Genomic DNA, 63133 nt, shown 5'->3' on the forward strand with positions numbered 1-63133 from the left:
CTATGTTCTAACCAATGATCCATGGATTCATTCCCTTCCCTAGCCAGGTCGTCATTTCCCCTCATGGACTTGGAAGGAGTCCCTTACTGTTTCCCAGTGGGACCCATAGGCAGCTTGTAATCTGGACATCATCGGGGAGGGAATGATAAAGGGAGCAAGTTTGTTGCAACCAGTGGAGGAACATGACAGGTTTCTTTATGGGATTGGGGGCCACGCTGATCATATCCCTGGTCTCAGCAGGTGTGCAGGGTTTCAAAATGGGGGTATTTCCCACCATTACACAGGGCATTTGGACGGTGGAATCTGGCTTGGGGCAGACTCAAAATATGAGAGTGAGGGTCAGGTTTTCGCCTTTTTCTCAACGGAAGAGGCAGCTACCTCCTCTTGTTTTACTTTAGATTTTTGACACCTCGCAGACACCTTGAAACAATTTCTGGTACTTTGGATCCCAAGTGGGGTCCCAGGCTCCTCCTTCCATATCATCCTCAGCATTACTAATCAATTGAAGGTCAAAGGTTCTCCCATACGACCACACTTATACCACCAATACAGGTCATCGCTGAATGGGATTACATAGTCCCCACTCCGTTTCTCTCATTACTATGTCCGCTGGTGAGCCTGAAGGCTGCAGCGGATCTCCTACCAAGTGCTGTCGTTTAATCAGCTGGTGGGCTCTTTTCTTGGTGGATCGGCTTAACGTCACAGACAATTTTCATTCCTTTTTGCCGGGCGCAGATTTCTTCACTCGACTAGAATCGGCTAGTTTACCGTTCCTGTTCCCCATGTTTCTCAGTGGGTCTAACCTGGAAAGGAAGATGTTACAAGAAAAAACACACAGACACACCACAAACACACTTACTCTAGATCTCTATATAAAAGAGTGCACACCAGTCCTCCTTCGATCTGCATTCTCACTCCCTGGGCCGTACTCTTATTTTTCTCTTAATTTTTCCCCGTTCTTCCCAATTTAGATCACTCTCCTTCTAAGTGAGCCTGCTTCACCCCTTTCAGCTGGGATCTTGGCTAGGGTTGTCACCTGCTCACCTCCGCAGGACTCCTTCCCTGAGTTCCCGGGTTCGTGGATCCCGTTAAAAAAGGGTCCTGCTCGCAGCACCAGATTCTGTTGCGGAGAAAAGTGTTTTATAACAAAATAACTCGGCCGAGGCACTAGGGAGTTGCTTCAGAAGGAGTTTTTATTTACAAGATATATTGGAGGACAGTCCCACCAAAATACTGGGGCTGCTCTACCTGAGACACATGACACACTGAAGCTCTGAGAGCATCCACCATATAAGGGAGAAAGCAATTGTCATTGGTTGATTCAAAAAGAAACAATTCAAAGTCTGTGGCGGAATGCAGAGGGTCTAATGTCTTATTCAGCAGCATACAGCTTAACGTACTGAGGGTCCTAGTAATGATTAATAGACTTAAAAGTGGCAGCATACAGCTTACTTTTAACTCTTTCTCACCCACTAAAACTTTCTTTACCAATTTTTTCTTCCACACTGACCACGCCTACACATGCATCCTGGCGGAGTTCCCTACAATCATGGCACCACAATTCTCCTCTGCTGAACCAAAGTCAGGGCTAAGGCACCACATCCTCACTGAGGGCCCATGCTCCATGCCAGGGTGCAAAGCCTCCCCCTGAAAATCTTGTCCTCACCATTTTTAAGAAGATGGGGATAGTGCGACATTTTGACAGCCCCTGGGCCTCCCCCCGCACATGGTCCTGAAGGCAGCAAGAAGGTGGAGGCTGTGTAGTGATTACCAATGCCTCAAGGAGGCCACCACACCGGACGAATACCCGGTAGCCCATAACCAGGACTTTACCACCAACTTACAAGTGGTAAAGGTGTCAAAGGTCAATTTAATCAGGGGTATTATCAGATCCCAGTGCACACTAAATCACCATAATCACCCCCTTCAGCCTATCCAAATTCATGAGGAAGTCCTTCAGAATTAAGATTGCTGCTCAGAATTTTCAGCGACTGATGGACGCAGTGGGCCGGGACCTCCCATTCACGTTCATCATCCTTATTGCCAGCCACAACCATTTGGAGCACATGACCCACTTCAGACAACTATTCACCCACCTGAGGGGTTCGGGCTGGCCATCAACCCCACTGTATCATTTCGGGTGAGACACAATCGACTTCCTGGGGTATCTGATCAACAGGGACAGGATGAGACCACTGGCCGAGAAGGTGATGACCACGAAACCTCATATCGTGAAGTGGCTGAAGGATATCTCCGGTATGATCAACTTCTACCATCGATTCATACTGGCAGCACTCGGATCATGGTGGGGAAAAATAAAAACAGTTACTGGGACGGGGAGGCCTCGCAAGCGTTCCAGAAGGCGAAGGATGTTCTGACCAACGCCAGCCTTCTGAGTGAGATGCTTGCATTTGCCAAGAGACACAGGCCCTGCCTGATCTTCGAGCAGAGGCGGAGGTGCTGGCTGCCTTTTTGGTGGACGCCTCCAGCACAGAGGTCGGAGGGACCCTCGATCAGCGAATTGATGGGCAATGGCAGCCCCTGCCTCTTATAGCAGGCACCTCCGGCCACCTGAATTTAAGTGCAGTGCCTTCGACCAGAAGCTGTTGACACTGTACCTGGCAATCAGGCACTTCTGATACTTTCTGGAAGGTGGACAATTCAAGGTCCATAAACCACTGACTTTCTCCTTCCAGAAAGTGTCTGACCCGTGGTCAGCCAGGCAGCAGAGGCACCTTTCCTATGTGTCCGAATTCACCATGGACACCAATATCAACATGGTGGCTGATGCACTCTCCTGTCATGCCATCAAATCCATCCATGACCTTTCCCAGGGCATAGACTATTCGGCCCTAAACATGGCACAACACGATAACCCTGAGGGACGAAGCCTTCTGGGCTGCGGCTGGAGGATGTCATCATCACCCCTGGCAACCAGATGTTCCTCTGTGACATCTCCATTGGCAACCCCCGCCCCATCAAGGAGATGGCAGATTTTCAACGTGGTGCACAACCTGGTGCATCCGACCATCAGAACTATGATAAAGATGGTGGCCAGTAGGTTTGTCTGGCTCAGGCTCCGGAAGCAGGTCAGTCAGTGGGCCAAGACTTGGAAACTCTGCCAGGTGTCCAAGGTGCAAACCCACACTAAAGTACCTCCCCAGAATTTTGAGCTAGTGCGACGTAGGTGAAGCCACATCCATGTCAACATTATGGGGCCACAACCGATTTCCTGTGGGGTTAGTTACCTCATAACTATGGTCGATTGGTCCACAAGGTGGCCAAAGGCAGTTCTGATGGCTGACACCACAGAAACCTGCACCAGGGCACCAATCAACACCTGGGTGTCCAGGTTCAGAATCCTGGAACATCTCACCTTCAATAGGGGAGCATTATTTACCTCAGGGCTCTGGGCAGTATTTGCCAAACTGTTGGGAACCAAACTCCACCATACCATGACATATCACCTGCAGGCCAATGGGTTGGTACAGCAGTTCCACTTAAAAGCAGCCCTGATGGCCTAGCTCAAAGGCCCAACTGGGCAGATGAAATGCCTTGGGTCCTTCTGGGCATATGCACTGCACCAAAAGAGGAGTTTTATGCCTCCACAGCACAAATGGTGTACGGCACACTCTCGGGGGAATTCTTGGCCATTGCTATGGTTCAGAAACCCCCACAGTGGCACTGAAACAGGTGAGGGAAAGACTAGGTTCCCTAGCCCCTCCACAGCCCCCGCTGCATAGCCAGCCCAAATCTTTCATCCCCAAAGACGCACACCTGCACCCCTTCAACATATGAGGGGCCATACAGAGTTGTCAGCCATAATGGGTTGATGTGTGCATCGGACACTTCCAGCAAATAAAAATCATTCACCTTTGACCACCTGAAACCGGCCCATGTATACATTAACCAGCCAGTTGAAACTCAGCCCCTGCATTGCAGAGATAGGCTGCCAAAAGTGGCAACGGACACAATCATCAGTTCTTTGGGAGGTGGGGGGGTTGACGTAGTGACCCGTGAACCTGCTCATAAAATGGCTGGTGAACGCTGTGATCGCAAGGGTCCAACAGGTACCAATGGCCAACATCTCGCATGACCTCCTGCACAGCAGGCAATGGCGGGAATGCCATCCAGTCAGAAGCTGATGCTGCGATTATGTCACTCCTGTTGTCAGAGATGGCAGAGCAATAAATCGACGTCGACTCAACAGTGTCGTTCTTACTCCACACTTCATGAAGAGCTCGTGCTACAAGATAATTTAGATAAATTTAATTATATTCCTCTATGAGAAAAGATTTAAAATAAGATGTACAGAGATGGAAAAATCCACCAATTATTTTGATAGGAAGAGTAAATTGTATAAAAATGAAGGTTATGCCAAGACTACTTTCAATCGTTGCCTATTGCACAGAATAAAACCTTTTTCAAATTATTACATAATTGTGTGAGACAAATCCTATGGAATAACAAAGTACCAAGAATTGCATTGTAAAAGTTAACATGGGATTATAAATTGGGAGGACTTAGACTCCTGGATTTTAAGAAGTATTATTTATGAGCACAAGCAAGTTTTTTTAATCGTTTTTCTTTGAAGAAAACAGTCCTCTTTCCATAGATCCGAATGGGACTGAATTCAATAAAAGAGGAGACAATTAAGGACTTTATATATAAATGGAATTTAAAGAACTGTTGATACCATTGTTCATGAATGTGGTGGAACAGGCAGCAGAGACCCATATTCTTCCAGAAACTTTTTCAATTATAATAATTATGGTAATTCCTAAAAAGGATAGGGACCCAGTAAAGCCATCCTCTTATAAGCCAACCTCACTTCAAAATATGGATTATAAAATAAAAGCAAAGCTCTGGCAAACAGATTAGCTCGGTATCTGGCAAAGCAAATAAATCCAGATCAGGTGGGTTTGTGTAGGAAAAGCAATCGGAAGACAATATAAGTAGGTTACTTAGTGTAATATATCTGGCAGAGTCAAGGGTGGATCCAAGTATAGCCGTGGCAGTGGATGCAGAAAAAGTCTGTGATAGACTAGAGTGGGACTTCTTGATTAAAGTGTTGGAACAATTTGGGTTTGGACAATCATTCATAGATTGGGTCAAAGCCCTAACCCATAAACCCAAGTCCAAGGTTGTTACCAATAGACAAATATCTTCAGCTTTCCCACTGACTAGGTCTAGCAGGCAGAGCTCCCCACTGTCCCCAGCTCTATTCATATGAGCCATTGAACTGTTAGCAGAAGCCATTCACTGGGATCCCGGCATTAAGGGATTTAGAGTGGGCCAGGAAGAATCAACTTATTTGCAGATATGTGTTAATATAGTTGACAGAGTCAGTAGGGACATTGGCTAGGATATAGACCATACTGGAGGATTATATGGTAAAATCTCGAGATACAAAATGAATGCCACTAACAAAAGGGGATTAGGAGGAATACCAATGAAGGAGTCAGTTCAAGAGGCCACACAAGGAGATTAAGTATTTGGGGATAAGGGCAGACAAAAATCTACCAAATTTATATCAACTGAATTACCTCCCCCACTTAGGACGATTGAAGAGGACCTACACAGATGGACAAACCTGCCCATAATGTTGGTGCGCAGGGTTAATTGCATTAAAATGAATGTGATGCCAAGGCTCCAATACCTTTTTCAATCTTTCCCTATGCCATTGCCCCAGAGTTTCTTTAAGACACTTAATGGATGTGCCAAACAGTTTCTTTGGAGGAATAAGGTAGCCAGAGTCTCCATGGAGAAATTGACTTGGGATTACAGATTGGAGAGAATGAGGCTCCCAGACTTCAAAAAATACTATTGGGCGACCCAGTCAAGGTTTATCATATCATCCTTTGAGGAAGACAGTATATTCTCCTGGGCACAAAATGCCTGACATACGGTAGGGGAGAAGATAGCAGGAGAAATCATATATAAATGGGATACTAATTTAATAACCCAGAAAAATGACAGCTCTATGTTAAAGCAAATTGATTCAAATGTGGCAAAATATAAACCAGATAATCAGGTTAAATGTAGGGCTATCCTCAAAACGCCACTAACCCAAAATAAATTAATTCCTATGATCATGGGTAATAAGATCCTGGACACCTGGTGCCAGAAAGGGACCAGGTGTATTGAGGACTGTTATGAGAAGGGGAAGCTCATGACATTCACCAAATTAAAAAAAAATAAGTTTGAACTATCAAATAAGACCTTCTTCTGCTATCTTCAGTTAAGATCTTTTCTGAGGGACAAGTTAGGCCCAATGATGGTCCTGCCATTGTGTAGTGACAAGGAGGTTCTATTTTGAAAGGGATAAATTCATCTCAGTTATGTATCTCCTGTTCAATAGGAAGAGCGCAAAACTGGGTCTCCATAAATTGAGGCAAAGGTGTGAGTCCGAATTCCAGAACGATGCTGGTCCGACTTCTGTTGGGACATCACAATGGCAGCTATTAACATCAGATATAGGCTGGTTTAATACAATTACTTGCACCAAGTATGCCTTATGCCTCAAAAACTGCATGAGGTTAAACCAGAAGTCTCAGATCAGGTGATGGAGGCATATACCCTCCCGGAATCTTTCTCAACAGTGATCATTACAGTAAAACCAAATAAAAACAGGGGTCCCCTGAAATCTGCATCATATAGGCCTATCTCATTATTGAATGCAGATTACACAATTATTGCAAAAGCACTGGCAAACAGGCTGGCAAAACACCTGCTGAAGTGAACAAACCCAAAGCAGGTGGATTTTATAGAAGAGGCAATTGGCAAATAACATAGCTGGACTGCTAAGTGTTGTAGATCTAGCACAGTCAAGGGCAGACCTGGGAATGGCTAGTTTGGATGCAGAGGAGGCCTTCAAAAGATTGGAGTGGAATTTTCTGTTCAAGGTGGTGGAGAAATTCAGACTGGAACAAACAAAGTCAAGGCACTTTGAGCAAAAATGTTTACACACAGGCAGATATCTCAGGTGTTTTTCTTGATCAGGTCAAGTAGACAGGGTTGTTCTTTATCCCCGGTGTTATTCATTATAGCTATGGAGCTATTGACGGAAGCCAGTTGGCAGGATCCAGACATAAGGGGGTTCAAGCTGGGCCAGGTGGAACATAAAATCAACCTTTGTGCTGATGATATGTTAGTATATTTGATGAATCCTGGGGGGTCGTTGGCCGGGCTGAGGATCACACTGGAGGATTATGGAAAGGTTTCAGGGTAGAGAGTAAATTTGGATAAGAGCGAGGTTATGCCTCTGACAAATGGGGATTACGATCAGTATCAACAAAACAGTAAGTTCGAGTGGATGAGGTAAGGCATAAAGTACTTGGGGGTCAAAGTAGTTAAGGACTTGCGCAATTTGTATAAGCTTAATTATATCCCTTTGGTCAGGAAGATTGAGGAGGACTTGGCCAGATGGAGGACTCTGCCCATTACATTGATGGACAGAGTCAATTGTGTCAAAATTAAGGTAAAGCCAGAGCTCCAATACCTTTTCCAGTCATGACCCATTGCATTGCCTCAGGGTTTTTTTTAAAGGTGCTTAACGAGTGCATCAGGAAGTTTCTGTGGATTGGGAAAGTAGAATCTCCATGGAAAAGTTAACATGCGATTATAAATTGGGGGGGGTTTAAAATTACCTGACATTAAAAAGTACTATTGGCCATCCCAAGCGAGATATATCACCTCGCTATTCAAGGGAGAGGGTGTCCCAGCATGGATGCAGATTGGGCTACATTCATTAGGTGAAAAGTGAGCCAAAGAATTTATTAATAAATGGGATGTAAAACTACTCTTAAAGAAAATGGATAAACTCAACAAAAAATGTACTTCAGACATGGAAAAGGATAAAACAAGATATTGGATGGAAGGTGGGGCAGTCCCCCCCAATACCGCTTACTTGGAATAATTTAATACCCTTGACTTTGGGTAATAAGATCCTGAACATCTAATACCAGAATGGGATCAGGTGTATCGAGGATTGTTACAAAAGTGGGGGGGGGGGGGGGCTGCTTATGTCATTTTTCCAACAGCACACTCTTCTACTATCTGCAAATAAGATATTTTTTGTGGGAACAATTGAGACCAGCAATGACCCTGCCTGAATGTAGTGACATGGAGATTCTAATTTGAAAGGGGAATGTGTGTAAATTTATTTCTAAGAATGTATTACATATTCCAAAGTGAGGGTCAGACTTGGGTATAGCAATCAATGAAGAGTGGACAGTGTGACAGGGCTTGTTAACACAGATACAGGTTGGTGCAGAAACTACACATTTCGGAAATGTGTTTTAGATGTGGTGTGGAGGTGTGAACAGGCAGGCGGAGGCCCCGGTCCGGGCAGGGAGTGGGAGGCGGCGGCCCCAGTCCAGGCACAGGGAGAGCAGCAGCGGCCCCGGCCCCGGTCCGGGCGAAGGGTAGACGGCGGCGGCCCCGATACGGGCAGGAGCAAGGGGGAGACGGCGGCCCCGGCCTCGGTCAAGTGAGGCAGGCGGAGGCCCCGGTCCGGGCAGGGAGTGGGAGGCAGCGGCCCCAGTCCAGGCACAGGGAGAGCAGTAGCGGCCCCGGCCCCGGTCCGGGCGAAGGGTAGACGGCGGCGGCCCCGATACGGGCAGGAGCAAGGGGGAGAAGGCGGCCCCGGCCTCGGTCGAGTGAGGCAGGCGGAGGCCCCGGTCCGGGCAGGGAGTGGGAGGCGGCGGCCCCAGTCCAGGCACAGGGAGAGCAGCAGCGGCCCCGGCCCCGGTCCGGGCAAAGGGTAGACGGCAGCGGCCCCGATACGGGCAGGAGCAAGGGGGAGACGGGGGCCCCGGCCTCGGTCGAGTGAGGCAGGCGGAGGCCCCGGTCCGGGCATGGAGTGGGAGACGGCGGCCCCAGTCCAGGCACAGGGAGAGCAGCAGCGGCCCCGGCCCCGGTCCGGGCGAAGGGTAGACGGCGGCGGCCCCGATACGGGCAGGAGCAAGGGGGAAACGGCGGCCCTGGCCTCGGTCGAGTGAGGCAGGCGGAGGCCCCGGTCCGGGCAGGGAGTGGGAGGCGGTGGCCCCAGTCCAGGCACAGGGAGAGCAGCAGCGGCACCGGCCCCGGTCCGGGCGAAGGGTAGACGGTGGCGGCCCCGATACGGGCAGGAGCAAGGGGGAGACGGCGGCCCCGGCCTCGGTCGAGTGGGGCAGGCGAAGGCCCCGATCCGGGCAGAGAGTGGGAGGCGGCGGCCCCAATCCAGGCACAGGGTGAACTGCGGCGGCCTCGGCCCCGGTCCGGGCAGTATGGACCGACCTAGGAGGGGAGGCAGGCCCCTCCAGCCCGGGTAAGAAACCTGCATAGGAGAAGGCCACTCCGATATAAAACCTACGACCCAAGGACCTCGCTGCCACGTCCCAGCTTGCTCGGCCACGGCACACGAACCATGGGTGTAAAGGGTGGGGCCAGTACTGCGCGCACTGCACTCCACCTAAAAGCTCCTTTGCGCAGGCCCGAGGACAGGTCCACGTCCTCCCCCTCCACGTCCTCCCCCTCCACGTCCTCCCCCTCAAAAGATGCTCACAAACTCAAGCTAGCATGCTGGAACATCAGAACCATGCTAGACAAGGCTGACAGCCACCGACCTGAACGTCGGTCTGCCCTCATTGCACATGAACTCCTCAGACTTGACATCGACATAGCCGCTCTCAGTGAAGTCCGCCTGGCAGATGTAGGCAGCCTCCAAGAACGCGGCGCGGGCTACACACTCTACTGGTCTGGCAAGCCTTCGGATGAACGACGCCTATCTGGTGTAGGCTTCATGGTCAAGAGCTTCATTGCCTCCAAACTCGAAAACCTTCCGACAGGCCTCTCGGACCGAATCATGTCCATGCGACTCCCACTTCAAAACAAGCGTCACATCACCCTCATCAGTGTCTATGCTCCAACCCTCCAGGCGGAAACAGCAGAAAAGAACAAGTTCTACACCGACCTGCGCAACCTCATCCAACGTACCCCTACAGCCGACAAGGTTGTCATCCTGGGCGACTTCAACGCTCGTGTCGGCAAAGACTCAGAAACCTGGCCAGGAATCCTGGGCAAGCATGGCGTCGGCAAGTGCAACGACAATGGGTGCCTCCTGTTGGAGCTCTGCGCAGAACAGCGACTTGTCATTACAAACACCCTTTTTCAGCAGAGGGACAGCCTTAAGACCACCTGGATGCATCCCCGATCCAAACACTGGCACCTCCTGGACTACATCCTGGTGCGAGAAAGTGACAAACAAGATGTGCTCCACACCAGGGTCATGCCTAGCGCGGAATGCCACACTGACCACCGGCTGGTTCGCTGCAAGCTCAACCTTCACTTCAAGCCAAAGCCCAGGAACAATAAAGCCCCCAGAAAGAGGTTCAATGTTGTAAACCTGCAGTCAGACGAAGCGAGAGGAAACTTCCAGGCAAACCTCAAAGCAAAGCTCGACGTTGCAACCCGCCTCACGGACCCGTCCCCTGAAACCCTCTGGGATCAGTTGAAGACTACCATACTGCAATCCACTGAAGAGGTACTGGGCTTCTCCTCCAGGCAAAACAAGGACTGGTTTGACGAAAACAGCCAGGAAATCCAAGAGCTGCTGGCAAAGAAGCGAGCTGCTCACCAGGCTCACCTTACAAAGCCGTCCTGTCCAGAGAAGAAACAAGCCTTCCGTCGCACATGCAGCCATCTTCAGCGCAAACTCCGGGAGATCCAAAATGAGTGGTGGACTCGCCTCGCCAAACGAACACAGCTCAGCGCGGACATTGGCGACTTCAGGGGTTTCTATGAGGCTCTAAAGGCTGTGTACAGCCCCTCACCCCAAGTCCAAAGCCCGCTGCGCAGCTCAGACGGCAAAGTCCTCCTCAGCGACAAGATCTCCATCCTCAACCGATGTTCAGAACACTTCCAATCTCTTTTCAGTGCCAACCGCTCAGTCCAAGATTCCGCCCTGCTCCAGCTCCCTCAACAGCCCCTAAGGCAAGAGCTGGATGAGGTTCCCACCCTGGATGAGACATATAAGGCAATCGAACAACTGAAAAGTGGCAAAGCAGCAGGTATGGATGGAATCCCCCCAGAAGTCTGGAAGGCTGGCGGCAAAACTCTGCATGCCAAACTGCATGAGTTTTTCAAGCTTTGTTGGGACCAAGGTAAACTGCCTCAGGATCTTCGTGATGCCACCATCATCACCCTGTACAAAAACAAAGGCGAGAAATCAGACTGCTCAAACTACAGGGGAATCACGTTGCTCTCCATTGCAGGCAAAATCTTCGCTAGGATTCTACTAAATAGAATAATACCTAGTGTCGCCGAGAATATTCTCCCAGAATCACAGTGCGGCTTTCGCGCAAACAGAGGAACCACTGACATGGTCTTTGCCCTCAGACAGCTCCAAGAAAAGTGCAGAGAACAAAACAAAGGACTCTACATCACCTTTGTTGACCTCACCAAAGCCTTCGACACTGTGAGCAGGAAATGGCTTTGGCAAATACTAGAGCGCATCGGATGTCCCCCAAAGTTCCTCAACATGATTATCCAACTGCACGAAAACCAACAAGGTCGGGTCAGATACAGCAATGAGCTCTCTGAACCCTTCTCCATTAACAATGGCGTGAAGCAAGGCTGTGTTCTCGCACCAACCCTCTTTTCAATCTTCTTCAGCATGATGCTGAACCAAGCCATGAAAGACCCCAACAATGAAGACGCTGTTTACATCCGGTACCGCACGGATGGCAGTCTCTTCAATCTGAGGCGCCTGCAAGCACACACCAAGACACAAGAGAAACTTGTCCGTGAACTACTCTTTGCAGATGATGCCGCTTTAGTTGCCCATTCAGAGCCAGCTCTTCAGCGCTTGACGTCCTGCTTTGCGGAAACTGCCAAAATGTTTGGCCTGGAAGTCAGCCTGAAGAAAACTGAGGTCCTCCATCAGCCAGCTCCCCACCATGACTACCAGCCCCCCCACATCTCCATCGGGCACACAAAACTCAAAACGGTCAACCAGTTTACCTATCTCGGCTGCACCATTTCATCAGATGCAAGGATCGTCAATGAGATAGACAACAGACTCGCCAAGGCAAATAGCGCCTTTGGAAGACTACACAAAAGAGTCTGGAAAAACAACCAACTGAAAAACCTCACAAAGATAAGCGTATACAGAGCCGTTGTCATACCCACACTCCTGTTCGGCTCCGAATCATGGGTCCTCTACCGGCACCACCTACGGCTCCTAGAACGCTTCCACCAGCGTTGTCTCCGCTCCATCCTCAACATCCATTGGAGCGCTTACACCCCTAACGTCGAAGTACTCGAGATGGCAGAGGTCGACAGCATCGAGTCCACGCTGCTGAAGATCCAGCTGCGCTGGATGGGTCACGTCTCCAGAATGGAGAACCATCGCCTTCCCAAGATCGTATTATATGGCGAGCTCTCCACTGGCCACCGTGACAGAGGTGCACCAAAGAAAAGGTACAAGGACTGCCTAAAGAAATCTCTTGGTGCCTGCCACATTGACCACCGCCAGTGGGCTGATAACGCCTCAAACCGTGCATCTTGGCGCCTCACAGTTTGGCGGGCAGCAACCTCCTTTGAAGAAGACCGCAGAGCCCACCTCACTGACAAAAGGCAAAGGAAGAAAAACCCAACACCCAACCCCAACCAACCAATTTTCCCTTGCAACCGCTGCAATCGTGTCTGCCTGTCCCGCATCGGACTTGTCAGCCACAAACGAGCCTGCAGCTGACGTGGACTTTTTACCCCCTCCATAAATCTTCGTCCGCGAAGCCAAGCCAAAGAAAGGAGGTGGGAACTTACGTCCACTCTATTTGGCTGAGCTCAAAGGTGAGACCTTTTTGGGAAGACCTAGGGAATAGTCTAAAAAAATTACAAGAGTGGATTTTCCACAGGACCTGGAGCAGTTCCTCTTGGGGGGATATTGGAGAAGTGTCATTTAGTCTGACTAAATTTCACATTTTGTTCATGAAGGTCACCTTGTCAGAAGCCATGAAGTGTATAGCAGTTTCATGGAAGTCCGACCCAGCTAAATACGACACAATGGAACGTGGAATGCAAAGTTGCATTTCCCTGGAGAAAATCACACTATAACCTATGGAGGAAAGATAACATATTTGTTGGAGTATGGCAACCTTACTTGAAGTATATTGGTTCTCAGATAGATTGAACCCCACCCATTTTTAAATAGGGCTAATGTTAAATTATCCCAGTACGGCCAGAGGTGTTATTACTGAAATGGGACTTGGCGCAGATGATGCACCTGCCATTTTCTTTTCAGGTCCTTAGTTTTATTTTGAGTTCCTTTCTTTTTAGTGTTTTTCTTTGAATGGCATTGCCATTGTGATTTCTTTTCATTACAGGTTTTGATAGGGGTTGTGTTCCCCATGATGATTGGGATCAAGATATTTTTGGAATGTATTCGCTGAGATGGGGGGGTGGGGGTGGGTGGTTGCAACAAGTTAGGACTTTAGTTATGCATATCTATATGGATGGCTTGGTTTATTGGATTTTGTAATTCTGTTAGAACTACTATGAGCTCCCATTATAGTAAAATGGTATTATCACTGTTAGGGATAGTATAGACAGGAGGCACTGAATGGTCACAGTTAACATTTAACACAAGCACCATCACAACACAACTGACAGTCCAGTGACAATTCAATACATTAGAACTTGGGGAAGGCTGTTCCAGATTCAATATGTTTGCAAAGACACTGTGATTTTACAAGGGAGAGCCATGCTTACAGCTTTTTGAAGCAGCTTATGTGGCCAGCTATTCTGTGAAATTCTGAGCAAAGCATGCTCTTTGAATGACTGGGCCTCTTCGGTGTATTGACCTGTGTCAGGAGTGTCTTTAGGAAGCAAAGTGCTTCATGTTGTGACTAATAGAGGGGGGGGGGGGGGCGTGGCAAGATGGCGTAAGGAACAGATGTGCCTTCCAGTCCTCTCCTGACTCTGAGTTATTGTTTTGTTTATAAGTGCCCGTTAAAATTCTTTAAAAAATTTATAAATAGTAAGAGGTGCTGAATTAATATCTAATGGTACATTTGCTAAAAATAAGTAAAAGAAAACGGCAACAGATTGTTAAAAAATTACATTTCCCGAAATTATCTGAGCCTACCTATTTACAAGAAGCCAGGACTCAGCGTGGAATGGATCCAGGAGAAGAAGTGCAGGATTCGGCATTGGAACTTCGTTCTGTACCGGTAGGGCTCTTTAAAGATGATGCCCAGCAGCCTTTGGAACAAAGGGCTGGCCAGGCGCGTGTATTTCAAACAACACCCACTGTGAGCGCTGTTGCTGAGAGTTTGACAGCTGAATCAGCTGGGACGCCACCAGCTGGAGAGTTAAAGAGCCGACCTCCGATTGATATAGCAGTGGCGCTGCGAAATGCACCACCAGTTATGACGGTTTCCCCAGGTTTGGATATAATGAAGGCTTTTGATGAGATATGGCTTAAAGATAACCCTGATTATCAGCCTCCTGATATTGCTGAGGGGGCTGTGGCAGGGGTTTCTACACGGAGCCATACTGCAAGAAAGGCTGCTAAATCAAAGGAAGGGACAGAAGATCCTTTGGTCTCTCAGAAACAGCAGGATCCTACTATGTCTGAATCTACCTTTGCTGATATGCTTATCAAGACTCTTGAATTTAAGTTATATTCTTCAATGAAACAGCTAGGTAATTCTATGACCCAGGTCTATTCCAAGCTTAATACATTGGTGGATATTAACACTCAACAGATGGCTGGCTATGGAGCTTTTAAACTTGAAACTAATGAAAGACTTGATATGTGTGATCAAGGTTTAGTTGACGTACAAGATCAATTGCAAGATATAAACAAAACAATTGAAGTATTGCAGATTCAGAATAAAAATTTAGCAAAAAAGGTTGATTATTTGGAGAATCAATCTAGACGGAACAACGTAAAAATTGTTGGTTTGCCAGAAGACATAGAAGGGCCAGATCCAAGAAAATTTTTTACTGAATGGATTCCACGAGTGTTAGGACAAGTTCCCCGAAGGTTTAATATTGAAACGTGCTCATAGAGCTTTGAGAAGGAAACCTTTTTTCAGGACAGAATCCAAGACCTGTTCTGGTCCGTTGCTTAAACTACTGTGATAGAGAGACAATTTTACGTGTGGCTATTAGAAATGCACGGCAAAATAGATCTCCTTTGATGGTTCAGAACAACCGTGTCTTTTTTTATCCAGATCTGAGTCAAGAAATTATGTTTCAACGACGTGAATTTAATTCTGTGAAAGAGCTGTTGTGGAAAAAAGGATATAAGGCAACATTTAGCTACCCTGCGGTATTGAAGATTTTTCAGGATGGATATCAGCCAAAGTTTTTTGATAAACCTAAAGAAGCTATGGAATTTGCTCAATCTTTACCGATTACGCAATTTCAGGAACGGCGTAGTCCTCCACGGTCTCCAAAGAGAGTGGAGATACAAGATGGGAATCAGATTTCAAGAAATGGAAGCAATGGTGGTCGAAGTGGCAAAGTTGATTAAAAAAAACAAATCTTTTACTTTTTTTTGAGAAGATTTCAGATAATGATGATCGTTTAATATGAAATGGGAGTTGGGAGAGGGAACTGGGTGGGCATTATTTTCCAGAAGTCATTATCTCACACCCAGTATTTTGTGGGAGTTTAAACAGGAGGAGGTAGTTGACCTCTTGCCTGTTTTTTTTTTCTTAATTTTTGGGTTAAGGAGTGAAGTTGTTTTTATTACTTTTTTAAAAATAAATATATTTTTTTCTCTTTCCTTTTTTTCGTTTTTGATTGTAGTTTTAAGGGGGAATAAGGGGAGGGGTTTTTCCTTTTTTTCTCTTTCTTTTTGGGGGGTTTCTTTTTTTCTCCTTCCCTTTTTCTTTTTTTTCTTTCTTTTTTTTTGGTTGTTGAGTTGTTGTAAGGAATGTCTAAATTGAAGTTTGCTTCTTTTAATGTCCAGGGTTTAAATAATCCTATTAAGTGTAAGAAAGTACTTGCTTACTTAAAAAAATTAAAAGTTGATATGGCTTTTTTGCAGGAAACTCATTTAACAGATAAGGAACATTTGAAACTCAAACGTGAATGGGTTGGACAAGTTTTTTATTCTTCATTTAATTCAAAGGCAAAAGGAGTGGCAATTTTGGTGCACAAGAATTTATCATTTCAGTTACAGAATGAAGAGAAAAATGGTGGAAGATTATTAAAATTGAACTGTACAATTTTTAATGAAGCTTGGACTTTGCTTGATGTTTATGCTCCGAATGTTGAGGATACAGCTTTGTTGTGGATATATCTTTATTACTTGGACAATCAAATTCTAATGTGATGATTGGGGGAGATTTAAACGTGGTATTGGAGCCTTCACTGGACAAGTATCCAAGAGTAATTAAGAAATCTAAGATGGCAGTTCAAGTAACTAATATGATGTCAGATTTGAATTTAGTTGATATTTGGCGAAGATTTAATCCTACAGAGAAAGATTTTTCTTTTTATTCTTCGCGCCATAATTCTTTTTCTAGAATTGATTATTTTTTAATTTCAACACATTTGCAGGATAGGATTGTATTGGTGGATTATAAAGCAAGATTGGTTTCGGACCATTCTTTATTATTATTAGAATATCAGAGTTCACAAGATGTTCAGAGAGCTCCAAGATGGAGATTTAATACTATGTTATTACAAAAACCAGAATTTATTAGTTATTTAAAACAACAAGTTGAAGTTTTTATTAGTAATAATACTAATTCTGTTTCTAGTCATTTTGTTTTATGGGATGCAATGAAAGCTTTTTTACAAGGTCAAATTATCAGTTATGCTTCTAAAGTAAAGAGAGAGAGACTTAAAGAGATTGAAGATTTAGAGAAAAAGATAACTGCTACTGAAAACAAAATTCAAAAAAAGTGCTACTGAAATGCAAAAGAATCGGTTACCTAATTTAAAATTTAAATATAATGAATTACAAACTTATCGGTTTGAATGTTTAATGAACCGAACTAAACATAAGTTTTATGAATGGGGTAAGAAAGCTCATAAAGTTTTGTCATGGCAGTTAAAAAAGGAACAATTATCTAGGAATCCAGCAATTAGAAAGAAATCGGGTATTACTTTTAGCCAAAAGGAAATTAATGAGGAAATTTTTAATTTCTATAAAAGATTATATACTTCGGAATGTAAAGATGTAACTGAAAATGTTATAGATTCTTTTTTGAAAAATATTAAATTGCCACAATTGAATCAAGAAGACAGACAAGAGTTAGATAAATCCTTTACAGAAAATGAAATAGAAATGGCGATAAGAGATATGCCAAATGGAAAGGCACCTGGTGAAGATGGGTTTTCTATAGAGTTTTAGAAAATTTTTTATGCTGATATATCTCCTATTTATAAGGATGTATTACAACAAATTTATAATACTTTTCAATTACCTGAGTCTTGCTCTAATGCAATAATTACAGTTTACCAAAAAAAGATAAAGATCCTTTACAGGTTTCTTCTTATAGATCAATATCGCTGTTAAATGTAGATTATAAAATTGTAGCTAAAGTTATGGCTAATCAATTAGCTCAATATTTGCCTAAAATAATACATAGTGACCAAACGGGATTTATAAAAAAATAGATATGCGTCAGGTAACATTTTGCGTTTAATAACTTAGATAAACAAATCTAAATCTCAGATAAATTATCCAATAGTGGTTCCACTGGATGCAGAGAAGGCTTTTGATAGAGTTGAATGGAAGTTTTTGTTTAAAGTACTTGAGAAATTTGGTTTTGGTTCTTTATTTATTGGATTGATAAAGGCTTTATATAATAGTCCGAAGGCTAGAATTGCTGTCAATGGGCGGATTTCAGAATCTTTTAATTTAACAAGGTCTATTAGACAAGGATGCCCATTGTTGCCTGCTTTATTTGCTATAGTTATTGAACCTTTGGCACAATTAATACGCCAAAATGAAAATGTTAAAGGTATGAGAGTTTTGAATGAGGAATATAAGATTAGTTTATTTGCTGATGATGTTTTATTATATTTGGTGGATCCAGGTATTTCTTTACCAGCAATTCAAAAATGTTTAGAAAACTATGGTCAATTATCTGGTTATAAAGTAAATTGGGCTAAAAGTGAAATTCTATCAATTTGTAAAGATGATTATTCAATATATGAAAGTATTACCAATTTGAAGTGGACTACACAAATTAAATATTTATGAATTAATGTTAATACGGAGTTTCAAGACATATTCAATTAATTATCTTCCTTTAATAAAAAGGATTAAATTAGATTTGATTAGGTGGAAGGATTTACCTTTGGGTTTATTAGGGAGGATTAATACTATAAAAATGAATATCTTTCCTCGAATACAATATTTGTTTCAATCAATTCCTTATTTTTTTAAACAGAAGTTTTTTTAAGGATTTATATAAAGCAATTAGAGACTTCTTATGGAAGGGAAAATTTCCGAGGGTGGCGATGAGAAAGTTGATGTGGGATTTCCAATTTGGAGGTTTAAGATTACCGAATTTTCAGCATTATTATGAAGCAGCTCAATTTAAATTTCTTAGTGCATTAATGAATATGGATGATCTGCCCAGTTGGGCAAAGGTAGAAATGGTGGTTATTTTAGAAAAATCTCCTCATGAGTTTTTGTTTCGATGGAATAAAAATTTATTACGAACTTATGATGTACCAATATTGAAGCATTTATTGAATTTATGGACAAGTAAACTTAACAAATTGGGGCTCAAAAATAAATGGTCTGGACGATTGCCATTATATAATAATCAACTTGTTCCTTTTACAGTCTCCAATATCACCTTGAAACAAGGGGAAAGGAAGGGAATTAAAAACTTATCTGATTGTTTATCTGAGGGATGTTTTTGTTCCTTTGATGAATTACAAAGAAAATTTGGTATTAGTGGAAATTCTGTATTTGTGTATTATCAATTAAGATCTTTTGTAAAACAGATATGTGGTCATCATATGATCTTACTGCCTGATTCTAATTTTGATGAATATGTACTTTCAATACCAAAAAAGGGATATATATCTGATTTGTATTGTATTTTACAAGAAACCGAAAGTAAAAAAATTGGGATAAAGATAAATTGAAATGGGAAAAAGATTTAGGTTTTACAATAGCTGAAGAAGCCTGGATGGAAATTTGTCAGAATAGTATTCGGAAATTAATTAATGCTAGATTAGCGATGATTAATTATAATTTTATATATCAGTTATACTTAACACCGGAGAAACTAAAAAAGTTTGGCCTTAGTAAGTCGGATTGCTGTTTTCGTTGTGACCAGACGGCTAATAGTTTTTTGCATACTGTCTGGCTTTGTGATCGATTGCAACAGTTTTGGAAAGGTATTCAATCTATACTTAATAGTTTATATATTTGTCTTGTATTAGATCCTAATATATTTTTATTAGAGAATATGCAATCACTAATTGATTTAGGTTTAAAGGATTATCAGATTTCCTTTATCTATTTAGCTTTAGCTGTGGCCAAGAAATGTATAGCACTTACTTGGAAAGATAGAAATATATTAACTTTAGATAGGTGGCATTTGGAGATGAAATCCTGTTTGACCATGGAAAGGATATCTTTTTCAATTCAGGATAGGATGTCTTTTTATAGGTCAAAGTGAACTCCATTTGTTAAATATATGCATTTAAGTTTGCTTTAAATATGTTTTTAAGTGTGATATTTTAGTATTGATAACTTTTTTTGTTAGTATCTTTACTTGTTATGTTTTATCTTTTTTTTGTAAGTGGCCTTTTTTTCTTATATATAATATTGTTCATTTTATTAACTCTTCACTCTTTATTTTTGAGGGGGGGGTTAGACTAATTTTAAGTTAGATTATTAATGTTGTGTAATAATCATTGCGGGGCGGGGGTTTAGTTTATTTAGTTTACCAATGTGGTACTGTAATTTTATTATCTTATTTTTATTTTTTTTTAAATGTAATCTTCTATTTTATTCATGTTATAAAATCTTAAATAAAGTTTAAAAAAAAATGTTGTGACTAATAGTGAAGGTCACTTGGAGAGACTATTCCAGGGTCTTGGAAGCTTTGTGGAGGCCCCCCAAAAGGACCAGCAGTGTTATGACCACAGCTTGTCTGGATGGACATTTCTTCAAGGAGAATTTTTGAGTCTGTAGCAGTTACAACTCCAGTCTCCCCATCAGTTCAACATTAATTCTAGGCATCAAATTTCAAAGGCCTTCACTTCAACCCTAAATTTGAAAGACTGAACTTGACTTAACTTTGTAGATTTTGGACTGGACTGTGATGGTTTGGGTATATCACACACACATTGTACACATTGTTGGGGATAGATTTAGTATTAAGTTTAGGTTAAGAGTTAAGACTATAGTTTAAGAGTAAGAAATAAAATTAGTGTTTTAAAAATAAACGGCCCAGTTCATTGCCTATTGCTGCTCATTACACCCGGTTGTGACAAAATTGGGGGCTCATCCAGGATTTTACCACATTTAGATCTAATTGAAGCTTAACCAAATTGGGAAGCTTATATTATATATGCTACAGAAGGCAGCACAGAATTTGGAGCTTTGTAATCAATAAAATTTCAATTGGGTGGTTAAATTCCTTTTAGCAAGCTAATTCAGAGTCGTGGGTATGCATAAAAGCAGCGATGGATATTGAACAATTTTTTGAGTCACCATGTTCTGCAGAGCTGCAGAAGGCAAAAAAGGATGATTCGGTGAATATTGCTCAACTGTTTGAACTTCCTGAGGAAAATTATCCCTGAGAAAGGTGGAGATAAAGGAAATTATAGTAAGGAAATATGTAGAAGAGGGAAAGTTTGAAGAGGTGCAGTTAGAGAAATTTCCTGAGAGTAAATCCATTAAGCAGCAGCTGGTGTTGGAAAGGACTGAGTTTTTAAAAATGGAGGCAGAGGAAAGAAGAATGCAAATGGAGTTAGAGGAACAAGAGGCAAGGGAGGTTCAAGGCAGAGCAGAGTTCTACAATCTAGTCTGAGGTTTATAGCCAGTAGAGAAGTGCGGTTAGTTCCTCCATTTGATGAATGTGAAATTGATAAATATTTTCAGCACTTTGAAAAGGTAGCTGAAAGATTAAAATAGTTCTTCATGTTACAAAGTGTAATTAAAGGGAAAGCTCAGCAGGTTTACCCACCCCTTACTGCAGAACAAGCTGGTCATTATGAGATAGTAAAGAAAGCCATGCTTCAAGCTTATGAATTGGTTCCTGAAACTGACAGACAAAAATTCAGGACTTTGAGATTTTACCTATGAAAAAGCTGTGTGTTTTGACTGATGGTGCACATCAAAAGAAATAAAAAAAATATTATAACAGATTAAGAGAACCGATGTTAGTTGAAGAAATCAAAAGATGTGTTCCAAGAGTTATAAAATCATAATTAGATGAAAGAGAAGTAGGAACTTGGCAAGTTAGTTGATGAGTAGATTCTGACTCACAAGGTTAAGTTTATACCCAAGAAAACCTTTCAAAAGATTAATATAGTTCATCCCAGTAAATTTGAGAATTAATCAGGAAATAATGTGAGAATTAAAGATGAAGAGAAGCAGGAAAGGGAAAAACCTTCAGTTCCCCTTTGTCATTATTGTAGAAAACCTGGTCATGTGACAGCAAATTGTTACAAGCTGAATAAACAGAAAAAGGCAGCACCAGACGCCTGGAGCCAAAAAGCTGAGAGACCTGGAAACAGATAAGATTTCAGATCTGATGACATTAGGGATGAATTTAAATATATTGTGTCAAAGGGTTTGGTTTCAGTAAAGGAAGGGAAGTGCCGGTGAATATACTTCAAAATATTGGGGCAGCCCAGCCACTTGTGTTGGCTAGTGTTTTGGCGTTTGGTTATGAGATGTCCATGGGTGAAATAAATTTAATCCAAGGTTTGGGAGGTGAAACGGAGCTGGTGTCTTTGCATAGGATATTGTTGAAGTTAAAAAATAATTAATGAGATAGTTACTATCGGGATTCGAGAGAGTTTACCAATAGAGTTTCATTGATTTTGGGGAATGACTTGAAGAAGGTCAAGTGGGTCCTGTGATGAAATTGACGGAGAAGCCAGTTATTGATGAGGTAAAGACAGATTTTGAAATCTATCCACCCTGTGCAGTGATGTGGGAAATGGCAAAGAAACTTGATAAAGAAGATGAAATTATTGATAAGGCAGAACAGTATTTAGATTGTGTGCTTTTTCGGAAACTTTTCTTGATGTTGAACATGAAAGTAAGGATTTTTCTTTATCATGAAAAGTGATAGGAAAACAGATATTGATCTTGCTGAGGTGAGAAATAAGGTTTTATCTGAGGAGGAAATTTGAAAAAGTGCCAGTTGGATATTATCTTAAAGGTGTTGTGCTTATGAGAAAGTGATATACCTGCTAATGAGGAATGGGCAGTTATTCATCAGGTTATAGTTCCTAAAGCATATAGGATTTAAATTTTAAACTTGGCTTATAGCACACCATTGGGTAGTCATTTTGGGTAGACCGTAGATAAAATAGCAAAACACTTTTATTGGTCTAGTTTAAGGAGGAACATTGTGACTTTGTGCAGGATATATCACATTTGTCAGGTTGTGGGTCAACCTAATCAGGAGCTGCCAAAGGCACCATAACAACCTACACCTATTTGTGGAGAACCTTTTTCTAGAGTTATTGTGGATTGTGTTGGTCCATTGCCCAAGATTAAAGTTGGAAATCAATACTTGTGAACAGTTATGTGTGCAGCATCCAGGAACATAAAAGCTAAATCCATAACCAAAGCTTTGGTTAAATTCTTTACATTAGTGGGATTGCCTATGGAAATTCAATAGGATCAACTGAGTCATTTTTTTTTTTAAATCAGGACTTTTCCAACAAATTATTTATAAATTGGGAGTTAAACAAATTACATCATCTGCATATCATCCTGAAAATCAAGGAGCCTTGAAGAGATTTCATTCAACACTCAAGACCATGATGAGGACCTATTGCTGTGATAATGAGAAAGATTGGGATGAGGGAGCCCATTTGCTTCTGTTTGCAGTAAGAGAGTCTGTATAGGAATCATTAGGTTTCAGTCCTTTTAAGCTTGTGCTTGGACATCGAGTTAGAGGACCCTTAATGTGGTTGAAAGAACAATAGGTTAATGAGGACGTGCAGTTAAATTTATTGGATTTGGTTTGTAAATTCAAAGACCGGTTGCAGAAAGTCTGGGAATTGGCTCAAGGAAACATGAAAATCTGGTTATGATAGGAAGAGTGAGGAATTTTAAGAAGGGAGATAGTGTTAATTCTTTTCCCAACAAATTCTAATCCACTTAGGGCTAGATTTTCAGGTCTGTATGAAATAGAATCAAAGATTAATGAAGTCGATTATGTGGTTAAAACACCTGATCGGAGATGTAAAATGCAAAATTGTCACATAAACATGTTGAAGCCATATTTTGAGGATTCAGGTGTTAGTACAGAACAACCTTCCCCAGAGGTATTGGTTGCTGACAAGATTAAGGAATCTATGGATCATGAGACAGTACTGTACAAGCTGACTTATGTGAAGGTCACTTTAAACCTTTAAAAGGTTTCAGTTCAGCTGTCTAATTCAACCATTTTGCAGAATCTGGATGATAAGTTAGATCATCTCCAGCCCCAGGAAATCGAGCAATTGAAACAACTACAATTAAAAATTTGTTTCCAGATGTGCCTCGAAGAAAATCAATTTATCATGATGTGGATGTGGGAGAAGCAAGTCCCATAAAAGAACACCCCTATCGAATAAACATTCAAAAGATTAATTGATCAGGAGGTGAAATATATGTTAGAAAATGATATTATTAGATCTTTGAGCTGAAATTGGGGTCCTCCTTATGTTTTGGGACTGGTTTAGGTTAGATTCTGTACTGATTACAGAAAGGTTAATTCAGTAACTAAAACAGATGCTTAACTCATTCCCAGAATTGATTATTGTATTGATAAAATTGGGAACGCTAAATGTCTTACTAAGGTGGATCTGCAGAATTACTGGTACATGCCACTAACTGAAAGAGGAAGGGATATTTCCACACTTGCGACACCATCAGGCTTATCCAAATATAATGTGCTACCATTTGGCATGAAAAATGCCCCTGCGACATTCCAAAGGATGATAAATACTGCAATGTTTACATTTGCACAGCTCAGGGATCAATTAATGTGTATACTAATCATCATCCCTTGGTGAAGAAAAAAATCAAAGATTATTAAATTGAAGTTTAATTCTGCAAGAATATAATTTAATGATAACTTACATTAAAGGCAAAGATAATGTAATTTATGATTGCCTTTCCAGATATTAACTTTGTAATATTTTGCAACAAAATGAAATTTCTTAGTTATATATGCTTCTAAAAGAATGTTATTTGTCTGCATTATATTATATAACAATAATTAAGCTATTATTTAATGTTGGAGATTGTAGTTAAAAAACAGTTCGAATTTTTATTTGTTGGGGGAAGGTATTACAACCTCCTGTTTTAGTAAAATAGGATTATCAGTGTAATGGTCACAGTTAACATTTAACACAAACACCATCACTACACGAGTTACAACTCAGCGATAATTCAATACATTAGAAGAACTGAGGGAAGGTTTGTCATTGTCTGTTCCAGATTCAATACATTTACAAAGACATTGTGATTTTGCAAGTGAGAACCATGCTGACTGCTGATGAGAAAACAGCTTTTTGAATCAGCTCTTGTGGCCATCCATCCTGTGGAATTCAGACCAAAGAATGCTCTGTGAGTGACTGGGCCTCTTTGGTGGATTGACCTGTGCCAAGAGTTCTCTTCATTTTGTTTGTGACTAACAGTGAAGGTCACTTGGAGAGACTGGAACCAGGATCTTGGAAGCTTCATGGAGGCCGCCCAGCTGAAGTCTTGCCTACAAAAGGAACAGGAGTGTTATGACCACAGCTCGCGTGGATGGATATTTCTTCAAAGGCAACGTAAGGAGAATTGGTGAGTCTGAAGAAGTTACAACTCCAGTCTTCCCATCACTTCATCATTAATTCTGGGCATCAAATTTCAAAGGCCTATGCTTCAAGATTGAACTTTGAAGTAACTTTCTAGATTTTGACCTGGACTGTAATGGTTTGGGTATATCACACACACATATCTTAGTGCACCTGCGCATAGTTGGGGATAGATTTAGTGTTAAGAATAGCTTAAGAATAAAGACCATAGTTTAAGAATAAGAAATAAAAAAATTAGCTTTTTAAAGATTAAACACTGTCTAGTTCATTGTCATTTGCTGTCTAGTTCATTGCCAATTTAGTTTGTAACAAAACTAAAATAAAATATATTAAAAAAACACATAATTCTCCGAATTGTGTTTTAAATGCAGCGTGGAGACACGAACCTTCATGCATTCAATGCAGCTATGTGCCAAGGTGAGGCCCTTCTGGGTAGAATTGGGGGACATTCTGGAAAAATTATGGGGGTGGAGTATCACTTTTGCTTCTATTGGGGGATATTATGGATGTGAGTCCAAGACTGTCCAAACACTAAATTCAATATGGAAAAGTTACCTTGGCAGTAGGAAATGCACAACAGACATTTGGAAATCTGACTCTCAGCTAAGCATAACAAAATGGAAAATGGAGATGGAGAGCTGTGTTCCTCTGGAGAAATTTATCTCTAACAAGAGGAAGACACTACACGTTAAGGTATGGCAGCCATACTTGCAATACATTGAGGCTCAAGTGTGATTACCTTTCCCAATGCCTCTCTCAAAAAGAAATATGGACAACAGGTCCACACAATGGCCTCACACAAGCCCAGGAATATCAAGAATGAAGAAATAAAGGCCTGGCCAGCACCCCTCCCCCTTCCCTTCTCTAAGTATATTTGCATTGTCATCTTTGGTAATTGTTCCAGGTCATTCTTTGATAATGCTGGGGTGGGAGGGGGAAATGAAACATGGGGGTGGGGAGGAAGTGAAGGGGGGGAGGGGGAACGATGTCAGGGCTCAATATAAATTGATCTGTAAAAAGGGAGGAGTGATCCTGAGATGTTTGTAAAATTTGAGTCTGTAAAATGACAAATAAAATTTTCAAAAAGAAATTGTTCTTAAGAGAAAGGTGGGGACCAAACTTGGCCCCACTTGAAATTAGCGAGATGGGATGAATGATCTGGCTGGGGAACACACCCAAATTTATATCTAAAATGTTCTTTTCTCTCCAAAATGAAAGTTCAAAACCAGGCTTGCAAAGGTCAAAAAAGAAGATTTAGGATTTGCAATAATGGAAAGATGCTGATCTGATTGATGTTTGGATAATGTGACGTCAATTATAAATGCAAGATACGGATTAGAGCAATATAATTTTCTACATCAACTATACCTTACACCACAGAAATTATGTAAATCAAAATCAGAAATAGCAGAGATGTATTTTAGATGTGGAATAGAAATAGGAATGTTTGTGCACGCCACGTGGTCGTGCGCGAAGTTGAGACATTTCTGGATAGATATTATTGAAACATTAACAAGAACAACAGGGGTGGCCTTCGCAGATGACCCAGAGTTTTGTGGCAATTTTATTGAAATAAGTAACAAACTAACTAAATTCCAAAGTTCATTATTAAAATAGCTTTAGTTATGGCTAAAAAATGCATTGTGATTACTTGGAAATCTGACTCCCCTCTACAGATAACAAGATGGAGGACAGAAATGAACAGTTGTATATCTATAGAGAAAAAAAAATTACATACAATCTAAAGAATAAATATGACATATTTATAAAAATATGGCAACCACATTTGAATTATATAGGGGCCCAAATATAACCTGTTATTAATATAAAAATAGAAGTGATCTTCTCAATGAAGATTCTTCCTTTTTAACCCAATTTTAAGCTCTGATGATGTACGGAATTATACTGTAATGTGTTTTGTTTTGTAAGAAAAAGTTCTATATATTTATAATTTAAAAAATAATGAATATGTCCTTGTAGGAAAAAAAAATAATATTCAAAAAAAGGATGGTGGTGTTCGGAAGTCACTTTTGTTTCTACATGACAATCACTGTGAATATTCATTATTTATCTTTTCTCATTACTGTCTTTTTAATTCATTGATGCAATGCTATTATCATTGTTTTTATTGACAAAATTCCTGTTGGTCTGTAGCAAGTAAGAATTTTGGTGCAATGCATATCACAATAAACTTGATATCAGAACATTCACTTCTGGTCACCTCATTACAGAAAGGATGTGGACATTTTGCAGAGGGCACAGGGGAGATTTAGTAGGATATTGCCTGGATTGGGGAACATGTCATATGAAGCAAGGTTGACAGAATTAGAGCGTTTCTCTATGGAGTGAAGGATGAGATATGACTCCACAAGATCATGAGGGAGGAGAGCCAGCACCTTTGCAGTTACCAAAAGAGATCTGTTTAAGGTGAGTGGAAAAAAATTTCAGAGATGTCAGAGGTAAGCTTTCAACTTGGAGAGTGGTGGGTTCCTGGAATGCATTGATGGTGAAGAAGACTGGGACAATAGATTCATTCAGAAGACCCTTAGATAGGCACATGGGTAGAAGAAATATGGGGGGTTATGGGCTATGAATTTGGGAATGATTTGATTGTTATGGAGTAGGGTTACCTAGGTTGGCACAACATTGTGGGCCAAACGGCCTATTCTGTTCTGTGAATTTACTTTGAACTGCCTTTACAACTGTAATTTTCTCTAGTCTCTGCACTATTCGGCTAATGTTGCACATCTACAGTGGCCTGAATACACCTGAGATCATCTTATCTTGGAAGCGAAGTAGGCTCAGGCCTGGTCAGTACTTGGAGGGGAGACTGCCAAGGAACACCAGGTGCTCTGTGAAGGGTGCTGGACAAACTGGCGACTCTCTGTCTACCTTAAGGTAGACAAAAGTTATAGAATTTCATGGATGTTACATTCTAAAAAATGTCACCTAACATGACAATAATGGAACCTTGACCTTTACTCCCCATGTTCGTCTTATTTATTTAAATAACTACATCTGGAATCGAGTGCAGGACACAAATGTGTAGGAGAAACTCACTGGGTCTCGCAGTATCCATACAAAGTAAAGGGCCTGGGCCCTTTCTCAGGTTTAAAAAAGGCAGGCACATGTGTTTTTCCACCAGGTTTGAGTATTGCGCTTAACCCCAGCATCTGCAGACATTCCTGTTACACTCCAATCAGCTGCTCCACTGCAAAGTCTCTTCAAGGAATACCAAGCCTGAAGAGGTTCTCCTCCCATCTTCAAAGGGAGCTCTGTGAGAGTCACTCTTGTTGCTCTCCCTCTGCTATCCCTGCAGCACTCGAGCTCCGCGACCAAGTGATACCTTTCTCCCTCCTCTTCTCTATCCACACCCCCTCCTTTTTATTTAGACACCTGTCTGTTTTCGCTGAGAGCTTAACAAAGGGTTCAAGCCCAGAACATTGTTACCCTTTACTATACATGCTACATGACCTGCTGAGTTTCTCCTGCATGTTTGTGTACTGCACCTTGATGGGGGAACAACTGTTCTGAATGGGAGGATCAACCTGTAAACTCTTTCCCAGTGCACAGTGGGTTAAGATCCCTTATAAAGAGCTGAACAACTCTATTAAAAGGCTATTCTCCCCTCCTGAGGCCTTAAGAAGAGTTTCCAAATGTGAATCAGCGAATATTGGAGAGAGATTTGGAGCAGATACTCTTTTGGTCAGCTTGACTCAAGAATTATTGAGGACCCTTTCCATCTCGACCACAGTATCTTTAACTTACTACCATCAAGGAAGGACAGGAGCATCACAATCAGGACTGCTAGGCTGGAAAATGCAGGCAAACCCCTCTATATACCACTTCAATCAATGCAAAATTCAGTTACAGTGATTTGGAAAACAGAAATAATTTCTGTTTTACACATGTAATTATTCAGTTACCACGAGATCTTTCTGAAAATTTCTCAGAAATTCTGAGATATCTCGGACCCTGGCACCAAGGATGCAACATACCAACAGGGATCTCTTGATCTCTTTTACTCCGAACAAGGGCCTCTTGCCGGTGTGGATCCTCTGGTGCTTCCGCAGGTTGAACATCTGGGTGAAGCCCTTGTCGCACTTGGGGCAGATGAAGGGCCTCTCCCTACTGTGGAATTGCTGATGGCTCAGTAGGTGGGAGGACTGGATGAACCTCTTTCTGCACTTGGGGCAGGCGAATGGTTTTTCCCCGGTGTGGCCCCGCTGGTGCCTCAGCAGATGAAGCCTTTCCCACTCTCAGGGGAGAAGGGCCACGCCCTGGTGTGGCCCCACCAGTGTATGGCAAGACTGGATCAGTTGGTGAAGGCCTTCTCACACTCAGGGCAGGCGTACGGCTTTTCCCTGTGTGGAGCCACTGATGACTCCGCAGGTTGGAAGACCAGGCAAACTCCTTTCCGCAATCGGAGCAGACGAACGGCTTTTCCCCGGTGTGGACCCGCTGGTGGGTCAACAGATGGGAGGTCTGGGTGAAGCCCTTGCCGCAGTCAGGGCAAATGAATGGCCTCTCCCTGGTGTGAACTCGCTGGTGGGTCAGCAGCTGGGAAGTCGTGGTGAACCCCTTCCCACAATCAGGGCAGGTGAAGGGCCTCTCCCCAGTGTGGCCCCGCTGGTGTATTGCAAGGCTGGACCTGTTGTTGAAGCCCTTCTCACACTCCGGGCAGGTGAATGGCTTTTCCCCAGTGTGGACCCGCTGGTGGATCAGCAGCTGGGAGGACTGAGTGAAGCACTTACTGCACTCAGGGCAGGAGAAAGGTCTCTCCCCAGTGTGACCCTGCCGGTGTCTCTCAAGGTTGGATCTGTTGGCAAAGCCTTTCTCACACAAGGGGCAGATGAACGGCTTTTCCCCAGTGTGGACCCGCTGGTGGATCTCAAGGCTGTACCTACTAGCAAAGCCCTTCCCACACTCGGGGCAGGTGAACGGCCTCTCCCCCGTGTGGATCCGCTGGTGGGTCTGCAGATTGGACCTGTTGCTGAATGCCCTCCCGCACTCGGGGCAGGTAAATGGCCTCTCCCCGGTGTGGACCTGCTGGTGTCTCAGCAGGTTGGAGATTTGGGTGAACCCCTTGCCGCACTCAGGACAGATGAAGGGCCTCTCCCCAGTGTGGCCCCTCCGATGGGTCAGCAGATTGGAGATTTGGCTGAAGCTCTTACCACACTCGGAGCAGGTGAAGGGCCTCTCCCCCGTATGAACCCGCCGGTGTCTCGTTAATTCACTCGACTTTTTAAAGTTCTTCCCGCAGTCGCAGCACAAAAACAGGTTCATCGCTGTGGGGACGAGAGGGTGTGACCAGGGGATAAATCAATGCACCCGATGGAGGGTCGTGGAGAGCTGGGCCACGGGTTAAATCAACACCGAGGCTGGGACTAGGGCCGGGACCCGGGGAGAAGCGTCCTCTAACCGGGCGTTGCAAGCCCCAGAACCAAAGGAGCCCTCCGTTCCGAGACCCCAACGAACACCAGACCCGGGATAGACAAGCAGCCTGTCGGAGAAGCGCGCACTGCGCATGTCTGTGAACTACTTCATGGGCCGAAGCGCCCCGACACCAGGCTGGCAAACGTGATGACGTCAGCCAACGTGACGTTCTGCCCTCATTCCTTAAACTTGAGCTTCTCCATTGGAAATAATTCAAACAAGGTAAGTCATTGCTCTGAGTTCTCATCGAATGTGGGGTTAGGACTGTTGGAAAGGTTCTCATTTATTACCTCCACACTGAATAATAAAACTCTCCTCTGATTGACAACTCGCTCTGCCCCGCCTCCCGGGCTGCGGCCGTCCCATCACATGACGGCACATATCAGCCAGGGCGTGTGCGGGCTGGCTGACGTCACAGACCTCGCCAGCGTCGCTGAGCGCCGTTCCCTCAGCAACGGGTCTGAATCCGCGAGCGGAGCTGGAGGACCGCGGGCGGGTCACTGGAGGTGGGTTCCTGTGAAGGGGATTCCGAGTTCTCCGCGCCCGGGATGCCCCGAGTTCTCCGCGCCCGGGATGCCCCGAGTTCTCCGCGCCCGGGATGCCCCGAGTTCTCCGCGCCCGGGATGCCCCGAGTTCTCCGCGCCCGGGATGCCCCGAGTTCTCCGCGCCCGGGATGCCCCGAGTTCTCCGCGCCCGGGATGCCCCGAGTTCTCCGCGCCCGGGATGCCCCGAGTTCTCCGCGCCCGGGAAGTGGGGGGGGATGGGTCGCGAGTTCTCCGTTCCTGGCAAGGGGGTGGTGGGGGATGGGGAAATCCCGAGTGCTGGGGGGGGGGAATCCCGAGTGCTGGGGGGGGGGGAATCTCGAGTGCTGGGGGGGGGAATCTCGAGTGCTGGGGGGGGGGGAAATCTCGAGTGCTGGGGGGGGGGAAATCCCGAGTGCTGGGGGGGGGGGAAATCCCGAGTGCTGGGGGGGGGGGAAATCCCGAGTGCTGGGGGGGGGGGAATCCCGAGTGCTGGGGGGGGGAAATCCCGAGTGCTGGGGGGGGGGGGGAAATCCCGAGTGCTGGGGGGGGGGAAAAGGAGGTGTGAGAAACACAGCTCACTGATTAAATCATTTTGCAGAGTCAATAAGTGAAAAATAACCTTTTTAATTTATTGACTCTGCAAAATGATTGATACTCAACAACCTTTTTTAATACATTTCTTTTTTGTAAACTTTTTAAAAACAACATCAAATCAATAGCAACAACAGAAAAAAAGGTTTTTATACAATATAATAACCGCCCCTCCCTCCCACCCCTCAAGGGGAGCCAAAAAAAACATAAAATGTATATATTTTAAGATATTTCCAAAACCATATATTCTAAGTAAGATGACCACATTTTAACAAAAAAGTAATTATAATGTAAAGTGTATTTTATTTTCTCCATATAAATACAAGATCTCAATTCATTATGCCATCGCACTATATTAATCTCTACATTGTCTTTCCAAGTAATTTCTACACATTTTCGTGCCACAGATAATGCTAAACATATAAATGCAATTTGAAACTTATCCAACCCCAAGCCAGTCAAAGAAACCATATAACCCAACAAAAAATATCTGGATCTAATGGTAATTTAATTTTAAGTAATTTCTCCAAAACCAACCTAACTTTTTCCCAAAATGGTTGTACCGTATCACCACACCAAAACTGCATGCAAAAAAGTTCCAGTACTTCACCCACATCTAAAACAAAAATCTGAGTGACTAAATCTGTACTTTTTTCAATTTCTCAGGAGTCAAGTATAACTTATGCAAAAAATTATAAATAACCAAATCATATCTTACATTAGTCAATTTACTTTAATTTAGTCAAATTGCTTTCCCATCTATTTCTAGATTTCTCCTAATTTGGTTTATCCTAGTTTCCTGTAACAATCGATACATATCTGAAATAAAACTTCTCTTTGGAATAAAGGAAATCAAAGATTCAAATTTCATGAACTTGGGTAAACTCAACTCTTTACCATAATTATCCCTTATCAAAGCTCTAAGTTGGTAATACACAAATAAAGAATTTACTGGTATACCAAATTTTTCCCTCAATTGATTAAAAGAAAGAAACTGTCCCTCTTCAAAACAATCCTGAATCACTTTTATACCCTGAAAGTACCATATCTTTAAATATCTATTAAACATTTGAAAAAGGAATAAGCTGATTTTGATATAACGGTGTTTGAATTGATAATTTACCCTTTGTTCCTGTAACATCATTTCTTTTAACCTGTATCTTTAACAAATGTTTTAATACTGGCATTTCATATCCCTGCAATAAATTCAAATTCCACTCACATATATATAAACTGGTGAACATCAAATTAAAAAATACAGACCAACTCCACCTTGGTCCAACTAGGAGGCTGATTAATATCCATCATTCTACTAACAAACTTCAACTGTGCAGCTTCATAATAATTTTGAAAGTGATGCAACTGGGGTCCACCTAGTGCATATTTCCATGTCAATTTCTGTAAAGCTACTCGAGCTAATTTTCCCTTCCATAAAAATTTCCACACCACCTTATTCAAATCCTGAAAAAAATATTTTTCTTTTTATTTACCTAGGCATGATTCATTCTCTAAAAAAGATTTGTTTTTGATTTTAGCACATTTGCAAGCTAGAATAGTGCAGGCTGAATATAAGAGTAGGGTTATATCCGATCATTCTGTGTTTATTTCTTGTGTAGGTCCTGAAGTGTTGCAATCAACTTACTGGTGGAGATTTAATGTAATTTTATTGAAGAAACTAGAGTTTATTACTTTTGTTAAGGAACAGATTGGTTTCTGGCTGAAAACATTAATTCAGTAAGTAGTAATTTTGTAATGTGGGATGCTTTAAAAGCATATTTGTGTGGTCAAATTATTAGTTATTCTACAAAAGTAAAAAAACAGTATCTGGTGGAAAGTTTGGCATTGGAGAAACAAATTAATGAGTTGGAAAAGGAATTTCAGAAGAACGTTACAGAAGATAAAGTAGCATTAACTAAGTTGAAATTACGTTATAATACTTTACAAACATATAAGTATGAGCGATTAATTCAAAGATCTAAGCAAAATTATTACGAGTTGGGTGACAGGGCTCATAAGGTATTAGCATGGCAATTAAAAACGGAACAAGAATCGAGATCTATCAATGACCAATTTTATTCATTTTATCAGAAATTGTATTGAGGGAAAACAAGATGATGGTTCTATTGAATCCTTCTTATCTAAGTTAAATTTACCAGTTTTAGGGGAGGAAGAGGTAAAGGAATTGGAAGCTCGATTTATAGATTTTGAGATTAAAGAAGCTATACAAGGGATGCCGAATGGAAAGTCGCCAGGTGATGATGGATTATCAGTGCAATTTTATAAAGTGTTTTATGAAGATTTATCTTCTATATTTAGGGACGAGTTGCAACAAATAAATGAAGATCAGTCACTACCGGAATCTTGTTCAAGTGCGATAATTGCAGTAATTCCAAAGAAAGGTAGCGATCCGTTGAATGTAGCTTTGTATTGACCAATTCCTTTATCAAATGTGGATTATAAAATAGTGGCTAAAGTATTGGCAAATAGACTTAATAAATATTTACCTCAGTTGGTACATACAGATCAAACAGGTTTTATTAAGAATAGATCAACTCGCCAAGCCAAAAGAAAGAATCTTTCTTAATTGCATTAATCGTTCTTGATGCTTGTTCAGTTTTCAATTGCCAAGCCAAAACTTTGTACTCTTTCACCTAACTCATAATAACATTGCTTCGATCTTTGAATTATTTTTTCATACTTAAGATTGCAAAGTATTATCTTTTTTCTTTCTTTGGCTTGGCTTCACGGATGAAAATTTATGGAGGGGTATGTCCACGTCTGCTGCAGGCTCGTTGGTGACTGAAAAGTCCGATGCAGGACAGGCAGGTTGCAGCGGTTGCAAGGGAAAATTGGTTGGTTGGGGTTGGGTGTTGGGTTTTTCCTCCTTGGAGGTTGCTGCCCGCCGAACTGTGAGGCGCCAAGATGCACGGTTGGAGGCGATATCAGCCCACTGGTGGTGGTCAATGTGGCAGGCACCAAGAGATTTCTTTAAGCAGTCCTTGCACCTCTTCTTTGGTGCACCTCTGTCTCGGTGGCCAGTGGAGAGCTCGCCATAGAACATGATCTTGGGAAGGCGATGGTCCTCCATTCTGGAGACGTGGCCCACCCAGTGCAGTTGGGTCTTCAGCAGCATGGATTCGATGCTTGGGGATTCTGCCAGCTCGAGTACTTCGATGTTGGTGATGATGTCTTTCCAATGAATGTTGAGGATAGAGCGGAGACAGCTCTGATGGAAGTGTTCTAGGAGCCGTAGGTGATGCCAGTAGAGGACCCATGATTCGGAGTCGAACAGGAGCATGGGTATGATAACGGCTCTGTACACGCTGATCTTTGTGTGTTTTTTCAGGTGGTTGTTTTTCCAGACTCTTTTGTGTAATCTTCCAAAGGCGCTATTTGCCTTGGCGAGTCTGTTGTCTATCTCTTTGTCGATCCTTGAATCAGATGAAATGGTGCAGCCGAGGTAGGTAAACTGGTTGACCGTTTTGAGTTCACTGTGCCCGATGGAGATGTGTGGGGGCTGGTGGTCATGGTGGGGAGCTGGCTGATGGAGGACCTCAGTTTTCTTCAGGCTGACTTGCAGGCCAAACATTTTGGCAGTTTCCGCAAAACAGGACGTCATGCGCTGGAGAGCTGGTTCTGAATGGGCAACTAAAGCGGCATCGTCTGCAAAGAGTAGTTCACGGACAAGTTGCTCTTGTGTCTTGGTGTGAGCTTGCAGGCGCTTCAGATTGAAGTAGTTCACGGACAAGTTGCTTTTGTGTCTTGGTGCGAGCTTGCAGGTGCCTCAGATTGAAGAGACTGCCATCCGTGCAAAGTATTATAACGAAGCTTTAATTTAGATAATTGTATCTTATTATCTTCAGTAGAATTCTTCTGGAATTTTTTCTCTAATATTTCAATTTCTTTTTCCAAATTTTGACTCTCAATCAATTTTTTTTTAACTAATAATCTGACCTCTTAAATATGCTTTTAAAGCATCCCATAAAACAAATTTACTCTGGACTTTCATTTGTAAGTAAAAAGTAATTTATTCTCTAATATAGTTAATAAATTAAGGCTTTTTAAATAGCATCTCATTAAATCTCCAACGATAAGAATTTCCTACCTTCTCACTGCCTAAACAAGAGGCCAACAAGAACGAATGTTCAGACAATGTTCTACTTTTATACTCAGCATGTGTAAATCTACCTTGCAACTGAGCTGAAACTAAAAATAGATCAATTCTAGAAAACGAATTATGCTGTGCAGATAAAAGGAAAAATCTTTTTCAGTAGGATTCAATTTCCTCCATATTTTCACTAAATTTAAATCTTTCATCACCTCAATTATTCTCTTTGCCATTTTAGTTGTCTTCACAATTTTTTGGAGATTTATCCAACAAAGGATCCAAACAGCAATTAAAATCCTCTCCTACCAAAATATTCCCATTTGATTTGTTCAAATTTAAAAAAGTGTCTGTAATAAATGCTTCATCATCCTCATTTGGTGCATAAACATTCATCAAAGTCCAAGTTTCTAAGAATATTTTGCAATTCACCATTAAGACTCTACCAGCATAAGCAAAAAAAAATCCAAACTAAATGGTACATTTTTATTTATCAAAATAGCTACTCCTCTGACTTTAGAGTTAAAAGATGAAGTAATCACATGTCCAACCCAATTCTTTTCAATTTCAAATGTTCCTTCACTGTCAAATGAGTTTCTTGCAAAAATGCAATATCCACCTTCAGCTTTTTAATATAATCCAGAATAACTTTCCATTTTATCGGATGATTTAACCCCTTAAAATTAAAAGTCACAAAATTCAAATTATTCATTATCTCCTATAGAGTGGCACTTAACACAGTCAGCTCTTACACTAAAAATCGGCTCCCTCTCTAAATCTACTAAAACAAGAAACCCCCCCCCCACACAAAAAAAGAAACCCCCCCTTCCTGACAAAGTCTAAATTAAATTAATATATAGAGAAGAAGAAGAAAAAAACCTCAACTAAAAAAAAACAACCCCCTCCCAAAAAATTGCAAAGCAGTACCCCCCTCGTCGACCAGGTGTGGTCAGTACCACTAGTGGCAGATGACTTTGAATTCAGCAGGGTCATTTACCCCTGCCTGGCCCAACTTCCAAAAAAAATTAATTCATAAACTTATTGTCCAGATTGATTTGTAGTATCTTCCGCCACATCAATTAGTTGCACCATTTCCATCTTCTTTAGTTCACTTCTATTTCCATTCTTAACTTTGGGAATGTTGATTGTTGGCTTCTTAGAGAGATTGAAACTCAACTTGTTATCTGGTAAAGGATTAGCAAAAGTTAAAGCATCCTGGGGTTTTTCAAAAAACTGATACTGAGATGGTCCATAAAATACTTTCAACACCACTGGATATCTAAATGTCGCTCTAAATCTAACCTTTCCTCCACAACACCGTCTTAGCTTGATTAAACTCCTTACGTCGCTGTATAATGTCCCGCATTAAATCCGCATAAAATAAAGACTCTACTGCATTGAACCATTATTGGATTCTGATCAGCTCGGGCTTTCTGCACAGCAAGATGTAAAATTGTCTCCCGATCCTGATATCTTAAAACATCGAATTAAAACCGCTCACAGAAGATGTCCCAGAAAAGATTTCCTTCTTAACGCTCAATGAGCCCTATCCAATTCCAGTCCATCTGGAAATGATTCCATTCCCAGTATTTCTGGAATCCATTTACAAAAAAGTTTCATAGGATCTTGTCCTTCAATATCCTCCAGAAGTCCAACTATTTTAACATTATTTTGTTGACTTTGGTTTTCCAATGAATCAATCTTTTGCATAAACATATTTTTCTGCATATCCCATCCAGACACTGATTCTTCCACTTGATCCATTCTGTCTTCCACATTCTTACATCTGTCCTGTACTTCATCCACTGCAATCAAACATTTATGAAGGTCCCCTTTCATAACAGCAATTTCTCCACACATGTCAGTTATTTTGCCTTTCACTTCAACAAGTTGTTCATCAATATTATGAAAGCCAGTAGTTATATAGGTCATAATATCTTCATTCTGCTTTGTTAACTCTTCAAACATTGTAACCACGTCAGGTCCAGGTGAAGGATTTGTTAAAGTAGGTGAAACAGCAGATTTAAAAGGAAAAGCCATTTTTGTAGCTTTGGCTGCCATCAGCCTCTTGGATACGGAGCTTCAAATCAGGTCCTCTTGGTCCAAATATTCAACTTGCTCTTCCTCTTCACCTTCTGGTATTAAAACATCCTCTCTGGCCGCCCTGCTGCGGGTCTGGATCCGCGACGTCGAGCCTATAGGGCCCGTTGCACTCACTGGCACGTTGGCGTGTGTCAGGACGCTGCTGGCAGCGCTGTTCTGCCCATACCCCTGCGCGGCCCTGCTCGATTCACCACCCCTAGCTATGCTAACCATGTCGCGCCCACGAACGTCCTTACCAACGTCGGCACCATCTTTCGTCAACTGGATCCTCGGAGAGGTCGATCTTCTTCCAAGTTCCTTTGGAAGATGTCCTCTGCGATTTGGGTTCCATACTTAATCGATCCTGGTGCTCTTTCTGTTTGCTAGGCTCAGATTTTTCACTATTTCCCACAACTTTAATAACTAATTTATTTTGCTTCTGACCTCTTCCTTTCTTCCAACCCCAACACTTAATACTTGATCTAATAGACTTTTAAACTTTTAAACAGTCTTTATAATTCGGGCGTTAATTAGTTCTGCCAGGGAGAAACAGATCCCATGTCTTTTTTTCTATGCCATCTTGCCACACCCCATTAATAAGGCTTTTGATGAGGTTCCGCATGTAAGGTTAGTAAGGAAGGTTCATTCACTAGGGATTAATAGAGAGATAGTGAGATGGGTTCAGAGATGGCTGAAAGATAGACAGCAGAGAGCCATGTGGCCAACTGTCAGGATGAAAGCCTGTGATGAGCAGTGCTTCAGGGATCGGAGCTGGGTCCCCTGTTGTTTATTATTTATATTAATGATTTGGATAGGCAGTTATCTGGGTAAGCAAATATGCAGACGGTACGAAAATAGGGGGAGTGGTGGATAGTGAGGAAGGATTTCTTGGATTACAGAAATATTTGGTTTGTTTGGAAAAGTGGCTGAAGGATGGCAGATGCAATTTAATGTAGACAAGTGAGAGGTGCTGCATTTTGGAAAAAATAACCAAAATAGGACATATGCAGTTATGGGGAGGGCACTGAGGAATGCAGAGGAACAGAAGGATATTGGAGTTATGGTACAGAGTTCCTTGAAGGTGGATTCCCATGTAGTTAAGAAGGCATATTCTATGCTAACCTTCATAAATCATAGCATAGAGTACAGGATCTGAGAAGTGATGCTGCGACTGTTTAAGGCATTGGTAAGGTCAGGTGTTCAATTCTGGTCTCCAAATTATAGGAAGGATATAGATAAAGTGGAGAGGGTGCAGAAAAGATTTATAAAGATGTTGCCTGGCTTACAACATCTAGAGTACAGAGAAAGATTAAGGAGACTGGGACTTCATTCATTGGAACATAGATTTGATAGAAGTATTTAAAATTGTGAAGGGAATAGATAAACTAGATGTGAGTGAATCCTTTCCCCTGAGGGCAGGGAACAAGAGGGCATACGTTAAGGATAAGGGGGCAAAACAAGGAGAAATGTTAGAGGATGCTTCTTCACTCGGAGTGGTGGCAGAATGGAATGATCTTCCAGAGGAGATAGTTGCAGCAGGGTCCTTTCTGTCATTTAAGAGAAGGTTAGATGTGTACATGGATATGAGAGGGTTGGAGGGTCATGGGTGGAGAATGAGAGGGGGAAACTAGTGGAGTTGTACAAGTGAACCAGTGCGGACTCGAAGGGCCGATATAGCCTGTTTCTACCCTGTAAACTGTTGTATGGTTATGTGCTTATATGGATATAGTGGTGGTCCACTGCGATGATAATCAAGCCAGCGCTCTTGGCAGCATGCACAACCAAAGGCTAGCAGCCTGTGCAGCAGCACTGGCCCCAACAAGCAAACCAGCGGGTGAATAGCAAGGGCAGCTTAAAGCCCAGTGACCCCAAAATGGTGATGGCCTTGCTGCGCAGCCAACAGACAGTGACAGCGCACGGGGAAGAAGGGCATGGTTATGCAGGAAAGTACTCGCGTGCAAGAAACCTGCTTTTGTTATGCATGTTGTGGCGTCAGCAAAGGGAAACCATGGCGGGAACAGTGCAAGTATAAAAGTCGGGCCTGAGCCCTAATAAAACTCAGATCTTAACCTGACTACACTACCTGCGTGTGTCTTCTTTCAAGTAGCGCATGTCTACAATTGGTAACCCCGACAGTTTAGATGGCATCTGAACCTAACGATGAGCAAACCAGCAGCAGTCAACAGTTGCTGTCAAGCTGCTGACCTTCTGGATGAATCAGCCACATGTGTGGTTTGACCAGGCTGAGGCACAGTTCCAGATCTAGCAGATCACAACAGAGTCCACCATATGGTGAGTGCCCTGGACCAGGACAGGCCCATCCAGGTGGTCAACTTCATCCAGAAGCCCCCATTGGAAGGTGCGTAAACGCCTTCAAGGATTTGCTGATCGAGACCTTCTGGCTCTCACAGCTTGAGAGAGGGCCACGTCTCGTCCACCTGGATGGGCTAGGGGACAGGGTCCCGTTAGCTCTCATGAGATGCTGGCCATCCGAGCCCTGCAACATGTTTGAGCAGGCATTCCTGGAGCAACTGCCCAAGGACGTCCAACTGCTTCTGGCAGGCACTGACTTCATTGACCCCTGGAAGGTCACAGCACAAGTGGATGTTCTGTGGAAATGGAAAAGAGAGTGATCGGCATCCATTGGGCTCATCACTAAACCCCGCAGTCAGACCCATGCAGACCTGCCGAGAGAACAACAGTCCCACAAAGGAGGCGATCCCAATGACCAGTGGTGATTCTACCACCAGTGATGGTGCACCAGAGCCTGCCGGTGCAGACAGCCATGCACGTTTCACTAATGACCATGATGGCTGGCCAACGAGACAGCCATCATGTTTGGGACTGCCAGTCTGGACGACGTTTCCTCGTGGACACATTCTTCCCCGATCAGGACAGTACACCAGGAACAGGCAGGCAAGCCCCACACTGCGGGCTGCTAACAACAGGTCCAACTAAAGTTGGGAGGCAGCCTTTTCTCGTGGGTGTTTACGCTGGCTGCAGTGGAACAGCCGCTCATTGGGGCAGACTTCCTGTATGCCCATTGCCTGCTCGTGGACCTTGAGGATCAGAGACTAGTCCACGCCAAGACTTTCCAAATTGTCCCCCTCGAAGACGCCAAGCTTCCAGCACTCCACCTGAACTCCATGGAACGATCAACCGATGAATACGCTAAGGTCCTGGCCAAGTTCCCTGCAGTGCTCATTCCCCAATTCACCACGGCGATGCCTGGCATAGAGTACAGCACCATATCCTGACCTAGGACCCGCCGCTCCACGCAAGAACAAGACGCCTTCCTCCGGAGATACTCCAACTGGCAAAAGGAGAATTCAAAAAACTGGAGGAGCTCAGCATTATATTGCAGTTGGACAGCCAATGGGCTTCTACCCTGCGTATGATGCCCACTCAATGAGGCCACAACACCGGATCGATACCTCATGCCGCACATCTAGGACTTCGCAGCAAATCTTCACGGGGCAAAGATTTTTCCCAAAGTAGACCTCGTGCGGGGATATCACCCTGATGATATCCTTAAAACCGCCATCGTCACCCCGATCAGCCTGTTTGAATTCCTTCGAATGCCGTTCAGGCTGAAGAACGTGACACAGACCTTCCAGCAGCTAATGGACGCAGAGGGCCGAGACCTGGATGGCACCTTCGGGTACCTGGATAACATCCTCGTGGTGAGCAGGAACCAACAAGAACACATGACACACCTCCACAACCTCTACAACCGACTGAGCGAATTTGGCCTGACGATCAACCCAGCCAACTGCCAGTTCGGGTTGGAGGCCCTCGACTTCCTAGGATACAGGATAACCAGGGAAGAAGCCACACTGCTACCCAGCTAAGTGGAGGCCATCCAGAAGATTCCTAGGCCCATCACAACCAAGAGACTACAGGAGTTCATGGAGATGATCAACTTCTACCACAGGTTCAACCCCTCAACTGCCCGGATTATGTAGGCCTCGTTCACTCACATGGCAGGAAAGGCAAAGAACATCACAAGGGATGAGGAGTCAGCGGAGGCCTTTGTGAAGGACAAGGCAGCCCTGGCAGGCACCACTATTCTGGCACACCCCAGGACAGCCCTGACAGTGAATGCCCCAGGAATGGCGATTGGCGGAGTTCTGGAGCAGCAGATTGAAAGAAGTTGGCGGTCACTGACTTTCTTCAGCAAATATCTATAGCCTACAGAACTGAAGTACAGCATTTTTGACAAAGAGCTGCTGGTGCTGTACTTAGCTATCCGCCACTTTAGGTACTTCTTAGATGGCAGAGCTTTCACGGTCTTCGCAGACTGCAAGCCTCTGACTTTCATCTTGGCAAAAATCTGAGACCCCTGGTCAGCACGCCAGCAATGACACCTGTCTTACATCTTGGAGTACACCAGATGTAAGACACGTCTCTGGCAAGGACAACGTGGTGGCAGCACACAGTCCAGACAAAGTATCCACGCGCTATCAAGGGGAGTGGACTTTGTGGCACTGGCGGAGATGCAGCAGAGCGATGAGGAGATGTCCCAATACAGGACTCCCATATCGGGACTGCAGCTCCAGGATTTAAATGTTTTATAGAATTCTGTTGGGAGTCCGACCTCTCCAGGTGTTTTATTGTTCAGTAGCTTTTTTATTATATCCCGTATTTCTTCTATTTCAAATGATTTTATCAATTTGTTTTGTTCCTCTTCTTGCAATTTCAGTAGTTCAATTTTAGCTTCGTCCTATTTTGTCTTCTTTCCCTTTGTTCTCAGTTCGGTATAATTGCTTATAGAATTCCTTGAACTTTTCATTGATCCCTGTTGGGTTATATGTAATTTGTTTGTCCTTATTCCTTGATGCCAATACCCTTCTTTTAGCTTGCTCTGTTTTAAGCTGCCAAGCTAGTATTTTGTGCGTTTTTTCTCCTAGCTCATACTTCTGCTTTATCTTCATTATGTTCTTCTCCACCTTATACGTATAAGGTATTGTTTCGTATTTTATTTTTTTGTCCACCAATTCTCTTCTTTTGTTGCTAGTTCTTTTTCTGTACTTACTATTTCCCTTTCCAGCTGTTCTATTTCCCAATTGTAGTCCTTCTTCATCTTAGTTACACAACTTATTATCTGCCCTCTGATGAAGGCTTTCTTTGCATCCCATAATATAAATTTATCTTTCACTGATTCCGTATTTATTTCAAAGTACATTTTAATTTGGCGCTCAATAAATTCTCTAAAATCCTGTCTTTTAAGTAGCATGGAGTTTAATCTCCATCTCTACATTCTTGGTGGGATGTCCTCCAGCTCTATTGCTGACCTAATTGGTAGATGAACAACCATGGGCACTATTGGGTATTCGGACAGCACCCAAGGAGGACCTCAACACCTCTTTGCCAAACTTGTCTATGGAGCTCCACTGGTGGCCCCAGGGGAATCCGTATTGTCCCAGGCAGACAGCAGGAAGACTCAGCAGCTTTCCTCTGCAGGCTTAGGGAAAGAGTCAGCAACCTGGTCCCGACTCCACCTTCATGGACACGCAAGGACCAAAATACCCAAAGGCCCACAAGACTGTGAGTGTTTTCTTTCATAGGGGTCCACATCATCCACTGATGCAGAGGCCATACGAGGGTCTGTTCCAGGTCATTGGTAACAACGGAGCCACATTTGAGCTGGAGGTCGGAGGTTTTCACCACGGACAGGCTAAAGCCAGCACACCTGGACCCAGCACCCCACCCCCCCAACCCCCATCAAGACACCAGCACCATGTCGGAGAGGCAGGCCATTGAAGCACCAAGGACAACACCACCAGTTCTGGGGCTCATGTGGCAGCCTGCCATGATCGAGCCGGGGCTCTGGGTGTCGAGCGCAACCAAAGGCCAGCAGCCCGCAGAGCGATGGCAAGGGCAGCTTAAATGCTAGTGTCCCCAAAATGGCACTGGCCTTGCTGCACAGCCAAGACATGGACAGCACTTGGGGAAGAAGGGCATTGTTATGCAGGAAGGTACCCGCATGGGGGAAACCCGCTTTCGTTATGCATGTTGTGATGTCTGCAAAGGGGGGGACCATGGCGGGAACACTGCAAGTATTAAAAATCGGGCCTGAGCGCAAATAAAACTCAGATCTTAACCTAACTACTCTACATATGTGTGTCTTCTTTCGAGTTTTTGTTTAATCTCTAAATTAATATTTAACCTATAAATACAGGCCTCCAATTTTAATCTATTCATCTCCAAACATTCCCTATCATTCAATTATATTTTGAACTATTTTTTCCATTTATTAATACTGTTACAAGCCCAGAGGACCCCAAAACGCAGCAGCAATAATATTCACCAAGACAATTTTTTTTCTTAAAAAGTTGCTTTTATCTTTAGACATGAAAACAGAATCACACTAACTTATCACTAAAAACTTAACCCCCTTCTAATTCTAAGCACATGTATATGAAATGTGTGTGTAAGTTCAGAAAAGTTCTTTGATTCACAGTCCAATCTCACTTCTCATTCTCCAAGTAACTTCACTGTTAGTCACAATCAAAATGAAGTTTTGTGCTTCCCCAAAAGACCCTTCTGGCACAGGTCAATCCTCCAAAAAGGCCCAGTCATTCACAGAGCATGCCTTGCTCTGAATTCCACAGAATAGCTGGCTGCAAGCTACTTCAAAAATGTGTTCTCTCCAGCAGTCAGAATGGTTCCAATGTCCTTGCAAATGTATTGAATCTGGAACAGACTGTGACAAACCTTCCCTCAGTTCTTCCAATGTATCGAATTGTTGCTGGGTTGAGACTCGTGATGATTCTTGTGCAAAATGTTAAATGTGACCATTCAGTCTCCTGTATATACTATCCCTTAGTGATTTTACTAAAACGGGAGCTCCTGTTTAGTTTCTCCAGTATTGCACTGCAGACCCAGCATCTGCAGACTCCCCTATTTAACTCTACACAGAGGGTGGTGGGCATGTGGAATGAGCTGCCAGAGGAAGTAGGGGAGGCGGGTGATATATATATTCAGGAACATGGATCGGAAAGGTCTAAGAAGGATGTGGGCCAAATAGGGTCAACATGAACAAGCTGTGCCGAACGACTGCCATTTGCACTACATAACTTTATGATCCATCAAGGCTGACCCGCGACTAATTCTGAATACCCAGCTGTGCTCCATACCCCTTGATTTGGAAAACATTCATTCACCTTGAATTTGTAAATGACAGTTTATGAAACACCCATTCCCACTTGTGGCAAAGGCTGCCAAACTCTTGCACCTCTCCTGACCCCCACCCCAGGTACTGCTCCCCAAATGGCCAGGTTCCCTAATCCAAAATCCCCTCAGCCCCCTCCAACCCCAGAATATGGAGAGGGAGAACCTATCCGTTGCCTTACAGTCAATGGGACTGGGCAGAAGAATAGATCAGCATGGAATAGATGGGCCAAACGACCAGTTTCTGTGCTGTTCTGTGGTTCAACAGCAAAACGCTCATTCAAACAATAACAAATAAAGCCCAAGTCCAGCCCTGGTTTCTTCAACAAACAACACCACGGATGTTCAAGATCCTTATCATTTATTTGGCATGTGCCAAGTACATTAAGCTGCAGGATGGTTACGGGGGCTGTTAATATCAGTTGGATGGGGATGGGACGGTGGACACGATCCTACCCTGATTAGAATGACAGGGATGTGGGGTCAGATCAGCAACAGAATCCGGCTCAATTGTAGACCTGCTGGTGCTTCAACAGGCTGGCTGGGTGGGTGGGTGGGTGAAGAGTTGCTGCCGTTGAAGGTCCTCTTGCTGGAGTGGACCTGCTGGTGGGTCCTCAGGTAAGAGGACTGGGTGAAGCCCTTTCCACACTGAGAGCAGACAAATGGCCCCTCCCCAGTGTGAAGCCGCTGGTGGGTCAGCAGATTGAATGTCTTGGTGAAGCCCTTCCTGCATTCGGGGTAGGTGAACGGTCTCTCCCCGCTGTGGACCCGCTGGTGCTTCCGCAGGTCAGAGTTCTGTGTGAAGCCCTTCCCGCACTCGGAGCAGACGAATGGCCTTTCCCCGGTGTGGAGCAGCTGATGAGTCAGCAGATGGGAGGACTGAGTGAAGCCCTTCCCGCATTCGGGGCAGACGAACGGCCTGTCACTCCTGTGAATCTTCTGGTGGGTCAATAATTTTGATCGACAGATGAAGCCCTTGCCGCACTCAGGGCAGGTGAACAACTTTTCCCTGGCGTGGACCCGCTGGTGGGTCAGCAGACTGGAGGTCCTAGTGAAAGCCTTGCTGCAATCAGGGCAGGTGAATGGCCTCTCCCCAGTGTGGACCTGCTGGTGTCTCTCAAGATGAGACCTGTTGCTGAAGCACTTCCCACACTCGGGGCAGCTGAAAGGCTTTTCCCTGGTGTGGACCCGCTGGTGTCTCAGCAGGTTGGAAGACCTGACAAACCCCTTCCCACACTCGGAGCAGATGAACAGACTCTCCCCAGTGTGAACTCGCTGGTGTCTCAGTAGGCTGGAGGTCTGGGCGAAGCTCTTGCCACACTCGAGGCAGGTGACCAGCCTCTCTGTGTTGTGGACCCGCTGGTGTCTCAGCAGATCGGAAGACTGAGTGAAGCCCTTCCCACACTCTGGGCAGGTGAATGGTCTCTCCCCGGTGTGGACCCGCTGGTGGGTCTGCAGATTGGAACGGTTGGTGAAGGCCCTCCCACACTCGGGGCAGGTAAATGGCCTCTCCCCAGTGTGGACCTGCTGGTGTCTCAGCAGGTTAGAGATTTGGGTGAACCCCTTGCCACACTCAGGACAGATGAAGGGCCTCTCCCCGGTGTGGCCCCGCTGATGGGTCAGCAGATTGGAGACTTGGCTGAAGCTCTTACCACACTCGAGGCAAGTGAAGGGCCTCTCCCCCGTATGAACCCGCCGGTGCCTCATTAAGTCACTCGACTTTTTAAAGTTCTTCCCACAGTCGCAGCACAGAAATGGCTTCATCGTTGTGGAGACGAGAGAGTGTGACCAGGGGATAAATCAATGCAGTCCTACCCTGGGGCGCACAGCGCAGGCTCAGCCCGATAGAGAGTCCCAGAGAGCTGGGCCACGGTTAAATTAACACCGAGGCTGGGACTAGGGCCGAGTCCCGGGGAGAAGCGTCCTCTAGCCGGACGTTGCAAGCCCCAGAACCACGGGAGCCCTCCCTTCCGGACCCTTTACTACATCGCCTTCAGACCCCGACGGGCCCTGGTAGGAGGTGGGGCACAAACAATTGTTACACAGCAGGATGACGTTCTATGCTGTTAGCCCCGCCTTGTAAGCTGATTGATAGGTGCAGCATCCAACAGCGTGAGGGCCGATGTCAATCAGAGAAACAGCAACAACTGCAGCCTCTGGAACCTGAAGCGAAAGCAGAGAAGCAAATAGACGGAAGTGTTGGAGAAACTCGCGCAGCTTTCACAGGGAATGAAGGGAACCAACGTTCGGGAGCGTTCTCTCTCTTCCCTCCCTCCTCCTCCTTCCCCAGCCCCTCCCCTTCCCTTCCTGGTCTCTGCCCTCGCCCCATCACTTCAGCTTCTTTCTCCTCTCCCCTTCCACCTGGACCTAACTGTTCCCTCACGTTTTCTCCCGTCTTCCTCTGAGAGTAGGACTCTGTGTATCTCAGGCCATTTGGTCGAGTTAACAGTGATGGGAGGATTCAGCAATGCAGGGCGATGCAAGTCCCAGGGAGAACAAAGGGAGAAGGTGCGTGGAAATATTATCCACCCTCTAATAGATGGACGCATTAGGAAAGGTTCATATCGGACTCTTGGAGCCTGAGACACAACAGAAATAATTTGGGTTCAAATCCATATATTGAGATGGTTTTCCCATAAGAAGTGAGCGGACACTTACCGAAAGCGCCTTGCGCTCTCGCCAGCTGGGAAGAGTGAAATGCGACCACTGGTACAGACACAATTTCTCCGGTGATTGTCTGAGCGATTAACCATTCGCTGTTCAGAACTGAGATGCAACAATCTTGATGCTGCCGAACCAGCACTTTTTTCAGAAAACTTTTGCATTAAAATGAGAACATCATATTTTGTAACTTCACTACGAACATTTCTGCAGTAAACCCGGCGAGTTTGGACGGAGTGGGAAAAGAGAAACAATTTGTCAGAAGTACAAATTCTCACACATGAGTCTCTTTAAAGTCGGTGACACGACAAGCTTTATTAACAAGTCTGCAGAGTTGGACTCAACTGGCTTCTCGCCAAGTCAAGCCCCGATACATACAGTGCATTGATTTTTATACCTTTTTTGCTTGTCCTTCCCCTCCTCTTTAACACTGTTTTAATTGGTTAGTTTGTGCAAAATCACGCTAAGTACACTTGCATTTGTAATTATCATGTTAGTCACGCACACTACGAACTCTGCACACACTAAATTCTGTTTTTCACTCTTTTATCAATCTTTGGCTCCTACATGTCTCTTTGTGACCATGAAAGATCTCTGTTTGTTATAACATTGTCCAGCTGAACTTTTTATGGTAAGCTCCCTGTCTATTCTGGCTTCCCCTTTTATGATTAATCATCACATTTTAACTTAAGCCCTTTTTAACCTAAATTCTCTATCTATAACAATCCACCCCTTTCTTTCTTTAAAATGTGTGTACTATTTCTGAATGGGGGCCTTAACCCAGGGAAGAGAACCATCTTCTGATAAATTAATTTTGTGCTGAAGTAAAATTCTATCTGGGTCTCCCAGGACCCTGGCTGCATGGTCTGCTGGACCATCGAAATCACTAGGCTGCGCAGACAGGGAATAAGACAGGGTAAAACAAGCAGGAGGAACAAAACACCCCCCATGACCCACAATAAGGTGCGCCACCAGGTTCCTCCAAACCATTTGTCCAACCAATTTAATTTTGCGAAAGGATGCCAGGTCTGGACTGGTACATGGGACAAAGTGCGAATATTATCAGCGATTTTTCGAACGGCTTGGCCATTATCATCAATCTTTAAGCAGCAGTTAGTCAAATTAAGCTTTCCACACACACCCCCTTCTGTGGCCAGCAAATAGTCCAGGGCCAGACGGTTCTGATAGATGGCAGAGCGCATCTGACCCTGCTGGGATGCAAGCAATTGCAGGGCTAGCGCCGTTTGGTTTGTAACAATTTCAAGGACCGCCTGCAAGCGAATAATGCGATTTAGCATATAAATAGGAGTACGGTAACCCCAGGATCCATCTTGGGCCCATGTAGCGGGACCATAATATTCAATTATTCGTTCTGGAGGCCAGTCATCTCCCCACTGTCCCAAATGCACCGTGCTAGAGCGGGGTCGACGGTATAATGCATCAAAAACCTTCACTCCCAATCTATGACCGTGATCGTGGGGTAGGAGGAAAAATTCTGGGCGAATTATTCCCAGGAAACAAGTTCCACTCCACTGCAAGGGGAGGCGGGTATATGCTTTATCACTACACACCCAGAATAACCCATTTGGGGAGACTCCATATCCCCGTTCCCAAACCCTTTTAAGGGTGGGGTTTGTTTGGTATGGTCCTGTGATGGTGGAGCTGCTACAATTCCAAAGCTGAAAACTGCCATTAGATAGGGGTAAGCAATCAGTCTTAAAAACAGTGGATAGGAACCAGGCGAAATGCGGATCCATACAGCCTTGTAGGGACTTTTTCCTACCGGGTACTTGCCGGCTCGTGAGAGGCAATAAAAACCAGAGGGGACGTTGGAAAGAGACCAATTCTCCCTTGACCTTGTTCGGTTAGTGGTCCAAACCCAGGGGGAGATCATGGTCCATGAGTCGAGGGACTCCCCCCACCAAGGCCATTGCTCTGACATCTGTGGACCTCCGCAGACCCAACAATTGGTTACATTAAAAGTTCCTGCAATTCTAGTTGCAAGATCAACAAAAAGGTTGTCTCCCCCAACTGCGTGGCCGAAACTGTCATGGCCATTTGGATGGACCCGAACCAAGTCCGGATGCCGGACTCCCGAGTGTGAAGTGGGACTCTCTACCGGAACAGTACGCTGGTGTATGCAGAACCAGAGTCCATCAGGGCATGGTGGGCCTGACTCACCCTCCCAGGGCCAACCATTAAGAGGGAAAGGAGTACTATTAGGAATCTGTATATAATGACCCACACTACTTCCCTCATTCTCCGTACAAGGGGTATATGGATGTTGGGTGGTATTTTCTGCCCAGCATTTCTTAGGAACTGAGGTATGGGAAATGAAACTTCCCTCCTTTCTTTCCCAAGTGCGGTCCTGAAAAAGGACTACTGTGTCTCTGCACTTCTTACACTTCATACCTGACAAAGACATAGGCAAACTGAGAAAAACCAAAGCATATAACAATAACATTGTCAATCAAGTCTTCCTGCGAAATCGCAAAGTAAGAGGTTTGTCTCCAGGAACCCGTATCAGGGTCCTGAGGCGCCTCTACAGGTCCCTTAAATCTGGATGCGTGCGTCCACCCCTTCTCTCTTGTTCGTACTGCAGCCTCTGTAGTCAAGAGGACTTGGAATGGACCTTCCCACTGTGGCTGGAGTTTTTCAGTTTTCCAGGTTTTGATGAGAATCCAGTCTCCCGGTTCCACCTTGTGTAAAGAAAAGTCTAGAGGTGGTGTTTGTGCCAATAGTCCCCTCTTTTGTAACGTGACAGTGCCTGTAAATAGTTCCTAACAAAAATATCCCCTTCCCCCAAGGTGGGACACCCCTCAACTTTACTCCAGAAGGGAAGCCCAAACATCATCTCATGAGGGGACACCCCCACATCCCTACGTGGGGCAGTACGAATTCTCAATACGGCCAGTGGCAAACACTTTATCCAAGGCATTTTAGTCTCCACCATTCATTTTGTCAATTGCGTCTTTAGGGTTCCATTCATACGTTCAACCCTCCCTGAGCTTTGTGGATACCAAGGGGTATGCAATTTCCAAGAGACCTGCAATGCATCACAAATCAATTGCTAGACTTTGGAGCAAAAATGTGGACCCCTGTCTGAGTCTATAGAATCCATTATGCCATATCTGGGGATCACCTGCTCTAGGAGGAGGCGAGCTACTGTGGAGGCTGTAGCATTTACTGTTGGGAAGGCTTCCACCCATTGAGTAAAGTGATCTATCACCACCAATAGATACTTCCATCTTTGGACTTGAGGTAACTCCGTGAAGTCAATCTGGATTCTTTGGAAGGGGCGTATGGCCAATGGTTGACCTCCCACGGTACTCGTTCTCATTACCTTCTTATTAATTCTTGTGCAGATGTGGCAGTTCTGCACCTCCTGTTGGGCCAAGGTGTAGATCCCCTTACACACATATTCTCGAAGCACTGTGTCGCACAAGGCCTGGGTGCCCCAGTGGCTCTGATGATGCAGGTGTTTTAAAATATTGCGAGTTATTTCCTTATTTAGAATCATTCTTCCATCCGGTGACTTCCATGTTCCATCAGGCAGCTGGCTTGCGCCCAGCTGAGCCATGTCCTTTTCTTCCTTAGCAGTGAAAATGGGAGCTTTTTTTATACCTTGTCTTATTGGGATTAAGGTCAGCAAACGGACTTCCTGTTGCATAGCCGCCCTTTTGGCCTCTTCATCAGCCAGTCTGTTCCCAATTGCGTTCGGGGTATCTTCCCTCTGATGGCCTGGTATGTATACCACTGCTATTTCCCGGGGTAATGTCAGGGCTTCCAAAGTCAGAGTCTTGATGTAATCAGACCGCGCTCCTTCCAGATCTTACCAAAGGTATGCACTACCCCGTATGCGTATTTGGAGTCAGTGTAAATTGTTACAGTTTTCTCTGCCAGTACTCTGAGGGCTCTCTGCAAGGCATATAGTTCGCAGGATTGTGCCGACCAGCTTCCGGGTAGCCTCGCAGATTCTACCACTTCCCAAGCATCTCCTTCTATTATGGCATACCCGTTTCTCCTCATTCCGTCAACACATCTGGTGGAGCCGTCAATGTAGAATTCATATCCCTCTCCCAGGGGAGTATCGCAAAGGTCCTCTCGGATCTTGGTCTGGAGATCCGTCAACTCGACACAGTCGTGCTCCACTTCTTCCCCTGTTTCACTGCCGTATAAAAACTGAGCTGGGTTGCAACTATTATTCTTAGCAAACTGTAGGTCTTCTCCGACCATCAAAATGGTCTCGTACTTTAATATGCGGGAATCAGTCAGCCATCGATGGGCAGTTTGTGCTAATAGAACACTCACAGAATGGGAGGTGTACACAGTCATCCTTCCTCCAAAAGTGAGTTTGCGTGCCTCCTCCACCAACAGAGCAGCAGCCGCTACTCCCTGGATACACGTCGGCCATCCGCGAGACACTGGGTCCATCATTTTCGACAGGAAAGCCACTGGGTGTTGCTGACCGCCTTTTTCCTGCGTCAAAACTCCCACAGCTGTTCCTTGGTTATGTGTGACAAATAGCTGGAAGGGTTGTTTTAAAGAGGGCAGAGTGAGTACCGGGGCCCGCGTCAGGCGATACTTCAAGTCCTCAAACCATCCCTTCTCCTCCTGGGTCCATTTCAATGGGTATTCATCTTCATTTGTCAGCTTTTCATACGTAAACTTCACCAACGCTGAGTAGTCCTCTATCCATAACCTACAGTAACCTAAGAGCCCCAGGAATTGTCTTATTTCCTTCTTATTACGGGGTAACGGCATTCTGGTGATTCCCGCAATCCTTTCAGGGGTAATCCGTTTCTGTCCTTTACTTATCTGGTGCCCCAGGTGCACCACAGTCCTCTCAATGAACTGTAACTTGTTCTTGGACACTCGCAGACCCTTTTTCCCTAGATAGTTCAAGAGTCTAATTGTATCTCCCCTCATTTCTTGTTCTTTGGGCCCTGATAACAGCAGATCATCCACATACTGCATCAATTGGGAGTCATCGGACCGTGGATAGTCCGCCAAGATCTGTTCTAGCATTTGTCCAAACAGGTTCGGAGATTCAGTGAACCCTTGGGGCAATACGGTCCACCGAAGCTGCCTCCGTCTACCTGTCCATGGATTCTCCCATTCAAACGTGAACATATCTCTACTTCCCTCTTCTAGTGGGCACGTCCAGAAGGCATCCTTCAGGTCGATGACACTAAACCACTCATGGTCTGGGGGAATCCGACTCATGATAGTATAGGGATTGGGCACCACCGGGTGGCGGGTTTGAACAATAGCATTCAAACTTCTCAGATCCTGAACTAGACGATAGGATCCATCCGGCTTCTTTACTGGTAGTGTAGGGGTGTTATAGGGTGACATGCATTCCTCCAAAAGTCCGTCTCGTATTAGGGTCTCAATTACCGGCTGTAGCCCCTTCCTCCCTTCCAAAGAAATAGGATACTGACGTTTCCTTACCGGCTGATGACCTGGTATTAATGTGAAATGTAAGGGTGGGATGTCCAGACCTCCTCGATTTCCCTTCTTATACCGGACTCTCTCGTCAATCTGCTGTTCATCCTCCTCCTTCAGAGCACAGAGATGGACTCGTACTTCTCCGTCCACGGGGAGAGCACCCAAACCTAGGAGAGCCTGTAAATCTCTTCCTAGGAGGTTAAATCCGGCCGACGGTAATAACAAGAGGTCCTGTACCCCTTCTCTCCCTTCCAGCTTCACTGTCACTTGGGGAATTATTGATACCGTTCTGGGAGCCCCTTCTATCCCAGAAATTTTCAAATTGCTTTTTACAGGCTCGGTCCCAATCGGCACAGTTATTACACTACTTCATTCCGCTCCCGTGTCCACCATAAACACCACCTCTTCTCCCTGGGGACCAATTTTCAGTTTTTCCAAGGGTTCCCTCTTATACTTGGTCCCCAACACCCAGAACCCCTGACCCCCCTAATCTTCTTCCATGAGTTCGAGGGTCCACACCCGCATACTGTTAGACATTCTTTCTCACCCTTTCCAAGAAATCAGTAGGGGACTCATCTTTCCCCTGGTGGTTCCCAAATGCCTTGGCGAAATTGTGACCCTTTGGCACAGCCTCCCGTATTCCTTTAATTGTCCACTCTCTGTATTGTCTCATACTTGCCAATCCTTCGGGTGTTCGTTTGTCCCACCTGGGTTCATTCAGGGGATATTTTTGTTCATGGGGTCTGGGATCCCCAGGTTGTTCACGTTCCCACATGAGGAGGGCAGCTTGTCGAATCATCTGCCTCTCCTGGGGTGAGAATAATGTTCCCATTATTGCGTGCATCTCTTCCCAGGTGTTTGTGTTTGGTCCCAGGAACTGGTCGAACTGTTCGGCCAGTCCCATGGGATCTTCCAATAGACTTTTCATTTCCTTCTTAAATCCCCGCACCTCAGTACTGGTTAGGGGAACGTTTACATATCCCGTTCCCCCTCCCGGTCCTCCCATAGGAACTTCCCTCAGGGGATTTAGGCTTACTGGATTCTTCGATGGTCCTGGACCAGTCTGGGATCTGGTCCAGGGTCGGTTTACCGATGGAAGTTTAGGGTCCGACTCCCTTAATTCATCCCTTCGTTCCCGGCCCCTTCCGGGACAATCAGATTCATCACCTTTCCCCTCCAGCAGCGAGCTTCCCTCGGGCGCAGTGGGCACCGAGGGAACATAAGGAGGAGGGAGGTTGTCCAAAGGTTCCCACTTCTTTTCTCCCGCTACCCTCAATTTAAAACATTTTGTTAAGGATCCTGGCCAGGGAACCCAACAAAATGCATACGCCGACTCTTCTTGATTCACCTTTTGTCTCGAGTTTACATATATGTTTAATGCTTGTCTAACCCAATCCTCATCAGATCCAAATTTCGGCCACCAGACCGAGGAACCTTTGATAGGCTGTTTCGACCAAAGAAGACAATATTGAACCATCTTTTTCTTGTCTTTGTCTCGATATCGTTTACTATCCCAATTTTCAAACATTCTCCCCAAAGGGCTGTCAAGGGGAACCCCCGGGAAAAGTCCTGATCTTTCAGACGAGCCCTTAGATTTTGATCCTCCCATTTTCCCGCCTAGATCCGTTTATCGTTGCTGAGGACCCCCCCGTTCGGGACCCTACTCCCTTTCGTATCGGACGCCTCGTCGGAGGTACTATCCCTCCGCTGGTTCCCGCCGAGGTTTCCCTGGGGTCTATCCTAAGGTCCCACGACAGGGTCCTCAAGCCACGACAAAGGCTCTACACCTGATTTATCGTTTTATATTTATTTTTTCCGTCATGACCGTTACCTGGGTGGTCTCGTCCGTCAATCCCCACACCACAATCGTAAGTCGTCACTTACCGGTGTCTTCCTGGGGATTGAACCGTCACCCCTCTCCTTTTCGTCTTGTCGTGTCACCTTGTCCGGATACCACTCGCTCAAGCCGCCCGAGGCGACGAGCAAGGGACTAGGAGCCGCTGAATTCAGCGGGGTGCACCACCTCCGATGTCCCCCTTTCTCGCCTCCTCCCACGGCTGGAGTGTAGATCCCGGACGAGCCCCCAGTTGTCAGAAGTACAAATTCTCACACATGAGTCTCTTTAAAGTCGGTGACACGACAAGCTTTATTAACAAGTCTGCAGAGTTGGACTCAACTGGCTTCTCGCCAAGTCAAGCCCCGATACATACAGTGCATTGATTTTTATACCTTTTTTGCTTGTCCTTCCCCTCCTCTTTAACACTGTTTTAATTGGTTAGTTTGTGCAAAATCACTCTAAGTACACTTGCATTTGTAATTATCATGTTAGTCACGCACACTACGAACTCTGCACACACTAAATTCTGTTTTTCACTCTTTTATCAATCTTTGGCTCCTACATGTCCAGCTGAACTTTTTATGGTAAGCTCCCTCTCTATTCTGGCTTCCCCTTTTATGATTAATCATCACATTTTAACTTAAGCCCTTTTTAACCTAAATTCTCTATCTATAACAACTGGTACAGACACAATTTCTCCGGTGATTGTCTGAGCGATTAACCATTCACTGTTCAGAACTGAGATGCAACAATCTTGATGCTGCCGAACCAGCACTTTTTTCAGAAAACTTTTGCATTAAAATGAGAACATCATATTTTGTAACTTCAATACGAACATTTCTGCAGTAAACTCGGCGAGTTTGGACGGAGTGGGAAAAGAGAAACAACATTCTTCATGAATGCTGACTATTTATTGTTATAGATAGAGAATTTGGGTTAAAAAGGGTTTAAGTTAAAATGTGATGATTAGTCATAAAAGGGGGCTAACCACTAGAGTTTAGCTGGAAAATGTTACAACAGACTTGCAACAGATTTAACAACAGAGAGACATGCAGGAGCCAAAGATTGATAAAGAGTGAAAAACAGAATTTGGTGTGAGCAGAGGTCATGAATGATCATGGTGTGCGTGACTAACAGTAATCAGGATGATTCTGCAAAAACTAACCAATTAAAGCAGTGTAGTGGAGATGCCGAAGGACAAGCAAATTGTATAAAAAACAATGCACTGTATGTATCGGGGCTTGACTTGGCAAGAAGCCGGTTGAGTCCAACTCTGCAGACTTGTGAATAAAGCATGTCATGTCACCGATCTTAAAGAGACTCATTTGTGAGAATTTGTGTTTCTGACAATTTGGGGGCTCGTCCGGGATCTACACTCCGGTTGTGGGGGGGAGGCGAGAAAGGGGAACGTCGGAGGTGGTGCACCCCGCTGAGTTCATCGGCTCCTAGTACCTTGCTCGTCGCCGCGGGCGGCTTGAGCGAGTGGTATCCGGACAAGGTGACACGACAAGATGAAAAGGAGAGGGGTGATGGTTCAATCCCCAGGAAGACACCGGTAAGTGATGACTTACGATTGTGGTGTGGGGATTGACGGACGAGACCACCCAGGTAACGGTCATGACGGAGTAAAACTATAAATAAGGTGTAAAGAGGGTGGCGTGAGGACCCCGTCGTGGGACCTTAGGAAAGACCCCAGGGAAACCTCGGCGGGAACCGACGGAGGGATAGTACCTCCGACGAGGCGACCGAGACGAAAGGGAGTAGGGTCCCGAAAACGAAGGGGGTCCTCAGCCACGATAAACAGATCTAGGCGGGAAGAATGGGAGGAACAAAGTCTAAGGGCTCGTCTGAGGGATCGGGACTTTTCCCGGGGGTTCCTCCTGACAGCCCTTTGGGGAGAATGTTTGAAAATTGGGATAGTAGACGATATCGAGACAAAGACAAGAGAAAGATGGTTCAATATTGTTTCCTTTGGTCGAAACAGCCTATCAAAGGTTCCTCGGACTGGTGGCCGAAATTCGGATCCGATGAGGATTGGGTTAGACAAGCATTAAACATATATGTAAACTCGAGACCAAAGGTGAATCAAGAAGAGTCAGCGTATGCATTTTGTTGGGTTCCCTGGCCAGGATCCTTAACAAAATGTTTTAAATTGGGGGTAGCGGGAGAAAAGAAGTGGGAACCTTTGGACAACCTCCCCCCTCCTTATGTTCCCCAGGCGCCCACGGCGCCCGAGGGAAACTTGCTGCTGGAGGGAGAAGGTGATGAATCTGATTGTCCCGGAAGGGGCCAGAAACGGAGGGATGAATTAAGTGAAGTCATTGAACTAAGGGAGTCGGACCCTAGACTTCCACCGGTGGACCGACCCTGGACCAGATCCCAGAATGGTCCAGGACCATCGAAGGCTCCAATAAGCCTAAATCCCCTGAGGGAAGTTCCTACGGGAGGACCGGGAGGGGGAACGGGATACGTAAATGTTCCCCTAACCAGTACTGAGGTGCGGGGATTTAAGAAGGAAATGAAAAATCTGTTTGAAGATCCCATGGGACTGGCCGAACAGTTCGACCAGTTCCTGGGACCAAACACATATACCTGGGAAGAGATGCATGCAATAATGGGAACATTATTCTCACCCCAGGAGAGGCAGATGATTCGACAGGCTGCCCTCCTTATGTGGGAACGTGAACAACCTGGGGACCCCAGACCCCATGAACAAAAATATCCCCTGAATGAACCCAGGTGGGACAAATGAACACCCGAGGGATTGACAAATATGAGACACTACAGAGAGTGGATGATTAAAGGGATACGGGAGGCTGTGCCAAAGGGTCACAATTTCGCCAAGGCATTTGGGAACCACCAGGGGAAAGATGAGTCCCCTACTGATTTTTTGGAGAGGGTGAGAAAGAATGTCCAACAGTATGCGGGTGTAGACCCTAGTACACCAATGGGTGAACAGCTTATTCGAATCGAATTTGTGTCCAAATCGTGGCAGGACATTAGGAAGAAACTAGAAAAGGAGGAGGACTGGAATGAAAAACCCTTGAGCGACCTGTTAAAAAAGGCACAAAGGGTATATGTGCGGAGGGAAGAGGAAGGTCAAAAGAGGGCAGCGAAGATTATGGTACAGACCTTCCGACAGGTAAATGCCGGGTCCAGAGAGGAAAGGAGACAAAACCCCCCTCTAAGCAACCCAAGAAATCCAAGAGAGTGGAGACCCAGGAGACCCGCTAAGTGCTATTACTGTAACGAGGAAGGACACTTCAAGAGGGAATGCCCCCGATATAGGAGGGAAGTGCGGACCCTCGAACTCATGGAAGAAGATTGGGGGGGTTAGGGGTTCCGGGTGTTGGGGACCAAGTATAAGAGGGAACCCCTGGTAAAACTGAAAATTGGTCCCCAGGGAGAAGAGGTGGTGTTTATGGTGGACACGGGAGCGGAATGAAGTAGTGTAATAACTGTGCCAACTGGGACCGAGCCTGTAAAAAGCAATTTGAAAATTTCTGGGGTAGAAGGGGCTCCCAGGACGGTATCGATAATTCCCCAAGTGACAGTAAGGCTGGAAGGGAGAGAAGGGGTACAGGACCTCTTGTTGTTACCGTCGGCCGGATTTAACCTCTTAGGAAGAGATATACAGGCTCTCCTAGGTCTGGGTGCTCTCCCCGTGGACGGAGAAGTGCGGGTCCACCTCTGTGTTCTGAAAGAGGAAGACGAACAGCAGATTGACGAGAGAGTCTGGTATAAGAAGGGAAATCGAGGAGGTCTGGACATCCCACCTTTACATGTCACATTAATACCAGGTCATCAGCCGGTAAGGAAACGTCAGTATCCTATTTCTTTGGAAGGGAAGAAGGGGCTACAGCCGGTAATCGAGACCCTGATAAGGGACGGACTATTGGAGGAATGTATGTCACCCTATAACACCCCCATACTCCCAGTGAAGAAACCGGATGGATCCTATCGTCTAGTTCAGGATCTGAGAAGTTTGAATGGTATTGTTCAGACCCACCAATCCCTATACCATCATGAGTCAGATTCTCCCGGACCATGGTTTAGTGTTATTGACCTGAAGGATGCCTTCTGGACATGCCCACTAGAAGAGGGAAGTAGAGATATGTTCGCGTTTGAATGGGAGAATCCATGGACAGGTAGACGTAGGCAGCTTCGGTGGACCGTATTGCCCCAAGGGTTCACTGAATCTCCGAACCTGTTTGGATAAATGCTAGAACAGATCTTGGCGGACTATCCACGGTCCGATGATTCCCAATTGATGCAGTATGTGGATGATCTGCTGTTATCAGGGCCCAAAGAACAAGAAATGAGGGGAGATACAATTAGACTCTTGAACTATCTAGGGAAAAAGGGTCTGTGAGTGTCGAGGAACAAGTTACAGTTCGTTGAGAGGACTGTGGTGTACCTGGGGCACCAGATAAGTAAAGGACAGAAACGGATTACCCCTGAAAGGATTGCGGGAATCACCTGAATGCCGTTACCCCGTAATAAGAAGGAAATAAGACAATTCCTGGGACTCTTAGGTTACTGCAGGTTATGGATAGAGGACTACTCGGCGTTGGTGAAATTTATGTATGAAAAGCTGACAAATGAGGATGAACATCCATTGAAATGGACCCAGGAGGAGAAGGGATGGTTTGAGGACCTGAAGCGTCGCCTGACACGGACCCCGGTACTCACTCTGCCCTCTTTGAAGCAACCCTTCCAGCTATTCATCACCCATAATCAAGAAACAGTTGTAGGAGTTCTGACGCAGGAAAAAGGCGGCCAGCGACACCCAGTGGCCTTCCTGTCCAAAATGATGGACCCAGTGTCTCATGGATGGCCGACGTGCATCCAGGGAGTAGCGGCTGCTGCTCTGTTGGTGGAGGAGGCACGCAAACTCACTTTTGGAGGAAGGATGACTGTGTACACACCCCACTCTGTGAGTGTTCTATTAGCACAAACCGCCCATCGATGGCTGACTGATTCCCGCATATTAAAGTACGAGACCATTTTAATAGTCGGAGAAGACCTACAGTTTGCTAAGAATAATAGTTGCAACCCAGCTCAGTTTTTATACGGCGGTGAAACAGGGGAAGAAGTGGAGCACGACTGTGTCGAGTTGACAGATCTCTAGACCAAGACCTGAGAGGATCTTCGCGATACCCCCCTGGGAGAGGGATATGAATTCTACATTGACGGCTCCGCCAGATGTGTTGACGGAATGAGGAGAAGCGGGTATGCCATAATAGAAGGAGATGCTTGGGAAGTGGTAGAATCTGCGAGGCTACCCGGAAGCTGGTCGGCACAGTCCTGCGAACTATATGCCTTGCAGAGGGCCCTCAGAGTATTGGCAGAGAAAACTGGGACAATTTACACTGATTCCAAATACGCATACGGGGTAGTGCATACCTTTGGTAAGATCTGGAAGGAGCGCGGTCTGATTACATCAAGAGGGAAGGAGTTGGCACACGAACAAATGATTACTCTGACCCTGGAAGCCCTGACATTACCCCGGGAAATAGCAGTGATCTACATACCAGGCCATCAGAGAGGAGATACCCCGACCGCCATTGGGACCAGACGGGCTGATGAAGAGGCCAAAAGGGCGGCCATGCAACGGGAAGTCCGCTTGCTGACCTTAATCCCAGTAAGACCAGGTATAGAAAAGGCTCCCATTTTCACTGCTAAGGAAGAAACGGACATGGCTCAGCTGGGCGCATGCCGACTGCCGGATGGAACATGGAAGACCCCAGATGGAAGAATGGTTCTAAATAAGGAAATAACTCGCAATATTTTAAAACACCTGCATCATCAGAGCCACTGGGGCACCCAGGCCTTGTGCGACACAGTGCTTCGAGACTATGTGTGTAAGGGGATCTACACTTTGGCCCAACAGGAGGTGCAGAACTGCCACATCTGCACAAGAATTAATAAGAAGGTAATGAGGACGGGCTCCGTGGGAGGTCAACCGTTGGCAATACGCCCCTTCCAAAGAATCCAGATTGACCACGGAGTTACCTCAGGTCCAAAGGTGGAAGTATCTGTTGGTGATGGTAGATCACTTTACCCGATGGGTGGAAGCCCTCCCAACATTGAATGCTACTGCCTTCACGGTAGCTCGCCTCCTCCTAGAGCATGTGATCCCCAGATATGGCATAATGGATTCTATAGACTCGGACAGGGGTCCACACTTGTGCTCCAAAGTTCACCAATTGATTTGTGATGCCCTGCAAGTCTCTTGGAAACTGCATACCCCTTGGCATCCGCAAAGCTCAGGGAGGGTTGAGCGTATGAATGGAACCCTAAAGATGCAGTTGACAAAATTAATGGTGGAGACTAAAATGCCTTGGATAAAGTGTCTGCCCCTGGCCTTATTGAGAATTCGTACTGCCCCACGCAGGGATGTGAGGGTGTCCCCTTATGAGATGATGTTTGGGCTTCCCTTCTGGAGTAAAGTTGAGGGGTGTCCCACCTTGGGGGAAGGGGACTGTCACTGGCACTGTCACACTCTCTTACAGATTTACGGAAGAGGGGACTATTGACACAAACACCGCCCTTAGACTTCTCTCTACACAAGGTGGAACTGGGAGACTGGTTCTCATCAAGACCTGGAAAACTGAAAGACTCCAGCCACAGTGGGAAGATCCATTCCAAGTTCTCTTGACTACAGAGGCTGCAGTGCGAACAAGAAAGAGGGGGTGGACGCACGCATCCAGATTTAAGGGACCTGTAGAGGCGCCTCAGGACCCTGACACGGACTCAGATTGGACTTGTGTTCCTGGGGACAGTCCTCTTACTTTGCGACTTCGCAGGAGGACTTGATTGACAATGTTATTGTTATATGCTTTGGTTTTTCTTGGTTTGTCTCTGTCTTTGTCAAGTCTGAAGTGTGAGAGGTGCAGAGACACAGTAGTCCTTTTTCAGGACCGCACTTGGGAAAGACAGGAGGGTAGTTTCATTTCCCATACCTCAGTTTCTAAGAAATGCTGGGCAGACAACATGCAGCCAGGGGCCCCGGGAGACCCGTTTAGGATTTTAGTCCAGCACGAGATTGATCTATCAGAAGATGGTTCTCTTCCCTGGGTTAAGATCCCCATTCAGCAATAGTACACACATTTTAAAGAAAGAAAGGGGTGGATTGTTATAGATAGAGAATTTGGGTTAAAAAGGGTTTAAGTTAAAATGTGATGATTAGTCATAAAAGGGGGCTAACCACTAGAGTTTTAGCTGGAAAATGTTACAACAGACTTGCAACAGATTTAACTACAGAGAGACATGCAGGAGCCAAAGATTGATAAAGAGTGAAAAACAGAATTTGGTGTGAGCAGAGGTCATGAATGATCGTGGTGTGCGTGACTAACAGTAATCAGGATGATTCTGCAAAAACTAACTGATTAAAGCAGTGTAGTGGAGATGCCGAAGGACAAGCAAATTGTATAAAAAACAATGCACTGTATGTATCGGGGCTTGACTTGGCAAGAAGCCGGTTGAGTCCAACTCTGCAGACTTGTGAATAAAGCTTGTCGTGTCACCGATCTTAAAGAGACTCATTTGTGAGAATTTGTGTTTCTGACATTTATTTTCCTCATTTCTGCCCAGTTTTATCTCACATTCCTGTTACCTTTATTTATCCTCCTCCCCTGGGGACAGGTTCCACCCGGGAAGGGACTGGTGCGTCTGCGTACGCCCCTCCTCCCGGGCTTCGGCCCTACTGTCACGTGATGTCGTGACTTGGTCAGAGTGTTCTCGGTGACGTCACAGGGCTGGCCAGCGTCCCTGAGCGTCGTTCCCTCAGCAACGGGCTGGTCCATGGAGCATGCCGCAGCCCGAGATATGACGTCCCCGGTGGGTTGGGGTCTTAGTGCTCGGCTCTTGTTGGAACGCGCTGTCCTGAGGTGGAGCCGATATTACCAGGGGCTGAGTCTTGGGGAGGAGGGCGAGCGGCACCAGGTACGGCCGGACCCTCATCCCCCCACAGTCGGGCCGGTGAGGGAGGTGAGCACTGGGACCGCGCCTCCTGTTATACGAGTAGGGAGAAGGGTCCCTGACAGCGCCGTGGGCAGCGAGTGTGTCCGGCAGCAACCCCTGTTCCCCGGCCGCAAGGGTGGGTGCGGGCAGCAGTCGGACTGACGGGGGTGGTGGGAGGGGTGAGGGGTGGATACAGGGGGCAGACAGGCACCCACACAAGAGGGGCAGGGACTGGGGGTCCACCACAAGGCAGGCCGGCTCGCTGGGGGAGGGGCAGGAATGCCCTGTCACTGTCCCTGT

General features: G+C 44.9%; 1 protein-coding gene across 1 annotated transcript; it reads right to left on the bottom strand.

The window, feature by feature from the left end:
- Positions 1–24408: 24408 nt before the first annotated feature.
- On the bottom strand, positions 24409–46965 carry LOC138745779 (zinc finger protein 850-like). The gene is made up of 4 exons (XM_069903075.1): positions 45548–46965; positions 38191–38196; positions 29007–30244; positions 24409–24917 (listed from the first exon to the last, which is right to left on the bottom strand). The coding sequence occupies exons 1-3, from the start codon at positions 46681–46683 to the stop codon at positions 29137–29139; spliced, it is 2250 nt and encodes a 749-aa protein (XP_069759176.1). The 5' UTR covers positions 46684–46965; the 3' UTR covers positions 24409–24917; positions 29007–29136.
- Positions 46966–63133: the final 16168 nt, after the last annotated feature.

Source organism: Narcine bancroftii, chromosome 11 (assembly GCF_036971445.1).
Source record: "Narcine bancroftii isolate sNarBan1 chromosome 11, sNarBan1.hap1, whole genome shotgun sequence".
Classification (NCBI taxonomy): Eukaryota; Metazoa; Chordata; class Chondrichthyes; order Torpediniformes; family Narcinidae; genus Narcine; species Narcine bancroftii.

Coding starts and splice junctions, on each gene's coding strand:
- LOC138745779 (XM_069903075.1), bottom strand. CDS start 46,683: ATGAAGCCATTTCTGTGCTGCGACTGTGGGAAGAACTTTAAAAAGTCG.